The 64,718-nt window shown below is 47.7% G+C and overlaps 1 protein-coding gene across 1 annotated transcript; it reads left to right on the top strand.

Moving 5' to 3' along the window:
* Positions 1-20,209: 20,209 nt before the first annotated feature.
* LOC133243474 (uncharacterized) lies at positions 20,210-50,959 on the top strand. The gene is made up of 6 exons (XM_061410419.1): positions 20,210-20,452; positions 22,879-22,972; positions 26,295-26,442; positions 34,194-34,277; positions 35,298-35,918; positions 42,776-50,959. The coding sequence occupies exon 6, from the start codon at positions 46,966-46,968 to the stop codon at positions 48,325-48,327; it is 1,362 nt and encodes a 453-aa protein (XP_061266403.1). The 5' UTR covers positions 20,210-20,452; positions 22,879-22,972; positions 26,295-26,442; positions 34,194-34,277; positions 35,298-35,918; positions 42,776-46,965; the 3' UTR covers positions 48,328-50,959.
* The last annotated feature ends 13,759 nt before the right edge of the window (positions 50,960-64,718 follow it).

The following is a 64,718-nucleotide window of genomic DNA, read 5'->3' as shown; positions in this document are numbered from 1 at the left end:
TTCTTGTTCAATAAAAACAATGAACTTTTCCAATCACCAGTTTCCCTTCTACGCATGAGCATGCCTGGACCCAGACATTTGGAATTTCATACTGGGGAGACTCTGAGGTCGTCTGATGATGGAGAGGTTGAACTTTGATGATTCTTTTTCCTCTTTAGTATGATAAAATCAGCCTAGATATTTCTGCCTTCCCAAATATGCATGGGAATGTGGCTGTTGGTGGAGGAAGGGACTTTTCATCATTGTGTGGAAAATTGGAATTAAGTCAGGCTGTACTTATTGAGCCTTATTACCACCTCCTGGCTGCCTTTGCTCTAAGAAGGCTGCTGCTGCTGCTAAGTCACTTCAGTCGTGTTCGACTCTGTGCAGCCCCATAGACGGCAGCCCACCAGGCTCCCCCGTCCCTGGGATTCTCCAGGCAAGAACACTGGAGTGGGTTGCCATTTCCTTCTCCAATGCATGAAAGTGAAAAGTGAAAGTGAAGTCACTCAGTCGTGTCCGACTCTTAGCGACCCCACGGACTGCAGCCTACCAGGCTCCTCCGTCCATGGGATTTTCCAGACAAGAGTACTGGAGTGCGTTGCCATTGCCTTCTCCTCTAAGAAGGCTACTGCAACCCAAACTCTTTCTCAACCTACTAGATTTCTCACCATATCCAAACACCTCAAGTCCCTCTTCTTGGCTTATCAGGAGGCTTCTGAGCAGCTTCTGTGTAGGCTGGTTGCTCCTTATGCTTAGGGCTCAGCCGTCACCCTGAGGTTGCTTTCATCATCATAGAAATTCCTTCTGACTCCATCTCGGGTTGCATCTCCAGTTTCCTAGATTCTGCGTTTTCCCCTTTCTAGATGTTTTCCAACATTTTGGTGGACCATCTCCTCCAGCTGCTTTCTGAGCAAGAATGCACAGGCAGCAATTCTATGAGACCTTGTATGTCACAGAAGTTTTTTCCTGTGCTCACATAGAATTCTTTTCAAAAAATTTATTTATTTGGCTGCATCAGGTCTTAGTTGCAGCATGTGGGATCTTCACTGCATCATGCAGGATCTTTTGTTTCGTCTCTCAGACTCTCTAGTTGTGGTGCAAGGGCTTAGTTGCTTTGCAGCAAGTGGGATCTTAGCTCCTCAATCAGGGATGGAACCCGCATCCCCCACATTGTGAGATGGATTCTTAACTGCTGGATCACCAGGGAAGTCCCTGGATACAGAATTCTAAGTTGAATTATTTTCCCTTAGAATTTTGAAAGGCGTTTTTCTGTTTTCTTGCAAATTTCAGAGTTGCTATTAAGAAATCCAAAGCCAGAAGGATTCTCAATCCTTTGTATATAATATTTATTTTTTCTTTAGAAGTTTTAAGGGTCTTTGTCCCCAAGGTCCTGAAAATTCATGATGTTATGTATTTGTGTGAGTTGATTTTCACCCATTGTGTTAGATACTTCTGTGATCCCTTCCATCTATAAGCTTGTGTCCCTTAGGTATGGAAAATTTTCTTGAATTATTTATTTGATGTTTTCTTCCCCTCTCTCTCCCTATTCTTTCTAAATCTCCTTTTGTTTGGACTCTTGGAGTAATCATTTTAAAAACTGTTTTTAATATCTCTCATCTTTATTTTCTGGAAATGTTCGCAACTTTATATTCCAATCCTGCTGCTCTAGAGTAGCAGTCTTCCAAGCGTGGTTCCTGGACCTTCAGCAGCAGCATCACCTGGGAACTTCTAAGAAATGTACATTCTTAGGCCCCACTCCAGGTTTACTGGATTTGAAACCCTGGCAGTTTGTGTTTTAACAAACCCTCCGGGGGATTCTGATATAGGCTAATGTTTGAGAACCACCATTCTATGGTGATCTGGGTAAGCCTTTTAATTGGCAAATCTCTGATGTCAGTATTCAATCTCCTTCCTAGAGAGTCCAAGCCTGAATGTCAAGTTTCTGGGAGTTGAGAGCACAAGCAAGTTTGGCTGGGGATACAATGTTCATTAAAAAAAAATATATCAAATCTTCCTGTTTTCAAGTGGGCATCCTACTTTTAACTACGCTTTGTATCTCTCCCAAAGACATTTTTAGTTTTTTTATTAAAGTATAATTTATTTACAATGTTGTGTTAGTTTCACGTGTACAGCTAAGTAATTCAGTTTTATATATATTGTGATTCTTTCCCATAATATGTTATCTCAAGATATTGACTATAGTTCCCTGTGCTATACAATAAGTCCTTGTTGTGTGTCTAATTTATATATAGTAATGTATATCTGTTAATCTCAAACTCTTAATTTATCCCCTTGCCCCACTCTTTCATGTTTGGTAACCATAAGTTTGTTTTCTATGCAAAGACACTTTTTAAAACCCTCTCCAGATAATAAGTAAAAGTGCAGTCTTCTGTCTGAGATGGGGGAGTGAGGAAGCGAAGGGAGAGCCACTTCGGTTCACAGAGCAGGGGAAGGCATCTGAACATCTGAGTTCTTAAATGGACTTTCAGTGGATCGTCCTATTCTTAGTCCCACTTTCACCTCCTCTTCCAGAAGCACCTGGAATTGGCACTTGTGAGTCTTTGCGGGGGGGATGTTCTGCCATACCATTCAGGTCACAACTTTCCCCATGACCAGTTTGAAATTCCGCTTTCTCAGCCCTGCTCTGAGTTAATAACCAAACAACCTCCTGCTTTGCAGCTTTGAAAACTCTTTGGCTATTTTCTCCTTTCCCACTCTTTATACTCATAGGTGACTGCCTTTTGAAAACCCCATTAACCAGACATACCATTTTTGGCAGCTCAGACGGTAAAGAATCTACCTGCAATGTGGGAGCCCCAGGTTCGATCCCTGGGTGGGGAAGATCCCCTGGAGAAGGGAATGACAATCCACTCCAGTATTCTTGCCTGGAGAATTCCATAGACAGTGGAGCCTGGTGGGCTACAGTTCATTGGGTTGCAAAAGAGTCTGACATGACTGAGTGACTAACATTCACTCTTTCACTTTTCACTGTTTTCCTTTAAAAGTGTTCCCTTTGGGGACAAGGAACTAGAAACCATCAATGAGAGAACAGAGTTTCCAAAATTGCTCCCTGCTGCCGCTACCATAATCTATGTCAGGGCTGGGGGTCTGGTTGGCCTCTCTGGGCTCCCTGAGTGAAAGAGAAAGAGGATCCAAGGCCTGCTGTCATTCTGGCACAATCACCATCTGAAAACATGGCTTCTGTCCGTTGCTCAGGAGCCAACCATGCCTCTCCACTGTCTGCAGTGTTTATCCCTCAAGAGGTGTGATTTTTGAAATATTTATTTATTTGACTGTATCAGGTCTTAGTTGCATCATGCGGGATCTTCAATCTTCATTGTGGCACGTGAGATCTTAAGTTGTGGCATGTGGGATCGAGTTCCCTGACCAGGCATTGAACCTGGGCATCCTGCATTGGGAGCGTTGAGTCTTAACCACTGGACCACCGGGGAAGTCCCCTCAAGGGGAGTATTTTAACTATGCCTCCTTCAACTCACTGGCACACCTCTCTGCTCTCCCTCCCTTCCCCTTACCACAGACGCTGGCGTTTGTGCCCCCTGACCATCTCCTCACACCCTAGAAGGACCTCTCTCCCCCCTTGGCCTGTGCATGCCCCACCGTCCCTCCGAGTCCAGCTGAGGTACCCCCACTCCCTTCAGGCAGCCTCTCTGTGTGCGTCAGCCTCTTTCTGACCTCATGCACTTGTCACCAGCATCATACAAGTTAGTCCAGTGGTGCGACCTCCAAAAGGACATGCCTCATCTTCTAGGCCTTCTGCAGGGACACTGCACATTAAACATATATATATGTGATTGATTGGCAAGGACATACTGTGCTCATTTCTCATCTTCTTTATTATTATTACGTGAATATCTTCTTTATTATTAACATATTCATACATGACACATAAAAGCAACAAGCACTGTCTTAGCCCATTCTTCAACTTCTCTTTCCTACGGTTTTTCTCTGTGCAATCTTGCCCTACAAGTCTTAAGAACAAGTAAGAAACTTTAGTTGATTGACAGTCTGTTTTCTTCTGTTTGTCTCTTTTGGCCACACCACACAGTTTGTGAGACCTTAGCTCCCCATCCAAGGACTGAACCTAGGCCCTCAGCCTTGAAAGGATGGAGTCCTAACCACCGGACCACCAGGGAATTCCCCTGTTTTGGTTTTATTGAAGTATAGTTGATTTACAATATCACATTAGTCTCAGGTGTACAGTAAAGTGATTCCTGTATGTATGTGTATATATATATATTCTTTTTCAGATTTTTCCAATTCTTTTCCCTTATAGGTTATTACAAAATATTAAGTATAGTTCTCTGTATACAGTAGGTCTTTGTTGGTTATATATTTTATATATAGTAGTGTGTATATGTTGTTGTTGTTGTTTAGGCACCAAGTCGTGTCTGACTCTTTCTTGACCTCATGAACTGTAGCCCACCAGGCTCCTCTGTCTGTGGGATTCTCCGGGCAAGATTACTGGAGGGGGTTGCCATGCGTTCCTCCAGGGGATCTTCCCCACACAGGGATTGAACCCACGTCTCCTGCATTAGCTGAGGGATTCTTTACCACTGAACCAGGTGTATATATTAATCCTGTATAAATTCTGATTCATTTTTGTTTTTTGGCCACGCCATGTGGCATGTGAGATCTTAGTTCCTTGACCAGGGATAGAACCCACATCCCCTACTTTGCATGGTGAATTCTTAACCACTGGACCAACGGGGAAGTCCCATTTTGTTTATCCATTTATCCATTGATGGACACGGGTTGTAGCCACCTTTTGCCTATTGTGAATAATGCTTTCATGAACCTGGGTTAATCACATCTGTTCCTTGTCCCTGCTCCTAATCCACTTTTAGCACAGTCGTGACAGTACCTCAGGCAGAGTTTAGAGTTCTACTATTTTGTGTAATGGTATATCACGCCTGCCTTTTTCCATGTTGCTACATACTCTTTATAATCATCCTTCTCAATAGCTGCTTTAGAGTCTAAAGCAATGCAGCGCCAGCTTAGACAAGTTCTCACAAGCCTTCGCATCCCGCATCCTTTGAAGGTCTGGAGCAAGACACATTTGGAATATTCTCTTGGGAGAAGCAGTTTGAGCTTGTAGCACAGACACCCCTGGCCTTGCCTCCTCTGACCTTTCATACCCAGGCCCCATCAAAGCTTCAGGAAACGAAAAGAGACAACCATGTCCTGCACACAGATAACAACAAGCTGAAAGACAAAGAGAGGAATTTCTCTGAAGTTCTATCCTGGACATGGGAGGGGGACAAAGAGAGTGAGAAGAAGCTTGAAGCAAAGCAGAAGTGTGTTCTGGGGAGTCCGCATTCAGCCTCAGAGCACAGCTGTGAGTGAGCCCGCGTGGGCCAGGTGCTGGTCCCCCACCTGCATCCTTGGCGCGCATCCTTTGGTAACCCCCACAATGCACTGCAACACTGCTGTCCCGCACCTCCCCTTGGCTCGTGCCCAGTGTTATAAGCCACGTTCACACTCCTGCAGCACAGAGAGCAACACAGGCAGGACAAGCTTTCGAGGACCCAGGGACCCACTGCTGACAGCCCTGGGTGCCTGGTAGGGAAAGAAAATGTTTTGTTTGCCTTTGTGTTTTGTTCACAGAGCCTCCTTTCCCAGCCCCGTTCACCTTAACAGCATCCCTTGAAGCCACAAAGCAGCTTAAGCATGCTGCCTTTTAAAACTTTGAACGAGGCTGGTTGGATTCCTTGTGTTAAAATCCTTTTCCTCCTTTAAGAGCTGAAAGGCGCTTCCCTGCTCAGCCTGGTTTTAAAACCCTCACAACTAAGCATGGAAAATTCTATAAATACCAAATGCAAACCTGGAGTTTAACCTTTAATTATTCTAGCCTCCAGCTCAACCTCCCGATTCCACCACTTTCTTTCTGTACGTAGGCCTTCTTTAAACTCTGTCTGGAGCTTGATCAACGTGAATAAAAATCTCTCCTTGGGAAGATGTTCAGAGTGCCTGAAAATGAATAGGCATCGTCAAGTGGGTGTGATCTCCGGAGAACCTCGCATCTGGCAGCCCGTTTTGCCGCATTGATGCCAGAGGTTTGCATTGTTTTGATTGTCTGAAATCACTGCAGTAATCCCCCAAACAGGTCAAGCCTATATATTGACTTGGCTCCATTTCCTTCCAGGCAGTCTCCTGGATGCATTTGTTCTGTGCAGCCCTGTTCCATCTACTACTGCATAATGAACCACCCCAAGATCAGTGGCTTGAAACAATGACACATCATTTATTTTGCTCACATATCCACAGTCTGGTCAAAGCCAGGGGGGACAGCTTGTCTCTGCTCAACACAGTGTCCTCTGGGGTGGCTCAAAGGACAGGGGTGACTCGACGGCTAGGGGACTGGAATCACCCAAAACCTCACTCGATCTCACAGCTAGTGTTGATGCTGACTGCGTTCGGGGACCTCAGCTTGGATTGTTGGTCTCTCCCTGTGGCTTCTTGGCTTCCTCATAGCGTGGTGGCAGGGTTCTAAGGGTGAGTATCCTGAGGGAACAGGGAAGGAGGGCATGCATTTTTAGGACCTAGTCTCAGAAGTCACACGTCTTCACGTTTTCTTCATTCTGGTGGTTGGGGCAGTCATGAATTTTGGATCAGGTTCAAGGGAAGAGAGTATCAACCCCACTACCGGAAGTGTGGTCACTGGAGTGTCATTGTCACCTTGGAGAAGAGGCCGTGGGGTGGGCGATACTGTGGTGGCTCTATGCATCTGCTCGGGCTGCCTGGCGCACATCTTTGAGATGGGACACAGCCACGCAGAAGTGTAGCTGACAGCGCTTGAAGACACAGTGGGGTCAGCCTCATAGGGGAGACAGAAACAATGCGACACAGGGCTTCCAGGGAGGAAGGTGTTTTCTGGAGTGGAAGGAGTGATCAGCTTTATTAGATAACTCTCAAGTTTAATCAGAGTTGGGCATGAAGTCTGGCTGGACTGTGCCCAGAGCAAGATTCTGGTTGGGGGTGAGGTGTGTTTCCTTGTCTCCACCTCCAGATTGGTACTGTTGGTGTCAGGATGGGGCAGCAGAGCTGGGCCCTTTCAGGACTTTGTGAAGCTGGGAGAAGCCTTTGGGCCCAAAGCAGGGCTCCCCTGGGCACCATCTCTGCCGAAAAATCTCTGCCTAGCGTGTCAGCTCCTCGCTCTGGAGGTATGTTCTCACTTTTCCTGTGACCTCAGTTTCTACCCCAGGCTTTAGAAACAGGGTGAACACACCCAATACTGGAGAGCCCGGGGGTTCTTCACACTGTACTTCAAGTGTGAGTGTGCTGAGTCGCTTTAGTTGCATCCAACTCTTTGTGACCCCATGGACTGTAGCCCACCAAACTCCTCTGTCCATGGAGTGGAGTTCTCCAGGCAAGAATACTGGAGTGGGTTGCCATGCCCTCCTCCAGGGGATCTTCCTGACCCAGGGATCGAACTCCTGTCTCTTATGTCTCCTGCATTGGCAGGTGGGTTCTTTACCACTAGCGCCAACTGGGAAGTCCCACACTTTGAGGGGATGGGTCTTTACTGTGTTCACAGACAACACCCTAATAATTCCTCAACACTAAAAACAGTGAACTAGCCCAACAAGTTAATAAATCAGTTTGATAGGCCAAACTCACATTCAAGTGACTTTCTTTGTTTAAGAAACATTTATTTATTTATTTAATTTACTTAGTTCTTTCTTTTTGGTTGTGCTGGGTCTTCATTGCTATCAAGGGGTTTCTCTAGTTGTGGTGAGCAGGAGCTCCTCTCTCGTTGTGGTGCACGGGTTTCTCATTGCAGGGGCTTCTCTTGTTGTGGAGCACAGGTTCTAGGGCTCTCAGGCTTCAGTAGTTGTGGCTCCTGGGCTCTAGAGCGCAGGCTCAGTAGTTGTGGCACACGGGCTTAGTTGCCCTGTGGCATGTGGGATGTTTCCGGATCAGGGACTGAACCTGTGTCTCCTGCATTGGCAGGCAGATTCGTAATCACTATACCAGCAGGGAAGCCCTCAAGTGACTTTCAAGTGGCCTCAAGCTGAGTAGTGAAACATTTTTTGCACATTTGGATTATATTTATTTACAAATGACATTCATGTGCTAATGTTTTCTGCTAAGAGCATAAAGCCGTATATATGTATATGAGACCCACTCTTAACAATAGAGGTTGAAAATCTGCATCTCAAATGCTCTTCTGAAGCTTGAATTAAAAAAAAAAAAATTTGACCACATCAGTTGGCATGTGGGATCTTAGTTCCCCGATCAGGAATAGAACCTCCACCCCCTGCAGTGGAAGCACAGAGTCTTAATCACTGGACCGCCAGGGAAGTCCCTGAAGGTTGAAATTTTTAAAATGTACTCCAGTGGTGCTAGTGCTAAATAACCCGCCTGCCAATGCAGGTGACCTAAGAGATGCGGGTTTGATCCCTAGGTCAGGAAGGTCCCCTGGAGAAGGGCTTAGCAACCCACTCCAGTATTCTTGCCTGAAGAATCCCATGGACAGAGGAGCCTGGCGGGCTACAGTCCATAGGGTTGCACAGACTCGGACACGACTGAAGTGACTTAATACATACGCCTGTCAACTCTGATGGAGATCCTGATGTTTCCTCCAAATGGGGCTGGCAGGGCTCTGGAACCAGTAGCTGGCTAGTTCCTTCCTAGCTGATTCCTGCTTTCACAGTTTTATCGGCAAGCCACAGTTTCTTTAGAGGAGCCATTTCAAGCCCCTTGCCCATTTTGTGATGATTAGTTTAGTTAGAGCGAGATCATAGAATCTGTAAATCCATTCGACATGGCATTCGTAAGAGGCCACTTACTGAGGTGAAAAAGCATGCCGGCCAAGTTTGGGGACTGTCATTCTTCCCTTGGCATTCCTTGCCTGTCACACTGGAGGCTGAGCAGTGACATTTAGCTCTAGTAAGGCCCCGTGATCAATCTGCATGTTGCATAATGTTCAGTATAACAGTCAAGTCTTGCTACAATTCTGCTGCAGAACAAACAGTCTAAAACTCAGTGGCTGATAACAGTAGGCATTTCTGTTTTTTTCTTGCTCCTGGTCTAGTGGGGCTGTGGGGGCTTGATGGATCTTGGCTGGGCTGGGTGTTTTCAGGCTGCAGGTTGGCCCGGCTTGGTTTGGGCCTTCAGATTTTGTGCTGATCTGGAGCCCAGGCTGATGTGACCGCAGCCACCTAGGACCTGTTCTCTTAGTGACAGCAGAAGCTCAAGAGGGCGAACCACACACCACAGGACACATTTAGAGTCCTGCTCACAAGCCACGTCCACTAATGTGCCTTTGGTCAAGTTCAGTGTCACTGGCGTGGGGTGCAAGAGATATATTCTCTTCCGTGGGGCAGAATATATTCTCTCCCACAGTGGGAGGCACTGCAGCGTGACAATGGCAAATATTATTAATGCTATTCCACACAAGTAATGAGTTAGGATCAAAGCACCACAGTGATATAAACAGAAATTCTCAAGTTCTGGTATCTTCTTCCTATCTGTGTTTGTTTGCTTGGGCTGCCGTAAGAAGGTACCATAGACACGGGGGCTTAAACAACAGAGATGTATTACCTCATAGTTCTGGAGGCTAGAAGTCCAAGATCAAGGTGTGGGCAGGGCTGGTTCCTTCTGAAGGCTGCAAGGGAAGGATCTGTGCCAGGCCACTCCCCTTGGTTTGTCTTTCTCCTGTGTCTCTTCACATCATCTTCCTTCTCTGTGTATCTGTGTCCAAATTTCCCCTCTTTTGAAGGACACTAGTCGTATTTTTTTAGGACCCACCCTAGAGACCTTAGTTTAACTTGATTACCTCTTTAAAGAGCCTGTCTCCTGATAAGGTGACATTCAGAGGTTCTGGAAATTAGGAGTTCAACATGTGAATTTTCGGGGTGTGGGGTGGGGGACACAATTCAACCCATTAACACCACCCCTCAAAGAATGGTGTTGTGTACCACTAGGGTGTGTGAGCTCCCACTTTGGAGACTTTCTGGCATAGAGATGAGTGGAGAAAGTTCTCTTGCACCTGGCCATGACTGATACCTCTTGGCCCAGTGTTGAGCAGAAGACAAAGGCCCCAGACTTTTAGGCCCCACTGCAGTCCCACAGCCATCAGGAGAAGCCCTGATCTCTTTGGCTACACCATACCCAAGCCTTAGGTTAAGTTCATCAACACATCTCTGCCAAGGGGGAAGGGGTTGAGGGAGGGATGGATTGAGATTTTGCGATCGGCAGATGTAAACTATTATATATAGGATGCATAAACAACAAGGTCCTACTACATAGCACAGGGAACTATATTCAATATCCGGGGATAAACCATCACGGAAAAGACTATGAAAAAGAACATGTATGTATATGAATAACTGAATCGCTTTGCTGTACAGCAGAAATTAGCACAACGTTTTAAATCAAGGATACCTCCATGACATTTTTTTAAGTTCATCAACACATCTCACACCCACTTTGCTGGGGTTGGGGGAGGAATCTATCTCATTGGCTATAAGGTGTCATGGAGGCAAAACCTGTGCGTCAGTCTTATCATCTGTGAAATGAGTACTTTGCCTCCCTTTGGTGGGGTGTCATGATGTTTCATGTTTGCTAGAAGAGTCCTAGAGGAAAGGGCAGAGTGATCTCACTGATGATTCTATAGAACAACCCAACTTTTCTTACTCATGCTCAAGAAGGGGTCTGGGACAAAGGACTGAACTTACCTAAGTCTGCGTTCCAGTGAATAGGGCAGAATGGCCCGGCATGTACTCAGGCAGTAAACGTCTTTAACATCTTACAGGAGCTCGCAAGGAGGCAATTCTCTTAGCAGACTGCCCCGGAACGCTGGTCTGATTCATTCCTGAGTGATGTGGCCCACATGTGCTCGCTGTTACAGCAGAAACAAGTGTCCTTTCTGCCCCATCAGCATTTTCCATCCTGGCATAAATTAGGTACACGCTCGCCATTTCATTAAGAAATTATGTCTCTGATGTGATGTGCGCGTCGGGTTTCCAGAGGAGGACACAAAAGCCTGCCTGTGGCTGCGGACAGCCACTTCCCCTGAATACAGTGACCGCTCCTGTGACACCTTGGCCTTTAGGGAGAAGAAGAGGCGACACAAACTGCCCCACTAGACCCGACACTGCAGACAACAAGACTAGCAGAATGATCAACAGCTTCCTTTCTTCCTCCCCACCCCCATGCCTGGTGTTGGAATATTCCAGACATCTGGAATTATGACTGGTTAAATGCAGTCAAACACAGATTTCTTTTTGTGGATATATTGTGATCTAAGACCCAGGAGGGCAGGGATATTGGGTAATTGCCATCCGTGCAATAAACATATTATGGAAGTTTATAAACTTGGCCTATCTCTTGGCTGCTCTAGGCTTCTGATGTGTCTGGGATGGCTTTGATTTGGAAATCGCTTAGACGATAGGCAGACTTTTCTTTGCTGAGCATTTGCAGTACAATCTGATAAACACATCTGTGGCAAGTCCTGTTTGGGGTAGTTTGGGGCAGACCAAAGGAGAGAGTACTTTTTACGAAAGAAACACATACATTAAAAAAAAAAAAAAGCGTTTGTGACTCAGCCAGGGTTGGGAAGAATGGAAAATATCACAAGATATTCTGTGCACACAATATCTAATCTCCCTTTTAGACAGAAGAAATTCAAATGAGCCTCTGCCATTAAAACTTTGATTATCAGAAACTTCGTCTTAATCAGAGCTTGCCATAAACTCTGGGTGCTCAGCTGACTTGTGTATTTAACATGCCCGATAGTGTCTGCTGTTCCAATTATCCAAATTTTTTTCTCAAACTCGATTTCCCAGGGCCGCATGGTGTTCAGCTAATCAAGCTTTCACTTTTTAAAAAAGTGTTTATCTCCGGCTTTCAACATACATACTGTGTATACAGACACACAGGCACCAGATCTAGGACGATGTCAGGGTACTTTATAGGTGGCCGAGCGCAGAGTGGTATTTGCTGATGCACGGGCAGCTCTGGGCCCTGGGTGCACCTCCTCTCTGCCTCTTCCCCAGGCCGCCTACCCACCCCGGGACCCTCGTCTGACCAGAAGTGCTAGGAAGGCAGAGGGCGTGCTCCATGGACAGATATTTCGCCGGCTCCCAGCTTCCCTCTGCCGCCGCCTCCTCAGCGGCTCAGAAAGCTTAGCCTTCAGGAATGTGGTTAGCACACGCTGCACTCGTAACTCTACCGCGCAGATCACAGCACACAATCACAGGAAATGCCGCCTGTCAGGACGACGTGCACGCTCACGCGTCAGTTCCCACACATGCCACACATGGCAACGTGTACACACACACACACACACACACACACACAGTGCCCTCAGACCCACGTCCGGCACACGCTCCACTCTGCTCCTCTCATTCCCAGCACGTGCCCTGCAGACCCCTGGGCCCCAGCAGTTAGGGGAGAAGATCTGATTTTTTTTTTTTTTTCAATCACTGTGGCCACTTTGCTTCCCATTCTGTGTTTGGTTCACAATGGTCAAGAATTGTTGAGAAAGTCTATCTTGGCCCCATTCCAGGCACCGGAAGGGATGGGGCCAGAGATTGTGTTATTTCAGTTGTGGGAGGGGAGGCCCACGATGGCCTGCCTGGGATCCGGCACGATTGCATCCCGCAGCCTGGCCGCCTGGGGCCAAATGTCCACGCGGCATCTTCTGCGCATGCCCACCAAATCGCACTGCCCTTTGAATCAAGCTCTTTTCTGCCACTGGAATATTCTTCCCCTCTTTCTCTGCCTATTGAAATCTTCCCCTTTCCTCGATGCCTTGCACAAGCCCCATCTCCCCTGAAGAGGCCAGCTGGAAATGATCTCTCTCATTTCAGCTCTTCAAGGCTTTATTTTCTATGGCACTCATTGCTCCCAAACTACACACTGCCATTGAAGGTTTGGGGTTTTTTTCTGCATGTGAGTATAGGGACTTTGTTTTGTAATTCTCTGCCTCCTGATGCAGCTGAAATATGATGACTTGCACATAACAGACACTCAACAAATGTTTATGCAGGATGATAAGACTAACAGCTACCATTAACTGAGCACGTACTGTGGGCCAGGCACTTATCTAGATGAGTCTATTTAGCCTTTTGGGTTTTGATTAAATACATTTTATATATACAATACTTTAACTTGTTCTCTTTATAAAAAATTAAAATTTAATACATGGAGTAAGAAGAGAAAGCCTTTCCCATTCCACTCTCCACCCCCTTTAATCACACCCCTTTATCTCCTGAGAGTTAATCACCCTCAATACTTTATTATATCTGACCTTTGTCTAATATTCTTATATATTGGTAAGATATACATGGGGCTTCCCTGGTAGCTCAGCTGGTAAAAAATTGGCCCGCAATGCAGAAGACCCTGGTTCGATTCCTGGGTTGGGAAGATCCCCTGGAGGAGGGAATGGCAACCCACTCCAGTACTCTTGCCTGGAGAATCCCCATGGACAGAGGAGCCTGGCGGGCTATAGTCCATGGGGTTGCAAAGAATCAGACAAAATACATATGTAATTTTAAATATATATACACAGAACTATAATAGACAGTAACTCACAGTTTAAATGTCACAAAACTGTAAGAGGAGAAGTATTAGTTTTATTTTAGAAAAATTGAAGCTCAGAGAGGTTAATGAACTTTTCCAGTGTCACACAGGTAGAAATTGGAAGAGTCAGGATTTGAACTTGGCCTCTGCTCCTTCACTCTGAATCATCGTGGGGTTTAAGAGTTGCCTCTGAACTACCTGTGTCAAAACACCTGGAGGGCTTGTTAAATGTATAGATTTCTACCAGGCCCTCAGCCCTGGGTCCTGAGTAAGTTCAGGATGAGACTTTAGATGGTGGAGGACAACCATAACCCACTGATACATAAACACTCTCCCCCAAAGGTGCCCATGGTGGTGGTCTCCCACCATCTAGCATCATCTATTCCAGCTAGACAGTCAACCAAGGGTCCTATGGTGGTGGTGTAGCACTCCCAAGTCAAGCTACCTAGGTTCGAATCCTGGCTGTGCTACTTCCAACTGTTAACTTGGGCAAATTAATGAACCTCTCTGGGCCTCAGTCTCATCTGTAAAATGGAAATGGTCAATATTAACGCCTCATTCCTAGGGTTGTTGTGAAGCTTAAATGAAAGTAACAGACATAAAGTCCTTAGAACAGTACCTGGCAGAGTAACATCTGTACAGATTGCCACTGTTGTCAGAACTAAACTATTCTGGAAGCTTTCGGGGAGCCCCTTAGGTCTCAGGCTACTGTTCGATTGTGGGATTACACGTGTGATTCTCAGTGATGTTCTTAAGTTGGGTCTTTTCTGAGGGCCCCTGCACAAACATCCCGCTTGGGTGTGCCTAGAAAGATCCTTTTGAGATGAGGCCATTCCCTGTGCATCCATTATAATGACAGGCAGCTGGAAGGACTTTCAGAGAATCCTGCCACCTCTAGAGGCTTTTTCTTGTTTCTACATCAAGTGTTAGTTGCTCAGTCGGGTCTGACTCTTTGGCGACCCCATGAACTATAGCCCGCCAGGCTCCTCTGTCCATGGGATTGTCCAGGTAAGAATACTGGAGTAGGTTGCCATTCCCTCCTCCAGGGGATCTTCCTGGCTCAGGGATCGAACCAGGTCTCCTGCATTGTAGACAGATTATTTACCATCTGAGCCACCAGGGAAGCCCTTTTCTACCTTACATCTTTCCTGCTGCTGTTTTAGAGGGCAGCCTTTTGTGGCTGCTGGTGGTGTCCAGTCAGATGCTCTGCATTGACCCCAGCTGAGAAGCTCACAGCTTCAGCCTTCTCTGGGGGACCTACAGCAGCAGCCTCACCCAGAGCCAATGACTTGGGGCTTATGTGCCTTCCTGCCCCCATGGAGGTGGCTAACAGTCAGTGACTGAGTGATACGGGAGATAGAAAGGCCCACCCCCTGTGTCAGGGATGGGAATGAATTACTCTGTGATTCTGCCTCCCCTCTTTTTCCCTGGCCCCCCTCCCACCAGGGGATCAAGCTGAGGCTAGGCTTTGGCCAAATCTCTGTCTTTGCTTGGCTTCTTTGCCCCTCCTAGTCTACTTCCCTCGTACTGTTCCCTTGGCCTCCTGAGATCCCTTCCCTCAGTAATTCACTTGCACAAGAATCCATCTGGAGCTCTGCTTCTGGAAAACCTGACCTAAGACACTGCTGGTTACCGTGGCCTGCAGTAATAGCCCTCGAGATGCACAGAGACTGTGACCAAGCCATTCCTGGGTCTCTCTGTCCCTCACTAAAGTAATTAGTTCCCTCCTAGGGCCTGTTTTCTAGCCTCTAATCAGAAGTTGGTATGGGGGATGGGTGCTGAGGTTGGAGGAGTATAATAAAGGAAAGAGGGAAGCGTGAAGCGTGAAGCTGAGAAACTCAGTCACCTGGAAGCCAGGAAGAGTGGGAACGTTCCACTCAAAACCCGATGTCAGGACCACCCGCTGGAGACACTCATTTAGCTCTCCTTTCTGTGTGTGTGCAGTGTGAGGTCACGAGCCCTGAACGCCAACAAAACAACATTAGTTAGTGCTGCTTGCTGCAGGTACATTAAGCTTGGTCTAGTGAAGGCTGGGTACTTGGGAAATACAGAAGAGTTTTAAACCTGTTTATATTGTTGCGCTGTAGGTTTGGAGGGACAGGAAGGCTCTGGAAGTTCACATAGGCCACTGACATGGACCTGCCCTGGGCTGTTACAGAAATAAAATGGCCACTGGGAATGGCTGTCCTGCCCACTGCCTTTTGGTCAAGCACTTTCTTGACAAGTAGTTGTTGACATCAGCGCCTTTGTGCTTCTCTCTGCAGTGGAGTTCCCTGAATACTGTCTTTCCAGAGACTGGTAGGCAGGTGACACTGCTGTCATGCTGGACGTTTGGTTTTTAACTCCCTTCCTTAGTTCTCTGAAGGGAGCCATGAGATATGTGGCCTATTCCGCCCTTCAGAGGTCTGGAAGGAGGCCTGGAAAGGGGAAGTCAGGTACCATTAGGACGCTTTGATTCTCTATAAAAATTATCTCTGATTTCAATATAAAATATCATTATGATACACTAATTAGGACAAAATGTAAAGAAACTCCTCCTTACCTCCTGGCAACCACCATCCTACTTTCTGTGTCTATGAGTCCGACCGCTCTAGGGACCTCATATAAGTGGAATCATACAATATTTGTCATTTTTGTGTCTGGCTACTGTTTTCCACAGTGGCTGCACCATTTTACATTCCCGCCAGCAGCACACAAGGGATCCAGTTTCTCCACATCCTCATTAATGCTTGCTAGTCTCTGTTTTTTCTGGGTTTTGAAAATAGCCATCCTGATGGGTGTGAAGTGGTCTCTCCTTGTGCTTTTGATTTCTTTACCTAAACTTTTATTTGTTGGGGAAAGAGCTGAGAGTAATGAGGCCTGTACAGGATGCTGACTGTGAGTGGACTCAACCTTGCCTGTCAGAAGCCAATCTTCCCACCTCTGCCAGGTCACCTGTATCCTCCGGGGCCTGTTGTATAAAATATGCATGAAGTGTCAAACTCCCTTCCTCAAGGATTATTGATGCCATCAGTTTACATATAAAAAAGTGCTTCTAGATATTTTGATGCACGCACTTTATCACCTGTTAATTCATTTTCTAAATAGCAAGCAAGTTCAAATCCAGGTGACCCAGCAGCTGGAGTGGGGCGGCCTGGGTCACCCCAGCATAAGAGCACTGGGTGCTGGCTGTGGGGGAGGGAGGAGCACAGAATTGGGAGCCCTCCTTCTTGTTTTTCTTTCTCCCATCTCTGTTCGCAAGATTTTTGTTTTCGCTTGTGCAACACATTCCAGTGTCTGTTGTCAAGCACACATAAGACTTTCCAGGAAAGCCAAAGGCCAAGCCCTGGCTGACTTAGCTGATAAAGATGCAGTGAGCCACTCTCAGATTTGGACAGTTTATTACTTATACAAACAGTAAAAGGGAGATTAATCAGAGGGGCCAGCCCCCTGGGTGTTTGTCTTACCCCCAAAAGGATGACATCAAAACAAAATGGGCTGATGGACCCATTCTAGGCTGGTGGTATAAACATGTAAAACTAGGCAGTTTCGCACAAGCTCTATCGTGAGGGGGGTGGCATGAAAATTTCCCAGCTCATCAGACCCCTGGAGGTGATGAGAAACCATCTCCTGAAAGCCTCCCAGGGGAGATGGGGAGTGTTATTGGCTGAATTATATCCCCCACACCCCAAATTCATATGCTGAAATCCTAACCCTTAGTATCTTTGGAATGTGACTGCATTTGGAGACAGGGCCAGTCAAGATGTAATTACATTAAAATGAGATCATATGGGTGGCCCTCATCCAATCTGATTGGTGTCTTTGTGAGAAGAGGAGATTAGGACACAGAGAGAGAAGGTGATGTAAAGACTCAGGAAGAAGACAGCCATCTATAAACCAAGGGGACAGGCCTGGAACAGATCCTTCCTTCTTGGCCCTCAGAAGGAACCAGCCCTGCCAGCATCTTCATCTTGGACTTCCAGCCTCCAGAACTGCGAGGAATTAAATTTCTGTCATGTAAGCCACCTAGTCTAAGGTGCTGAGTATGACGGTCTCAGCTGACTGATACAGGAGATGAATGGAAGGTGGCCTCCATCTTCTCTTGTTCTGCCAAGATGCAGATTAGCTGCAGTTCAAACCTTGCCTGTGTTGTGGCCCATGTGGATACATGGAAGGTCACTAGGGTGCCATGGTGCAGCTGTTCCTGGGGAACGCCAGCCTGTCACTTGCTTTGTGGATAATGAGATTTTATGCTGGCCGTGGCTTCCAAATCTTTTAATGCACATACATATATATTCGGGCTTCCCAGGTGACACTAGTGGTAAAGAACCTGCCTCCCAGTTCAAGAGAGGTAAGAGATGTGGGTTCAATCCCTGGGTCAGGAAGATCTCCTGGAGAAGGAACTGGCTACCCACTCCAGTATTCTTGCCTGGGAAATCCCATGGACAGAGGAGCCTGGCGGGCTACAGTCCATGGGTCCCAAAGAGTCAGACACGACTGAAGTGACTTAGCACACATGCATATATATATTCACTCGTATTGTTTTAACTTTAATTTTTTTATTAAAAAGGGGGACTGTACCCTACCTATTTTTTCACAAGGTTCTTTTTTCACTTGATGGGCAGTATCACGGGCAGCCTTACTGACCCCATTACAGTAGTGTACTCTTGAGGCCAGCATTTCCACTGCTATCCCCTGGGTCCCCACCTTCTTGCGGGTGGCAGAGGTAACAAATGGTGAACCTGTAAGGAGACCATCGTGTTTTCAACACCAGAGGTCATGGTGGCTTAGTATAGGACAGTGGCGATGAGGGTGGAGAAAAGTAGATGGATTTGAAATATACAAAACATATACAAAATCTCACCTCTTCCTCACCTCCCCTCACTGCATTTCCCTTCCCTGGTTCACATGTGAAAAGTCCTTCCAGATATAATGAGCACACATCTCCACTTATAAAGTTCCATTTTATCTTCTGTTAGCTTAAGTGGAATCACACTATACCCGATTTTTTTTGCAGGATTTTTTTTTCACTTGACAATGAGTGAGCAGCTTTCCACATCAGCATTCACCCAGGAAGCTTGTTCTCTTTTTTATGAGCTACATACTATTCCAAATCACAGGGAAGCTTGACATCATATTTTTTGACCATATCATTATTAGTGAGTGCAAAGGTTGACCACACTATTTTCAATGTTAAACACCTTGGACGTGAAGTCTTGTTCTCTCAGGGGGTTCTGTAAAACAGATTCCTAAAGTGAGTGGTGTCAGGAGGTATTCAGTTGACCCTTGAACAACAGGGGTTTGAAGGTCCACTTACAGGTGGTTTTTTCCATAGTAAATATGACAGTGCTACAGAGATTGGTTGAATCTGTGCGTTTGGAACCGTGAATATGGAGGAAACACATGGATATCTGGAGGGTTGACTATACGTTATACACAGATTCTGCATGGAGGGTCCATGTCCCTAACCCCCATGTTATTCACAGTTGAACCTGTGCCCCCTGCAGTGGAAGCACGGAGTCTTAACCACTGGACAGCCAGACAAGTCCCAGAACTGTGTTTCTATGGGCACCAGAAATCACATACAAGAATGTTCATTAGCAGCACCATTTGCAATAGCTCCAAGTTGGAAACAACCCAAATGGCCTTCATCAATACAACAGAATAATAAAGTTCAGTTTAGCCATGCAATGGAATTCTATGCAACCATGAATGTTCCGCTTCACGGAAATTAGATGGAATTAAAAAATATTTGTGGGGGAGGGATGGACTAGGAGTTTGAGGTTATTACATGCAAACTATTACATATAGAAGGGATGGACAACAAGGTCCTTCTGTGTAGCAAAGGGAACTATACCCAATGTCCTGGGATAAACCATAATGGAAAAGAATATATGTGTGTATAACTGAGTCATTTTGCTGTACAGCAGAAATTAACACAACATTGTAAATCAACTGTGTTCTAGTTGGTTTAAACTAGAATATCTAAAAAATATAAAATTTATTTATATTCAACTAAGCTAAAAAATTAAATAAATATATAATATCTGGTGAAAGAAGCCAGATACTAAAGAATATATACTACATAATTCCATTCATGGAATGTTCAGAAACAGGCAAATCCTTTTCGAAGCTGGGATAGTGGTTATCTTCAGGGAGTTTTACTGACCAAGAGAGGGCTCGGGGGCGGGGGCTTCTGGGTACTGATAACATTCTCTTTTCCCATCTGCACTGGTCACCTGGGTGTGTGCAGTGTCTCAGCCACACACTCAGGATTTGCACCCTTTTCTGGAGGCATGCGCTACTTCAATAAAAATTTACCTACATTTCTTTAAAGGTACATGTATTTAAAATACCGATTGGAACTGCCAAATCTCCCTCCAAAAAGGTTGCACCAATTCCGTGCTCACCAAACACCGTGCACCAGCTCTCCTTTCCCCACTTCCTTGTCAACAGTGATGCTAGACAGCTTTTTGATTGTTTGCTAATTTGATGGCTTTTGAAAAAGGTATCTTCTCATTTTCATTTGCATTTTCCTAATCACCCAGAGGTTGAGTATCTTTCATGTTTATTGGCCATTTGACTTTCTTTCTCTATGAATTACCTGTTTATACTTTCCTCCATTTTCCCATCTAACTGTTGGTGGAGGTTTTATTGATATATAATGGATATTAACTTTTGCTTGGATGTGTTGCAAGCATGCTCTTCTAAAGCACCTTTTCTTTGTTGATTTGTTTACGGCACATCACAGGCATCTGCTGAATTGAAGCGAACAATGTGAATAAGTGAAGCAGGTTCCGAGGCCAGGGCAGGCCAGGGAGCATGTGTGCCTCTGCTGGGAACCAGTGTGCTGGGTCTTCTGATTCTTCAGGAGATGCCGGAAATATGGATTTTTATGGGAAAACTTCCAATTTTAAAATGCTGGCAACTCATTCAAAAAACTGTAAGTAACTAGAGGAGACAGCAGTGTCTGGTGTGGGTTGGATCAGTGGGAGACCAGCTTTCAATCTCTGGTTGACGCTGTACTTCCCTGCAAAGGAGGCTGGTGTTGTCACATCCACCCATCTTTTCCTTTAGGACTTCTGAGTTCTGTGTCACTTTTTTTTTTTTTTTCTATCAGTTTAACACTTTTTTTTTTTTAAACTCTGTAGATGCTTCTCTTTTAAGGATAGAGAAAAGCTTTTCATGCTTTTATTCCAGTTTCCTTAATGAGAAATAAAGGTGAATATCTACATTACTGGACTCAGAGTAGAGGAGGGTCTAACCTTGGGGATGTGGGTGACTGGGCCAAGGAATGGCTAAAACATCAGAATTAGCACTCCTTCCCATTTTCTCATTTAGGGCCAAGGATTGCCCCCTACCCCTCTGCCCCAGGATTTCAAGGGAAGAGAATAAAGAGTTTTATTTCACGATGAAACTGGAGGCCCCTGGGAATACCAAAATTAATACTAATGTATAAATGACTTACTGTAGACCCCTTCCTGGAAGCAAGGGTGTTAAGTCAGAGCGGGGAGAGAGCAGATGGAGGCACTACAAGCCTGAAAGTACAGGAGGACGGAGGAGCTCGTCTTGAGTCCACTCCTTTGTGTCAGGAACTTCACCATTCCCAGTTGTGTCTGGCTTTCCTGGACCCACCCTGCCCCTCGGGGCTCCCACTCTGGCTGGAGATACTGTCATGGTTCTGAACAGAGTTGATGGGAAGCAAAACAAACATCCCCAACCAGTTGGGGGTACTTTAAAGGTCTTTGATGGTATCATCTGGGCATTTCTTACCCATGCTAATTAACAGCTTGCTTTGGCCAAGATAGCACATCAAGAAACTGCTCTGGGGGTAGAAAAGTTTTTTTCTGGTTGCATATTCAGCAGGACCCAGCAAGAGACAGAACAGGGGATTGCCGGCTGAGCACCAACAGGATAGCACATCCCTTTTCTAGCATCAGATGACTGAGGTGCTGGGCTTACCCAGGATAGCGGCGCTGATGGGCGTGTGTTTATTCGCCTAGTGTGTACTAGGAATCATGCTGAGCTCTGTCCATGCACCACCTCACCTCCTGCAGTCCCCGCTCTGCCTGCAAGGGAAGGCTGTTACTGTAAGTGGTGGAGTCCAGTGGGAACCAGGCAACATGCGTGAGCCAGGCATCAGAATTCTGCTTCCAGGCCAGGGCTTCCTGCCCTCCCAGGCCAGGCCAGGGGTGGTTCGCCATTCCAGCAGCTTCTCCAGCCCAGTGTTGCAACGCCTGGGTACCAGGTCTTCAGGCCACAGGAGGACAGGAAGCAATCCTAGGTAGTGACGGACACAGGCTTCAGTCTCACTGACCCCGCCCCTTTCTGCTTAGCCTCAACGGCCCCACCCCCTCTTGCTTGGGGCGTTGGAGGCCTCTTGCTTCCCATCTCTGCCCTGGGTGAAGACTCAGGTGTCCAGAGATACTACTACTACTCTAGGTGTGAACCAATAATTAAGGTGCTGGATGGGAAGAGTTTTGAGGTGTGACTTTTCCAGACCGCGCACATTCATTAAAAAGCAGCACAAATGATATAGTTTCTTTTCTGATTCTCAAAGTGATCGTGTCTTTTGTAGAGAAGCTGAAGCTACAGAAAGATCCAAAGAAGAAAAAAACACTGTATCTTAGCACCAAATCATTGTCAACACTTTCAGATGGTTCCTGCCACTCATTTTTGTATATTTATGAACATATACATATAGATTTTCAAATGTATATAGTTTTGAAACAAAGTTGAGATCATTCTGGCAATATACTTTCAGAACATCTCTTTTCACACCTTGTGTCATGTGTGAACACTTCTGAAAAGGACCCTGTGAAGGCAGAGTGGGTAAGATGGGTGGAATCAAGGAAAGAGAAGAAGGTGCAGGTTTTTTCAGCTGCGGGGTTCCCTACCCACCTCCCCCCACCATCCCACCCCGGCCCAGGACAAGGTTGTTCCTGGACCTCTGGGAGGGAGAGTGAAACCATTAGCTTGGGGTGAGGGCAGGGAAGAATCCCTCTTCGGTGTCACTCATTACCTTATTGGGAGGATGGGAGCCTCCTAGCAGCAGCGGGGGGCGGCACTCTGGTTTGCCCCACCCCCACCCCATTGTGATCTAGGACCCCACAGCTGCCCCCTTCCTGTGGCTTTGTGTGTGTTATGTGTGCGTCAAGGGGGCTGTCTCTCAGAGGGACTAAGGGGTGGCTTCTAGCTTCTTGAGGCTCTCCAGTGCTGGGGGCAGGGCACTCATGGCTGAGGTGCTTCCTGCCTCTTGAGAAACAAACTGCCTTTTGGCTGTGACCATGGTGCCGATGACCCCCATTAGCTGTTTTCCTAGAAGTGAAAATGCATTTGCTCTGAGTTCTGTCATCCCTTGTGACCCAGGACTCTCTGAAGCAACGCCAAGAGCACAGGGCTGGCCACCAAACGGAGCCCTGCTAACCTGCCCTCGAGGGCCCTTGGACTTGATGCCAACCTTGTGAGTACACCCCCCGCCTCCCTCCTCCAACCACCCGCCAAAGTTCTTGAAACGTAGATTTGATGCTTCCCTGGAAGGTGGTTTGTTCACTCATTGGTGCCAGTGAAGGAGGCCCTGCTGGGTCATGGTGATTAGAATGAGAGGGACCCAGGTTAGAGCCCCAGTTCAGACCTTAACTTGCCACCTTGGGCAAGTTACTTAACCCCTGTATGTTCCGGCTCCTTGAATGGAAAATGGGCCTACTTCACAGAGATAGATGCTCCGCAGATCAGTTCAATTCAGTTCAGTCGCTCAGTAGCGTCCAACTCCTTGCAACCCCATGGACCGCAGCACACCAGCCTTCCCTGTCCATCACCAACTTCCGGAGCTTGCTCAAACTCACGTCCGTCAAGTTGGTGATGCCATCCAACCATCTCATTCTCCTTTGTCCCCCTCTCCCCCTGCCTTCAATCTTTCCCATCATCAGGGCCTTTTCTAATGAGTCAGTTCTTTGCTTCATACTGGAGGTTAAGCTTCAGCATCAGTCCTTCCAATGAATATTCAGGATGTTTTAAATTACCTACATTTGGCTTGGTATCTATAAGTGTCTGAATACAGCAGGTACTCAGTAAATGCTCATCATTGTTGTGTCTTAAATTTACTCCTCATAACTTTTGGCAAAGAATGTTATCACCCCATCTTACAGAGGGGGCAGCTGAGGCTCAGAAGGTTAGACAGTATTTCAGTTATTTACTACAATGTAACAACCTCCCAGGGAGAAGGCAATGGCACCCCACTCCAGTACTCTTGCTTGGAAAATCCCATGGACGGAGGAGCCTGGTGGGCTTCAGTCCATGGGGTTGCTGGGAGTCGGACACGACTGAGCGACTTCACTTTCACTTTTCACTTTCATGCATTGGAGAAGGAAATGGCAACCCACTCCAGTGTTCTTGCCTGGAGAATCCCAGGGACGGGGAGCCTGGTGGGCTGCCGTCCATGGGGTCGCACAGAGTCGGACACGACTAAAGTGACTTAGCAGCAGCAGCAGAAACAACCTCTCAAAGCTTAGAGGCTTAAAACAACATGGAATGATAATGAACGAATGATAAATTCTCATGATTCTGTGGATTAATTGGGTGGTTCTCGGGCCCCAGGTGGTGTCATCCGGGGTCTTTCATGTGAATGCAGTCAGTTGGCAGCTAGATTCGGTTGGAAGGCCAAAGAGGGCCTCTCATGTGTGTGAAGTCTTGGTGCTAGCTACTGGCTGGGCTGCCTCAGTTCTCTTCCTCACATTTTCACTAGGCTAGCTTTGGCTTCCCCAAGCATGGCAGTTGACTTCCAGGATGGAGTGTTCGGAAAGGACAAGCCTCAGCATGCAAGCACTTTGCAAACCTCTGCTTTACCTCGTTCTTGTTTATATCCTTATCAGCCAAGGAAAGCCACATGCCCAAACTCAGAGTCAGCGTGGGAGGGGGCAACATGAGGGCACGCACACTGGGAAGCATGGCTAACGGGGATGCCCAAGTAACAAGCTACCAAAAAAGGGGGGGGGCTTGTCTAGGATCCCACGGCTGTTGAATGGTGTGGCTGGGATTTGAACCCAGGTCTGTCTGACTCCAAAATCCATGCTTCTCTCTCAAAGCATGGCTGAGGCTGACTCTATGGCAGGGTGGTGTTTGTGACCATCCCCACCAGAGTCGAGTGGCGATGTGATTTTCCATCTTATCTTCAGCCCACCCCTACCCTAGCACTCCATGATGTCCTTGAACCTCTCCTGCTCACCTGACAAAAGGGAGAAAAGCATCTTTTTTCTGCTGGGCCCCTCTGCTCTTCTCCCTTCTGTGTTAACTACAGAAAACGACACCTACTTCCTTCAGAGTCCCAGCCAGGACAGTGGTGGCCCCGTCACTTGTGGACTCTCCAACCACAGCGGCATCCTGTTTCTGCTGGCCTCGGGGTACACACTCTCCCTGGACCTCTGTTCTATTTTCAGGGTACCCTTACTCGGAAAGCAAGGGTCATGGGAACAAAGACAGAGATAAGCCCAAGTTTATAGCACATTGTTGTCATCCCAGTGGACTTCTAGTCTACCCACCAGCTGGGCCATCTCCTGAGATAGGCCTCCTACTCTCCACCCCTGTCTACACTCAGCTGACGTGAGTTGGCTTCATGGTGATGACTGCAGGAAGCCAGTCTCTCTGGCTCCTGCCTGCCTCTGACTGAGTGAAGCCCTGGTCAGTTTCACCCACTGACGGGACCTGAAGGCCCAGCCCCTAGGTGAGAAGCACCCTTCCATTACGTTGTTACATAATACTGAGCACAGTTTCCTGTGCTATACAGTAGGTCCTTGTTGGTTATCCGTTTTAAATATAGCAGTGTGTACTTGTCTATCCCAAATTCCATAACTATCCCTTCCTTCCGTCCTTCTCCCTGGTAAGCATAAGTTCCTTCTCTAGGCCTGTGAGTCTGTTTCTCTTTTGTAAATAAGTTCGTTTGTATCATTTCTTTTTTAGATTCTGCATATAAAAATATCATAAGATATGTTTCTTTCTCTGTCTGACTTACTTCACTTAGTATAACAATCTTGTCCAGGCAAGAATACTGAAGTGGGTTGCCATTTCTTTCTCCAGGGGATCTTCCGAACCCAGGGATTGAACCTGGGTCTCTATTGTTGTGGGCAGACTCTTTACCGTCTGAGGCACCAGGGAAGCCCATAACATATGTCTCTTTCTGTCTGACTTACTTCACTTAGTATGACAATCTCTTGTCATCATCTCTTGACCAACCTAGACAATGTATTAAAAAGCTGAGGCATCACTTTTGTGACAAGGATGTGTTTGGTCAAAGCTATGGTTTTTCCAGTAGTCATGTACAAATGTGAGAGTTGGACCATAAAAACGGCTGAGCCTGAAGAATCAATGCTTTCGAATTGTGGTTCTGGAGAAGACTCTTAATAGTCCCTTGGACAGTAAGGAGATCAAAGTAGTCATTCCTAAAGGAAATCAGTCCTGAATATTCATTGCAGGGACTGATGCTGAAGCTGAAGCTCCAATACTTTGGCCACCTGATGTGAAGAGCCAACTCGTTGGAAAAGACCCTGATGCTGGGAAAGATTGATGGCAGGAGGAGAAGGGGACGACAGAGGATGAGACAGTTGGATGGCATCATTGACTCAATGGACATGAATTTGAGCAAACACCAGGAGACAGTGAAGGACAGGGAAGCCAGGCATGCTGCAGTCCACGGAGATGCAAAGAGTTGGACATGACTGACTTAGTGACTGAACAGAAACAATCCATGTTGCTGCAAATTGTTTTTAATGTCCAGCTATCATCTCTCGTAGGAGCCTCAGTGCCCTCAGCCTGCATTTGTGGAGTCTGAACTGGGTCCACAGCTGTTCTGCCTCAGTGTGGGGCCAAGGCTAACAAAAAGCAAAGCCTCTGGAAGAAGAGGAAGTGTTCTCTGGATGCTGAATGGGAGACCTTGAGGAGGTATGTGTCTGTGTGGGAGGTCTGTGACTTGCACCCAAGGAAAGGTCATGGTCAATGGGAAAGCCTTTGATGGGAGACAGTCTGAGTTGGAGCCCAAGACTGTCATCACCCAACTACCTGGGATGGATGTGGGACCCTCCCTCTGTCAGACCCAGACAGCTCTCCTGGTGTAAGGCCAACAGACTGATGTCCTGGGACGCAAGCTCCCAGGAAGTGGGCTGCGATGCATGAGAGCTCTAGACTCCCTGGTGTCCTGTGTGGTCTGGCTGGGGAAAGCCAGGGAAAATCTGGCAACTGAGCTATAATGGCCAGAACTCTTGGCTCTGAGCAACAGGAAGCAATTCTGGTTTATTTAAGCAGAAAAGGACTTTATCAGAAGGGTCTTGGTGAGTTCACAAAATAACCAGGCCTGGAGAGCTGGGTTTGGAAAGCAGGCCAAAGGCATCTGCACAGCGGTCAGGGCCACGGCCAAAGTCAGGCCCACCCAGTGACCATCCCATTGCCAAATCCAGGACACCCCGGCTTACACTGCCACCTCTGGACATGGATATGGTACCTGTCATCCCAGGAATGGAATGTCATTGCCATGGTGACTGCCGCTCTCCATCAGAATGGGCTTCTGTCCTCCATGCAGCTGAGCATCACCAGCTCCTGACTCCAAGTCTTTGATGGGGCATCTGATTGGCTGAGCATAAGTCAGGAACCCACACTAACTGCAGTGGTAGCTGGGAAAGTGACTGGATGGCGTTTTTCACTTCTCTGGTGGGAGGCAACTAGCAAGATGGGGAATTTCTCAAACACGGTTGTGGGGGTTGGATGTGGGTCAGCCTTGTACTTCTCACCCGGAAAACTGTAGAACAGATGTCTCCAGGGAATGCTAGAGGATCGTATGTCTCCAGGGACAACTCGGGCTTGTCTTCCCTTCCCCCAGATATTGATGCGGGTTTGTATGTCTGTTTGTGTGTTTAAGGACAGGAACACAATACACAACGTGGCGCCAGGAACCCTGGGTTCGATTCTAAGTCCTTGAGCCTCAGTTTCATGTCACAGCCTGCTGTCCAGCCTTTGAGCATGCAGGAGGTATGTGGTAGCTTCTACTATAGTGTGGGTCATTGGGCTAAAAGATGCTCCTAAGATTGCCAAAGCCCCAGATGGAATGGGGCCATTGGTTCTGTGTATCAGATGAAAGCACAGGTTTTGGAGTCAGAGAGATCGAGGTTTACTAGCAATGTGATCTTGTACATGTTCCTTAACTTCTCTGACCCTTAGTTTCCTTACCTGCAAAATGGAGATGAGGTGGCAGGCACTCAACCTCCATTCCAACCTGGTCCTTTGGCACATTCATGTTTTGCAGCGGTTGAAGGCTAAAAACTACAGTTCCCAGACACCTTTGCAGCTGGGGCTGCCAAGGAGAATCCGATTCCAGCAGTTAGGTGCACTTGTGCGAGGTTAGGAAGGCAGCAGTGAGGAAGAGACCACTTGCCTGCTACTCTGGCTGTTGCTGCTGGAGACAGTGTGTGTATGTGTGTATGTGTGTGAGAGAGAGAGACAACATTCTAGTGTTTGATTAGTCACCAGCTTTGTGGGTATTGAGAAGTGTTGTGGTGGCAGTGGCTTCCTGACCTTGGAAGACAACTACAGCAGTGTCCTCTTGGAAGCAACATCTCTGTGGCTGGCCCCCTCCCTCTCCACCTTCCCGGTGATGGCGGAGATGGCGGCAGTCTTGGCAGCCCAGCTCAGTGGTGTTATGGGCGTCTAGAACCTGCTCCAATGATTTTGTAATCACCTAATTTCCTGTATTAAATCTCTCCTGGCTTAAAATAGCCGGAGAGGTTTTCTGTTTCCTGCAACTGAACCCTAACTGCTATAGGAGTCACACCCCATTGCTCACAGTTTTTAGGATGAGATGAGGTGAGATGGGGGGGGTTGCTACACAGCTTTGTAAACTGTAAAGCCTTTTACATCTGTGAGGTGTTTTTCAAGGAAGGGTACCCCTTTTGTTGGGCTTCCCAGGTGGCTCAGTGGTAAAACAATCTGCCCGTCAATGCAGGAGACGCAGGAGACCTGGGTTCGATCCCTGGGTTGGGAAGATCCCCTGGAGGAGGGAATGGCAACCCACTCCAGTGTTCTTGCCTGGAGAATCCCATGAACAGAGGAGCCTGGTGGGTTATAGTCCATGGGGTTGCCAAGAGTCAGCCATGACTGAGCACGCAAGCACATCCCTTTTGTCAGGGGAGACTAAACATGATAGAAACCCTTGTGACCAGCCACTTGTTTACACGTTCTTTTACCTTGAACTGCTGGGGCAGGACACAGCCTGAAAGAATTTAGGTAATTTGAGTGGGTCACCTGCTTTCAGAGGCTGAAAGGGTTCTGCTGTGGATTCAGGCGAATTCTGCCTCTCTGTCCAAGGTTAGCGCAATGACTTGTGTGCCACGGCAGCTGGGACAGGTGGGAGGTGTCCTGGTGTGAGCCTGAAAATTCAGCTACCACAGGACTCCCCCCTACCCACGCCTGGGATCCCCCACTAACCCACTAGTTTGTGTTAAAGCCCACTTTAATTCCTTACCTCTCCAAGTTGAATCTCTGTATTTACAAAACGTTCCCCTCCCCTCCTATCAGGTCTGAAGGATCTCCCTTTCTGTGGTGAATAACATTCTCATGGTCATGGCATTTGCCCCTATTTCCTGCCACAAAATGAGAACTCTCTGTGGGGTGAGGGGCCAGCCAGGTGACCCTGGGGGCCTTGAAGCTGGGAGGAAGCTGGGCTGGGGCTTCGCTGCCAGAACAATCCAGGCTCCACTCCAGCCCATCAGGGGGCTTGAGGCTGAGTGGGCAAGATAAACCGTTTCAGTGGTTTTTAGGAGCCCTAATCAATCGCAAGGCAGGGCAAAGCCCTCAGGGACAGATAAAGCCAGCCCCGCGCTCCAAGCCCAGTTGGAGCCAACGTTTGTGTGGTTTGAACTTTCGTGTGGTTTGGAAAGTCCGCCCGTCTTTGCTGGAGTGGATTACTCCGTTCCCAAACTGCAATGCAGTGACGCGAATGGCCCTGGACCCCACAAACCAGCCCTGAAATGATGTAGGTAGCTGGTCCTCTGTCCCCGCAGGGTCCTACAGGCTTGGGGAAGAGAGGCTGGGCGTGCTATACCCCTGGTTCTTGCGGTGGCTCGGGGTTTTAGAAACACTCCGTTGCTGGAGGCAGGCGAGACCTTTGCGTCGGGGAGTTGAGCTGCTACAGGTTTGCTTCTCTGCTCCTGCTTCCAAACTAAAAAGCCCACTACTCTGCCCATTTCAGATTCCATCTTCACCGCGGCTGCCTCCAGGACACATAGTCGCCCCGCGTGGGGGAAGCCCAGGACACTAGGGACACCGCCTGGAGCCTGGGCGCATAGCACCCAGTCGGGTTTTTTGTTTTTTTTTTCTTCCTCCTTCCAGCTTGAGGTTTCTTATTTAACCTCTAAGGTGCCAGAAGATCTGGAAGGCTCACAGGCAGGGCTGTAGCCGGCTGGGGAGAGATGAGCACCACAGATACCAGCACCGCCAGTGGGCACTCCATGTGTCAGTGTCTGCAGTGCTTGTGTGCAGCAGAGCAAGGCTGCCGGTGAGGTGGCTGGACGCTGGGCTGGCAGGCACCCATCTGACAATGCCGCGTCCCCTGGGAAGCCAGTGCCGGCCTGTGGGGGCCACAGCAAAATAGAATCAGGAACAGGTGCTGCCTGGGAGGGAAACTCGGGCGCCTGGCAGAGCTCAGCAATGCTCGCACCCTCCAGGGACCTTCCTGCCTCCACAGAAGGTAGGGACAGAGAGAGGCGAGCATGGAGAGAGAGAAAGGGAAGTGGGAAGAAATTGGTCACGGAGGAGGCTATTTTTATTCTTTGCTACAGCTGCACGCATTGCTCTGACCAACTAGGCAGAGAAAAATCAGACTGGTTCCTGCTGAAACGAACGTTAAACTTGGGGTAGGGGGCAGGGAGTGGGAGGTGCACAGGAAAAGGGTGAAGAGGGGAGAAATCCCTGAGGATACAGCACAGTCTCCAGAAAACTTCACTGCACAAAACACCACCCCTACCCCGCCCTCCACCACCCCAGATGCCTCGGCCTTAACCATGGCTGCCAGAAGTGGGCCATCCTGTGCCTTCTGGGTGACACCTTGGGCAAGACCCAGTCAAGATTAGGCATTTGTGCATCACTGTCTTCTGCTGTTGGGCCTCGTAGAGCCTTATCCCTTCCAGCAAGGGGCAAGACTCCTGGGTGGTGTCAGTTACCATGGTCACCCGAGCACCCGGTTGTTGTTCAGTCACTCAGTCGTGTCTGACTCTGCGACCCCATGGAGTGCAGCACGCCAGGCTTCCCTGTCCATTACCATCTCCCAGAGTTTGCTCAAACTCATGTCCACTGAGTCAGTGATGCCATCCAACATCTCATTCTCTGTCATCCCCTTCTCCTGCCCTCAGGCTTTCCCAGCATCAGAGTCTTTTCCAATTGAGTCAGCTCTTCTCATCAGGTGGCCAAAGTATTGGAGCTTCAGCATCCAATCCAGCAAACAATCCTTCCAGTGAATATTCAGCGTTGATTTTCTTTAGGATTGACTGGTTTGATCTTGCTGTCCAAGGGACTCTCAAATTTCCCTTGTGCCCATTTGCAGCCAAACCCACTCTTTAACTCTCAGTATTGGCTGCCACTGATCTGCTTAACTGGCAAATGTCCCAAACAGGAAACTGTTAGGGATCAAGGCCCTAGAGTGAGACTCTTGAGGCCATGATTGTCTAAGTCAGCAGTTCCCAAAGTGTGTTCCAAGGATCTCTGTGGTACCCCAGACGTTTTCAGACTGTCTTTTCTAATTGCAAGCTCCATTTTCTTCATAGACTTCAACCAAAACCACGTATCACAACAGATTGTATACTAAAGCAGCTAGGAGAAAGCAGCTGTCCTCTATGAAGCCAGCTACTAAAGAGGTTTGCAAAAATGTATAACAATGTCACTTTTCTCCCTAATTCTTTCTTTCTTTTTTTTTTTCCAGAAAATACAGTTTTTTTCATTAAATTGTGCTAGTGATGTTAACGTGTATATTAGTTATCTATTGCTGTGTAACAAATAATCCTAAAAACTTAGCAGCTAAAAACAGCACACATTATCTGTCAGTGTCTGTAGGTCAGGAATCTGAGAGCAGCCAGCTTAGCTGGGTGGTTCTGGCTCAGAATCTCTCATGAGGCTATAGTCAAGGCATGGGCCTGGGCTGCAGTCATCTCAAAGCTCAACCAGATGAAGAAACAATCCACCTCTAAGCGCAGTCATGTGGCTGTGGGCAGACCTCAGTTCCTTGCCATGTGGGTCTGTCCTTGTGACATGGCAGCTGGCTTCCCCAAGAACGAGTGAAAGAGAGCACTCAGGACAGAAGCCACAGTCTTTCTATAATCTGATTTTTGAAATAACGTTCCATCACTACTGTCCTGTCCATTAGAAGTGAGTCAGTAAGTCCACCCTACATTCAAGGGGCAAGAAATCCTTAAGGGTGTGGGTGACAAAGCAGAGATTACTGGGTACCATCTCAAAGACTGCATCCCACTCATTTAATAAGTTCATTAATGTTATTTTTATATCAGTTAACCAATATTTAAAACTTTTCTCCATTTTTAATTATTAATATAGGAAATAGTGGTAGATGGGTCAATAGAAACAAACGCTTTCTGGAGTGTTCAATAATAAAAAAGCAAAAGGGTCCTAAGATCTAAACATTTGGAAACTGCTGGTCTAGGTGTTATAGGAGTACATTGGTGACACATGGAGGCTAGTCTACCCACCTGCGCATTCGCCCATCCATCTATGCATTCATCCATCTGACCTTCTGTCCATCCATCCAGCCATCCAGCCATCCTTCTATCTACCCATTTACGCATTCATCCACCCTCATTCTTTCATCTGCCCTTTCATGTATCCATTCTTCTATCCATCCATTCATCCACCCTTGCATCCATGTACCTATTCACCTATCAACCCATACAGTCAAAGATGCTAGGCTGGGCTGGCACTTTAACAAGATTGCTAGTAACTGCCCTATGGAGTTTGTAACATTTTAACTGATGAAGCAATTAACAATAAGATAAATTTAAAAATAATAATTTCAGGTTGTGATCATTTGAACCCCCAAAGCCTGGAGCCCAGGGAAGCAGGTACTCTCAAGTTGGCACCATTTTGGGGGTGACATCATTTGTGGCCAAGACTGAGGTTGGGTAGGTGCAGATTGGAGGGTCCAGGGAGCAAGGAATGTGTGGCAGCTGTGGTCAGATGGCCTGAGGCCCTGGTGAAGCAGAATGCTGTCAGGTTCTTCGTGCCTAGTTAATTGGTGACTGCGGGACTCAGGGTAGAAGACCCTTAAGTGCACAGTTCCAGTTTCTTGGATCAGTTCCCTTCTCCTCAGTGGAGAGTCTCCTTCTCAAGCTGCCTTAACATGCTCTGTCTTTAACTTTGATCCTGGACACTGCCCCGTGGTTTGCAGTGTCCCCTTTGAATCCCCAAGCCAGAGAGTCTCCCATTTGAGAGTCCCCAGGGAAAATGCTGTGATTCATGAGAAGGGCCTCAACCTGTCACCCCCAAATATGTGAAGACTGGCCTCTTTTATCGTCTTGTCACTGACACCTGGGAAGTTTGAGCTGGCAACCATCCGATAGGAGGTAGGGGAAGTCTGGGGCAGAGAGAGGCCAAAAACCCAGGCTGGAAGCATGAGAATACTGGGTTCTGGAACAGGAAAACAGGAGTGGGTGCATAAATTATGGTCATCTCTACTTCAAAGACTGGCTTCACCAGCCCTGCTCTAAGGGGCAGCTAAGGTAGGAGCCTCCTTGCCCCTCTCCCTGAGCCCCTGAAAGCCACTGAGCATTTTAAAGAGGAAATGTGCACCCCCCCCCCCCCACACACAACATGCTTGTACCCTCAAGGAGCAGGGCAGCGTGAATCAGGTACACCTGCTTTCGGTGCTGTTGCTCCAGCCCGGTGGGCTCCAGAGAGACCAGGCCAGGCCTCTCTGGGATGACATATGTCAAGGATGCTTTTTGTGGAGAGGAGGGGTGTCGCTTAAAATGTGGCCTCTCTTTTTCATGATGGCTCCTTGGTGGCTTCAGGCCTCAGGTTTGAACGTGGGGTGTGTCTTAGCAAATTGCTAAAACGATGTAAATTTGTTTGCAAAACTTGTGTGCCAGTCCAGCTCCCTCTTTGGGTCTTGAGCCCTTTTCAAGAGACAATGGGTGTTACCTTTGGTTTCCAGCCTCGTCATGGATAAAATTGGTGAACCAATAATAACCAGCTCAGGTGCCCCTGATATCAGGGATACTGCCCCAGACCAGGAGTATCAGGGCCTCCTGGGAACTTGTTAGGACTGCAAATTTGTGGGGGCTCGCCCCAGACTGACTGAGTCAGGATTTGGGAGAGTGAGGGTGGGGCCTGGGAATCTGTATTTAAACCAGTCCTCCAGGTGGGCTTCCTTGGTGGCTCAGACGGTAAAGAATCTGTGTGCAATGAGGGAGACCTGGGTTCGATCCCTGGGTCGGAAAGATCCCCTGGAGAAGGGAATGACAACCCATTCCAGTAGTCTTGCCTGGAAAATCCCGTGGACAGAGGAGCCTGACGGGCTACATACAGTTCATGGGGTTGCAGAGTCAGGCACGACTGAGTGACTTTCACTTTCCAGGTGATTCTGATGCCCTTTCAGGTTTGAGAGCCACTGTTTTCTGAAGAAAATTATTCTCATTTAACAGACGAAGAAGATGAAGATCAGAGGGGCTAAGTCACTTGCCCAGAACCGTGCAGCCAGCAAGTTGGGTTGCCAGGACTTCAAACAGGTCTTTCATGAGAAGAACTCCAGTTTTTTTCTTTTGTCTCTTCCATTCCCTCCCTCCCTGTGCTCAGTCCTCCATGCTCTGTCCTGGGAGGTTCTCAACTTGGGTTCCCAACTTGGTCGTGTATTGACATCATCTGGGGAGCTTTAAAAAATAATACTGGTGTTAGGCCTCCACCCTAGGAAACGGACTCTGCAGGGTGTGACTTCAGCATCTGTACTTTTTATTCCCTCTTCACAGGCAGCCTTACCGAGATTCCTCTGCCATTCCAAATGTTTCTGATGAATGCATTTGCACTAAGGTGTTAGTTACTGGGTGTGTTACCTTTCTCAGGATATCTGCATTTGAAAAAAGAACCAAGGACGTGAAATAATGAATTGCATAAGCATCCTAGAGAGTGGGAGAGACCAGCTTTTGATCTTCTTTCTCCCACTTGCAGCAGATTTATTGCTCTCACATGTCCTGCTAGGAATCTACCCAGCAGTCTTGGCTGAGATTTCTGAATATGCCTTGTCATTTTGAGAAGACTTTTGGGCTAGAAGAACGCAATGGATCATTTTTGAATGCCCTTAAGCCATCAAGCTTGCCTACAGAGGGCTGAGTTTCCCAAACGAGTAACAGCCAGTCAGTTTCATTCTAACTAGGAAGCAAAACCAAACTTATTCCCCCCAAAATGTTTTGTTTGTTTGTTTTACCATTTAATGATGAATCCTCCCCCACTGGGCCTTTCCAAGTGCCCATTCAAAGAAACCCAGCCACAGAAATGGAGGTGGTATGTCTGTAAGTTAGAGTCCTTGCCCAAACTCCAACTCAGTCAAATTGCAGGAGACCCTTAGTGTGGTTAATTCTAGGACATAACAAGATTTTGATGTTGATGCCCCCTTTTAATTTTTTTAATTACATAAACTTTGTTTTAATTAAAGTATAACTGATGTACGATATTATATTGTTGTAAACCTTTGATTTTTACAAATGAAGAAAAATAGAAGCCACCTTCAAATGATTTTTTTTTTTTTTAAACAGCAGCTACATCTCCAGCCTGCTTCCTGCACCTGGTGGGGGACACAGTGCTTCTCCGCCTTCAGGAAACAGCCCACTTGTCAGCAGCTGGGCTCCCAGGAACAAAGGCCTAGGTTCATTACCACAGTATCGACCCTGACACGTTGCACTCGGGCCACCTCCCCCAGAGTTCCTCAATTCACACCCCAAATGAAGCGTAATTGGACCTGGACATCTTTGAAGTCCCCTGAGCAGCTTGCCAGCATTTTGAAATGTCCTTGATTTGCATGGTGAAAACCTGGCTGGAGGTGACTTTTTTTCTTTTCCCTCATCCCGCAGTTTTCAAGACAGAATGATTTTAAATGACATTCCCCAGCCAGGGGAGAGTTACCATGGAAGAAATAAAAATTCTCAAAGCCCCAAAAAGAAAAGGCAAAAGAAGTCCAAGGTTTTGCTGCATCTCTCACGTGCCCCTTTGCTCGATTTCTGTCCTGTGAGGGCCGCGCCAGGGTTTCCTCTCAACCTTCTTCCCAGACCCCAGACCTGAAGGGCTGACAAGGATCCAGGAAGCTTGGCTGGGAGTTTCTGCAGACCGGCAGGTTGCTGTCAGACCTGAAGCAAGAATGCGAGCCCCACCACAGGCCGGTGAGTTGATGCGGGAGGCTGTGTGTGGATCAGGGATCTGAGTTGATGCGGGAGGCTGTGTGTGGATCAGAGATCGTCTGTCTTCCATTTCAGCCAAGCCAGGGCCACTCTGCGGGGATCACATGCTCTCAGAAATCAGCGCACCCATGCCTATGTGCCCTGTGGGTCTAAAGCTTGGTGATTTCCTGCAGCGCATGGAGGGGTGTGCCTGGTGGAGTCATGCCTGCTGCCTATGCGGGCGTTGGTCGGGCCCTTGAGGAGTTTGGCGGTCTGCTCTGCTCTGGGCTGTGGCCTGCCCCTGGTTTGCAGCCATCCTTCAACGCCTCTGCTTCTGTGAGCTTCCTCAGGGGTAGCCATCCTCTGAAGCAAATGATCCACTTTCCCCTAGAACTTTCTGTGAGAAAGAAGATATTCTCTGTGCCGAGATATGGCTAGTGCAACTGAGGAAGTGAATTTTCAACCTTATGTACTTTAGGGGGAATTTTTTAATGGAAGTACAGTTGATTGACAATATTTCAGGTGTCCAGCAAAGTGATTCATGTCATTTTATTGAAATAGCCACATATGGCTAATGGCAGCTGTATTGGACAGCACAGGGACAGATGACCAAATAGAACCCAGAGTGGATGCCCCAGTTTGGGGGAGGTGTATGGTATTGACTACCCCAGAAAGACCATCAGAAAAATTTTGATTGAGCAAAGCATAATTTATTAGACCTAATTCAGTATGGAAAAGGACCCCTATGACTGAATGCTAGTAATGTCTCCCAGCAGGGACATTGGGGAAGGGTATTGATAGCATTTTAGAGGCCAGACTGGGTGATTTTGAAGTTGGGTCTCTCAAGGCAAGAAACTGACTGGAGTTGGGAGAGTTTATGACAAAGTAGTTTGAGATCAGGGAGCAGAGCAAGGCAGAGGTCTTGTAGTAAGTCTTGATGAACTAGCTGTTGGTCTTGATAACAAGCTATTTTAGTTGCTTCAGTCTTATCTTCCAGAAGCAAGTATTTCTTAGAGCAGAGAGCTGTTATTTATGCTTGTTCTCAGTACGATTTAAACATGGGGATCAGAAAGCATGCCTGGTCCCAGAATTGTTTAACATACAGACAGAGAATAACAAATTACCCCTAAATGTAGTCACTTAAAACAATAAACATTTGTTATCTCACAGTCGCTGAAGATCAGGAATTTGGGAGCAGCTGAACTGGGCGATCCCGGCTTGGGGACTCCCCATGCGGTGGTAGCCAGGATGTCGGCCAGGGTCACCAATAACCATCTGAAAGATTTGCCAGGGCTGGAGGACGCACTTTCAAGGCTACTTTTTTGGTTGGCTGGTGAAATGGGGTTGGCTGTTGGTAGGAGGGCTGTTTCTTGGTGTGTAGACCCTTCTTGTGGGGCTGCTAGAGAATCCTCATGGCGTGGAAGCTCTCTTCCCTAGAACCCACAGTGTCTTTTATGACCTAACCTCAGAAATCTCAATCATTTCTAAGATACCCTATTGGTTAGACCGGGCAGCCTTGTTCAACATAGGAGGTGAACATGCAAGGGAGTTAATATTTGGGGTGAGACTCACAGGGAGAGGGAATGATGTGGTTTCAGTTCTCAGTGGTAAGTGGGGGGAGGGGGCCCTGGTACAAGAGGGTGCTGAGTTTCCTGGGTTTCAGAGCAGAGACACAGCTGCAGCAGGTCTGGCTGGAGCTGTTGGGGAAGGTCAACCCACTGGCTGACCCAGCCTTCCACCCACTTCTGGTATGTTGTTCCAGTTACCATCGCTATGTAACAGATAAGTCCAAAATTTAGTGACTTCAAATAAGCATTTTATTATGCTCATGGACTCTAAGGCTCAGGAATTCAGAGAGGGCACAGTGGGGGATGGCTTGTCTGTTCTCCACAAGGTCAGGCCTCAGCAGGAAGGACTCAAAGCCCAGCCATGAGAGTTGGAGGCTGGAGTCATCTGCAAGTTCCATCATGGACATATTTGGGGCCTGGGCTTGTTGGGGGGAGACTCAAAGGCTTGAATGGTGGATGGAGTGCCCGCAGGTGGCCTCTGTATGTAACTTGGGCTTCCTCACAGCATGGTGGCTTCAGCATGATGGGACTTCTTAGGTGGTGGCTCAGGGCTCCAAGTGTGATTGTTAACTAGCAAATAAGGTAGAAGCTGCGTGAGCTCTTAGGACTCAGCCTTGGAAGTCACCTGGCATCATGTCCATGTCCAGTGGAAGTAGTGATTGAAGCCATCACCAGCCTGCCCAGACTCAAGGGAAGGGGGCATAGACCCAGTTTCTCAATGAGAAAAGTCAGTGTCACATTGTAGAAGAGCACGTGGGATGGGTGGCCTGGTTACAGCCACTCTTGGAAAATGCAGTCTGCTGTGCACATCAGTTTCCCAAGGTGTTTGACTTTGATGAATGGGGGCTGGGGAAGTGTGGGGCCTGGGTACCCCCCCAACCACAGGCATCTTTGTTAGATCGTGCTTGTTCCTTCCTGATCATGGGTCACTGATCCAAGTCTGAGCTGAGTGGGACACATGAGGAAGAAGACATGAGCCCAGGAGAGGGGGTTCTCCACACAGGTCCTTAGAACAGTGCCCCAGACTGTGGGGCCAGAGACAGCCCCACCACATATTGTGTGGCCTTGGATAAGTGGCTTATTTCTGAATTGGCAATAATAAGCCCTGCACTGGGATCACTGTGGGGAGCAGGTTAGAGAAGGTGTGCAGTGCATAGTAGGATGCCTGGCACATAGTGGGTATTCACATAGATGTGAGCTGTTATAATGATAGCTTTCCTGGTGGCTCAGACAGTAAAGAATCCGCCTGCAATTCAGGAGACCCCAGTTCGACCCCTGGGCCAGGAAGATCCCCTGCAGAGGGAATGGCTACCCACCCCAGTATTCTTGCCTGGAGAATTCCATGGACAGAGGAGCCTGGTGGGTTATAATGATATATATTATTATCCCACCTGAGTTCAATCATCTGTGCCACAGTATTAGTTATAGATAGTGAGGTAACAAATCACCCTAAAACTTAGTAGCTTAAAACAACAGAAGTCATTTTTTCCACTCTCTTGGTTTCTCTGGTGCACAAATCAAATCTGAGGCTTGGCTGGATGGTTGTGGCCCAGCATCTCTCTGAAGGTTGCCCTCAGAGGCGGCCAAGGCTGCAGTTGTCTGAAGGCTCCACTGGGGCCACAGCATCCACTTCCAAGGTGGTTCACTCCCTTGCCTGGCGAGCTGGTTCTGGCCGCAGGCTGGGGGCCTCAGTTCTCTTCCACATGTGCCCTCCACAAAGCGTCCTCATGCCATGCTGTCTGACATCCCCTAGGGCGGGTTTCTCCAGGAGGGCAGAATCTGGGTCTGCCTTGGCCTTTGCTATATCTCCAGAGCTTGGCCTGGCTCAGAGCATGCTGGGAGAGTTTGAAAGACTGAGAACTGCCTTAGCTATTCTTCCTTAGACCCTTGACATTTTTCTGCGAGGTCTTTGCATTCCTCTGCCTAGCTCAACAGCAGGCTGAAGGTCTCAGAGAGAATCCCAAGGTTGTGGAAAGAAAAAATGAAGGAGAGACAGCCACCAAGGCTCAGGGCCCAGCTATGCCTCCTTACCAGAAACTGTCCTCCCAGAGCTTGACCTTGGGCTTCTGAGTGCATTCTAAGGGAGTTTACATTCATGGAAACCCAGATAACTGTTCTACTTGGCTGAGAGCTGTGCAAGCCCTGAGAGAAGAAAGTGCATGGGAAGGAGCTCACGTCCCACTGAGAGTAACCAAGGGGTTGGGGGTTCCAGCTGCGCCAAAATGTCAGAGTTGCTGTCTGGCTTAAGTAGCAGATGCAAAGACCCTGAAGTACAGAAGCCGGTTCTGGGGCATCTGAGCAGGAGGGCTGGGCTGTGAGGGCAGGGCCAGAGGAGGCTGGAAGTCAGGGTGAAAGCAGAGCAGTGGGGTAACGGAGGCAGCCACGAGGAAGAACAGGGGTCTGGGGTGGGAACAATGAGGCAGGTAGCCTGCAGGGTTCTGGACAAAAGTCAAGAGGAGGACTTCCCTGGTAGCATAGTGGATAAGAATCCACCTGCCAATGCTGGGAACTCGAGTTCGATCCCTGGTCCAGGAAGATCCCACATGCTGCAGAGCAGCTAAGCCCACGCACCTTAACTGCGGAAGCCTGCATGCTCTAGAGCCCGAGCTCTGCAACAAAAGAAGCCACTGCAGTGAGAATCCCACGTACCACAGCTAGAGTAGCCCCCGCTCACCGCAACTAGAGAAGCCCACGTGCAGCAAGGAAGACTCAGCACAGCCAAAAATAAATAAATAAACAGGTAAATAGGTAAATAAATATTTTAAAAAGTAAATTATTAAAAAAGTCAAGAGGATCTGAACCAAGGCAGCAGCTCTGGGAACAGAATGTAAGGAAAGGGGAGAGGCAGGTTCCAGAGATATTTAGAGGTAAACTTGACCAGATTAGACGGCCAGGTTGGGTTAAAAAGGAGGAGGTGGGGGACAATGCTTGAGTGGTTTTCCCTCTGAATGTTCTTTCCCTTTGATGTTCAGAAGCAGCAGTGCCGTAAGGAGGCTTAAGGTGTTTGCTCAGTGTCCTGGGACCAGAAAGAGAACCCAGCAAGTCTGGGCCATGGTAGGGTGTGACGTCATTCACAAGGGTATGGCTGCAGAGCCCCACTGCGGCTAATCTCCCCTGCGACCTGCCGGCTCCATGTGCGAGCTCCCAAGCGCTCACACATATATCACTATCTCATTTAATTGTCCAGGCAAAAGTGGTTATTCCCATTCTACAGGTGGAGCAACTGAGGCTTCTAGGCTCAGAGAGGTATGATATCTTTTCTAAGGTCAAAGAGATGGCAGAGCCAGGTCTGGACCCCAGCCAAGTCTTCTCTCCAACACACTTCCCTGCTTTCTTTTCTCAGCTCCCTTAACAGCCATTTGTATTGAGTCAAGTTCATGAGGATTTACAGAGTTCCTCCAGGGCCTCTGTGAGGTGGAGAGATCCTGACAGGCTTGCTAGAAGTGGGTGTATGGTATGGTGGGACAGAGAGATCAGAGCCCTCAACCATAAAGGGGTCCCTGAAGGTAGGGTGCTGTGGCTGGGGCCACCTTCAAGACATCCATGAAGATGACCATGACCTTGGGCAAAGACCCATCAAGGCAGCTGTCAAGATCACAGAAATCTTGATAACAGGGCTCTTTGTTTTTTGTTTTTAATTTATTTTGGAGAAGGCAATGGCACCCCACTCCAGTACTCTTTTGAAGGCTAACCACCCTTATGGCAGAAAGTGAAGAAGAACTAAAGAGCCTCTTGATGAAAGTGAAAGCGGAGAGTGAAAAAGTTGGCTTAAAGCTCAACATTCAGAAAACTAAGATGATGGGATCTGGTCCCATCACTTCATGGCAAATAGATGGGGAAACAGTGGAAACAGTGTCAGACTTTATTTTTCTGGGCTCCAAAGTCACTGCAGATGGTGATTGCAGCCATGAAACTGAAAGATGCTTACTCCTTGGAAGGAAAGCTATGAGCAACCTAGACAGCATATTCAAAAGCAGAGACATTACTTTGCCAACAAAGGTCCGTCTAGTCAAGGCTATGGTTTCTCCAGTAGTCATGTATGGATGTGAGAGTTGGACTGTGAAGAAAGCTGAGTGCCAAAGAATTGATGCTTTTGAACTGTGGTGTTGGAGAAGACTCTTGAGAGTCCCTTGGACTGCAAGGAGATCCAACCAGTCCATTCTAAAGGAAATCAGTCCTGGGTGTTCATTGGAAGGACTGATGCTGAGGCTGAAACTCCAGTACTTTGGCCACTTGATGCAAAGAGCTGACTCATTGGAAAAGACCCTGATGCTGGGAAAGATTGAAGGTGGGAGGAGAAGGGGACAACAGAGGATGAGATGGCTGGATGGCATCACCGACTTGATGGACATGGGTTTGGGTGGACTCCGGGAGTTGGTGATGGACAGGAAGGCCTGGCGTGCTGCAATTCATGGGGTCGCAAAGAGTCGGACACGACTGAGTGACTGAACTGAACTGAACTGAATTACTTTACAATATTGTGGTGGTTTTTGCTATACATTCACATGAATCAGCCATGGGTGTACATGTGTTCCCCATCCTGACCCTCCCTCCCCATCCCATCCCTCAGTGTCATCCCAGTGCACCAGCCCAAAAGGGCTCTTTGCTATCTCCCTCTACTGATGCCAGATGTTTAGGAACTTGATCCCCTTTGCTGGCTTTGTCTTATTTACTGTCCCCTCCCAACACCCTGCTGTGTCCGTCCTTGCTGGTTCCCTTTCCCTGGAGTGGGTGGCCGGGGTAGTACCACCACCCAGAAGGGAGCTACGAATTCCATCCCCTTAATTCCCTCCCCAGCTTCCTTGCAGCCGGAACACCTAAATGCTTTCTGCGACAAGCTCTCTAAATGATTGGAACTTTCTCCCAAATCAGCACTTTTTCATGCTACATTAGCATTTATTGGTTTGATATTTACATTTGGCAAAGGAGCACCCAGTCCCTGGGTCCCCAGGAGCACACACCGTCAACTGAAACAGAAATCTAATTGCTGCTCACATTGCCCCCTCCCCCCGCCCGCATCTGCCACCTGCCTTGTCCTCCCCGCAGCCACCCCGCCCCTCACACCCAGTCCATAAAAAACTCAGCAGGATTATCTTTGCAGACCAAAAGGTCTGCTGATAAACAGGGGCCCTATCCGGAGGACAGAGGGGCTCCCCTGACAAAAGGGCTGGCAGGGACTATCTGAATGCGTATTGCAGTGTATCTACGTAGTAGCTTCTCCATTGGATTCTAACCTCCTTGAAGGCAGAGATCTGGTTTTCATTGTTTGAATTTCTCCCTGTTCCTCTCCAGGGTGAAGAAGCAAGCTCTGCCCACTGTAGATTCTCCAGGAGCATTTGTCTACTGTGGAGTGAATCAGAAGTCGCGCCCTCCCTCTGACAGCTGCAGGAGGAGAGGGTGGAGGAATCATCTAGGGAATGTGAGGGGAGTGGGGGCCACGTGGTGAGGAGGGAAGTTCTCCCTTGTCCCTTTCGAAGGCCCCTGGGGATGTGGCCGAGGAGCCCAGGCCTGCGAAGTTGTGGTGGAGGAAGGAAGCTGTGTGGTAATGTGGTTAGAGCTCAGCAAGCCGGGCTCCAAAAGCCAGTGCTGTTAGGTGACTGGTGTGCACCCGTTTCCTCTTGACCAAAACTGGAATGACTTCTGGGCTGGTTATGGGGATTAAGGGAGATCAGGTGAGTGATGGCCCAGGCACAGCATGGGTTTAGGAGATGGCTGTTCCCGGGGTTGATTCAGACCTGCGCTTTTGAGGGAGTGGAGCCCTAAGTATATAAATCATTAACTCCTCACAGGAATATTTGCTTTGCCCTGGGGTTTTCCAGGGGCAGGCTCTCCCAGCAACCCCAGAGCCTTGCTACTCAGAGGGCTCATGGACCAGGAAGCAGCCTCCCCTGAGGGCCTATTAGGACCCCCTCAGATGCTCCCCAGACCTGCTGAATCAGAATTTGTATATTAAGATTACCCCAGGTGAGTCATATGCACACTGAAGTTTGAGAAGCACTTTAGAAACTCCTTGTGAAGTCTGCAATGTAGAGATGACTATTCTCATTCTGAGAATGAGAACACTTCCTCAGAGTCTGAGAATTGAAGGCTTCCTTTGCCCAAGCCCACAAGGTCTTCTAGGAAGAGGGTCTGGTGACTCCTATGGGTCCTAAATAACTTTCCTACCCTTGACTGTTCCCTGAAGGAGCAGCATGCTTTAGGCCAGGGTGGAGATGAACAAGGCCAGGGCCAGGGACTCATCTGCTGATAGCCACGATAGCCACAAAGCGGGCCAGGAAAGCTCCCTGCTGTAGAAGGGCTGTGTGGACTCCACCCTGAGGAGTATGAGGTCTTGGCCCTGGGGCTTGAGTTCTGATGACAAAGAGGCCAGGAAAAAAATGTCACGTCAATACATACCCGCATTCCTGTGTTAAAGTGGAATTTTCCAAAGGTGAAAACACTTGACTCGCATGTAAATATAAAATGACCACATGTCAAAGATTTAATTTAACTCATTCCTTAATGAGGAAATGTCTAAGATGTTAAATCTGGTTACAGTGAGAATGTGAGGAGCTCGGTATTTATAGGCAATTTAATAGAAGAATCTTAGGGTGAGACAGCTAGGTTAGAAATTATTTGCATCTCTACCAGACAAAAATCTGAAAGTTAACCAACCTCTGCCGCTATGGGATTGTAAAATAGCCCAGTCAATAGGAAATCAATCAAAGGTGCCAGCCCTGCACGATGCAGCTAGAACACCCAATAATCTCTTTCGCCTATTTCCAATTTTGGATAATTTTTTCTGACACTACCCTCGGTGAGTCCTTGAGAATCTGGAAATTGCTCTTGCCTGAGAATTATCCTCAGAATGGAATGTGGGTCTTGGAACGAAAGGAGGAATAAAAGATGAGCAAGCCCATCTTCTGAAAGATGGTGAGTGTGCTTTCCCAGCCACCTTTCCTCTGTCCTGCAAGGTACTGTGCAACTGCCCTCAGAGGGTGTGAGCTGGCATTGTGATAGAGAAAGCGACTGTTCACGGAAAGGACACCACACAGCCTGCTCCTGACTCCCATTCCCTTTAACCTTGGCCGCCGTACAGAGGGGGATGATGTATCCACACACATATGCAGCCTTGTCCAAAATATTTTCCCCTCCTGTATAGTTCTTGCCAATATTGTTAATCTGTGGGTTGACTTCAGACCAAAATAAATCTCCCAGCCCTGGCCACCAGCTAGCTAATTTTACTTTGTAACCAGGGAATAGAAAGTACGGGCCCTTGGCCGACCATTCTGTGTTTATTTGGCTTTCTCTCTGCTGCAGTTTAAAAATCACATTTGGAAAAGTGGACCCTCTGTGCATAAGAACAGCCACAGAGAGAAACAACAACAAAGACGAACGGGTTGAAAAAGGCAAGTCCTTCCATTCCCCTCCACATTTGTCTCTCATCTCAGGATTCCGATCATCCCCACTGGCCTTTTCCACGATGTCTAGAGTTGTAAAATGGGCCCCAATGCAGAAGAATACATGGCCTTTCGGTGAGGATTTTCAACTGAATATCGCCTGGGTTCTGGAGCAGTTAGAGGAAGGAAGTGGGTAGAAGTTTACCATGTCTGCCCTTGAAGGGACCTTGGAGGGCATCTATTTGGTCCAGCCCAGCCCACTGAAGGGCAGGATTTCCTCGCAGTTGAGAGCACAGAGTTAGAGCCAGACAGCCCTGGGTTGAACTAGTTCTCCACCACGTCCTCACTGTGTGGCCTTGGATGAGTTTACTAACCTCTGCCTTAGTTTCCTCATCTGTCAAATGGGGAAGATGATCATCATACTACCTCAGAAGATTGTAGCAAGGACGAAATGAATTAACATGTAAAGAAAGCATCAGGAAGAGCACGAAGCATCCAATGAGCATTTGATAAGAGAAGGAAATCAGGCTCAGAGGAGAAGCAACCTCCCCAGGGTCACTTGGGGAGTTGCCAAACTGAGCTGGACTCGGTGAAAAAGAGGAGAGGTTACTGCCTCTTGGAAATTCTGACTAATAACTGTTTCTCTGCCTGTGTTACATCATCCTCACTCAACACTTGGCGAGACCTCATGTGGAAGTCAGGGTGCCACGTTCCAGTCCAGGCACGCTGCTCACCCACGGTGGCCCTCCTAGCTAATGACCCTGGGGCTGGAGGGTCTCTGGGGTTCCTGTTGGCACTAACATCTTATAATTTGCGATTAAGGTCTGTACCCTCCATTCGAGTCAAGTCTGTCTTTTTCTGCAACATTCTTTTTACTGTTTTTTTTTTTTTTTCTCCATTTTCCTCTGACATTTTGTCCAACTGTATCCTATGCACATCAACATCCAGGTTTCCTTTTGGCCATCCCACTCTACACCTTCCACGTTGGCCCCTCTCCCCTTCCCCTCTGCTAGGGCAATCATGGGCTCCCACTGGCCTACACCTAGCCCTCAGTTGCCAGGTTCAAGTTGATTAGACAGTCTTGGAGCTACCTTGAAAGTTACTGTGTAGGCGCCTTGAAAGTAGGAACTAGATTTCATGACCCACTTTAAGAGTCTAATAGAGTGCCCTTGGCAGAGTGGCTTATCAATTATGGTTTGTTGACTGGTTCCAAAATGAGTGGGGGATATTGGATGAAATCTTGTATTATCAAGGCTCCCTCTGGTACATTTAGTACAGCTGTCATAGATAGAATGGGTATCTTAGAACAATTAAAATTTCAAACTTGAAAATTTCAGGCTGCAAAATAGTAATGTTACATATTTCCTTTGCTGCCTTTCTTCCCAACCCTATTCCATATCCCCTTTCCCTAAACTACAAGCCTGAGTCAAATGTTAGGTTGCCACCTGTTGGTGCAGTGAGGCATTGCAGCATAGCTCTACAAGATATTGTAAATGCCTGGAAGGAAGTGAACAGAGATTGAATTTCTGGGAGGTGAGTCTCTAGAGTGAATGCGGACATTCTAGGAATCAGTGAACTAAAATGGACTGGAATGGGTGAATTTAACTCAGATGACCATTATATCTACTACTGTGGGCAGGAATCCCTTAGAAGAAATGGAGTAGCCATCATGGTCAACAAAAGAGTCCGAAATGCAGTACTTGGATGCAATCTCAAAAATGACAGAATGATCTCTGTTTCCAAGGCAAACCATTCAATATCACGGTAATCCAAGTCTATGCCCCAATCAGTAACACTGAAGAAGCTGAAGTTGAACGGTTCTATGAAGTTCTACAAGACCTGCTAGAACTAACACCCAAAAAAGATGTCCTTTTCATTATAGGGGACTAGAATGGAAAAGTAGGAAGTCAAGAGATACCTGGAGAAACAGGCAAATGTGGCCTTGGAGTACAGAATGAAGCAGGGCAAAGGCTAACAGAGTAGCAAGAGAATACACCGGTCACCAAACACCTTTTTCCAACAATGCAAGAGAAGACTCTACACATGAATATCACCAGATGGTCAACACTGAAATCAGATTGATTATATTCTTTGCAGCCAAAGATGGAGAAGCTCTATACAGTCAGCAAAAAAAAAAAAAAAACAAGACCGGGAGCTGACTGTGGCTCAGATCATGAACTCCTTATTGCCAAATTCAGACTTAAATTGAAGAAAGTGGGGAAAACCACTAGACCATTCAGGTATGACCTAAATCAAATCCCTTATGACTATACAGTGGAAGTGAGAAATAGATTTAAGGGACTAGATCTGATAGACAGAGTGCCTGATGAACTATGGACAGAGGTTCGTGACATTGTACAGGAGACAGGGAGCAAGACCATCCCCAAGAAAAAGAAATGCAAAAAAGCAAAATGGCTGTCTGGGGAGGCCTTACAAATAGCTGTGAAAAGAAAAGAAGCCAAAAGCAAAGGAGAAAAGGAAAGATATACCCATTTGAATGCAGAGTTCCAAAGAATAGCAAGGAGAGATAAGAAAGCCTTCCTCAGTGATCAATGCAAAGAAATAGAGGAAAACAACAGAATGGGAAAGAGTAGAGATCTCTTCAAGAAAATTAGAGATACCAAGGGAACATTTCATGCAAAGATGGGCTTGATAAAGGACAGAAATGGTAGGGACCTAACAGAAGCAAAAGATATTAAGAAGAGGTGGCAAGAATACACAGAAGAATTGTATAAAAAAGATCTTCACGACCCAGGTAATCATGATGGTGTGATCACTGACCTAGAGCCAGACATCCTGGAATGTGAAGTCAAGTGGGCCTTAGAAAGCATCACTATGAACAAAGCTAGTGGAGGTGATGGAATTCCAGTTGAGCTATTCCAAATCCTGAAAGATGATGCTGTGAAAGTGCTGCACTCAATATGCCAGCAAATTTGGAAAACTCAGCAGTGGCCACAGGACTGGAAAAGGTCAGTTTTCATTTCAATCCCAAAGAAAGGAAATGCCAAAGAATGCTCAAACTACCACACAATTGCACTCATCTCACACGCTAGTAAAGTGATGCTCAAAATTCTCCAAGCCAGGCTTCAGCAATATGTGAACTGTGAACTTCCTGATGTTCAAGCTGGTTTTATAAAAGGCAGAGGAACCAGAGATCAAATTGCCAACATCTGCTGGATCATCGAAAAAGGAAGAGAGTTCCAGAAAAGCATATATTTCTGCTTTATTGACTATGCCAAAGCCTTTGACTGTGTGGATCACAATAAACTGTGGAAAATTCTGAAAGAGATGGGAATACCAGACCACCTGACCTGCCTCTCAGAGAAGGCAATGGCATCCCACTCCAGTACTCTTGCCTGGGAAATCCCATGGACGGAAGAGCCTGGTAGGCTACAGTCCATGGGGTCGCAGAGTCGGACACAACTGGAGCAACTTAGCAGCAGCAGCAGCAGACCTGCCTCTTGAGAAACCTATATGCAGGTCAGGAAGCAACAGTTAGAACTGGACATGGAACAACAGACTGGTTCCAAATAGGAAAAGGAGTATGTCAAGGCTGTATATTGTCACCGTGCTTATTTAACTTATATGCAGAGTACATCATGAGAAACGCTGGGCTGGAAGAAGCACAAGCTGGAATCAAGATTGCTGGGAGAAATGTCAATAACCTCAGATATGCAGATGACACCACCCTTATGGCAGAAAGTGAAGAGGAACTAAAAAGCCTCTTGATGAAAGTGAAAGAGGAGAGTGAAAAAGTTGGCTTAAAGCTCAACATTCAGAAAACGAAGATCATGGCATCTGGTCCCATCACTTCATTGGAAATAGTGGAAACAGTGTCAGACTTTATTTTTGGGGGCTCCAAAATCACTGCAGAATGTGATCGCAGCCATGAAATTAAAAGACGCTTAAACTCCTTGGAAGGAAAGTTATGACCAACCTAGAAAGCATATTAAAAAGCAGAAACATTACTTTGCCAGCAAAGGTCTGTCTAGTCAAGGCTATGGTTTTTCCAGTAGTCATGTATGGATGTGAGAGTTGGACTGTGAAGAAGGCTGAACGCCGAAGAATTGATGCTTTTGAACTGTGGTGTTGAAGACTCTTGAGAGTCCCTTGGACTGCAAGGAGATCCAACCAGTCCATTCTAAAGGAGACCAGTCCTGGGTGTTCATTGGAAGGACTGATGCTAAAAAAAAAAAAAAAAGGACTGATGCTGAAGCTGAAACTCCAGTACTTTGGCCACCTCATGCGAAGAGTTGACTCATTTGAAAAGACCCTGATGCTGGGAAAGATTGAAGGTGGGAGAAGAAGGGGACAACAGAGGATGAGATGGCTGGATGGCATCACTGACTGATAGACATGAGTTTGGGTAAACTCCAGGAATTGGTGATGGACAGGGAGGCCTGGCGTGCTGCGATTCATGGGGTCTGAAAGAGTCGGACACGACTGAGCGACTGAGCTGAACTGACTCTGTAGAGTCAGATGTGGCCCAGAGAAATACCTTTCAGATTAGGTTGACCCAAAGGGAGGGGAGAGGGCTAATAGCAGAGGGGAATCCTGGAGTAAGAGAGACACTACTGAACACTCCAGGGGCTGTAGAGGGAAAAGTAATCAGTTATTTGGAGACACTAACTTCTGAAACACCTAATACTGCTAGCGTATGTTTAGTAAAGCTCTGTATGCCACTGGGCTGACTGCCAATAATCCTGCCTTTCTCAAACCTTTGCCCTTTGTCAATATTGTTGGAGCCCAATTTAAAACTCCACTAAAGAGCAAAGAAAAATGAGATTTCACTGTATATATTGTTGGGGTGGGTTGCACTTTTAAAAGATGCCTGCCATAATATCCCATGTGTTTTTCTGCAGTGTGACCCACCACGCCTCCATCAGGTAGACAGGTCTGTTTCTCTACTGCTTTGAACCCAGGTGGGTCCTGTGCCTGCTTTGACTGATAGAATGAGGTGGATTCAGCTTTTGGGCAATGAGTCCCTGACATCCTGCTGCTGCTGCTGCTAAGTCGCTTCAGTCGTGTCCGACTGTGCGACCCCATAGACGGCAAGCCACCAGGCTCCTCCGTCCATGGGATTTTCCAGGCAAGAGTACTGGAGTGGGGTGCCACTGCCCTCTCCACCCTGACATCCTAGAGCAGTACTATTTCAGTTCACATCTGCTGCTTCTGATCAAAACACTGTCTTGTACTTCCTGAGAGAGCGAGCACTTCCTGCCAGGTGTCCCCTTGTGCCCGCTGTGTGGCTGTGGGGTTCAGTGTCTCTCACGCATGCTAGCATGGCACTTGGTGCCTTATTTGCAGGCCATGAGATAGAACCCACACTTTTGCCTCCAGAAGCTCTTGTGGGTGGGATTGTGCATTAGATAGCAAGAGTCCACCCACACATTTTCTTTTCAAAAACTTTAGTGATGATTTACACATAATAAAATACGCCTATTTTAAGTATACAGATTGATGAGCTTTGGCAAACATAGCCCATGTGACCACCACCCATGTAACCACTACCATAATCAAAGTGAAGTCGCTCAGTCGTGTCCAACTCTTGGCGACCCCATGGACTGTAGCCCACCAGGCTCCTCCGTCCATGGGATTTTCCAGGCAAGAATACTGGAGTGGGTTGCCATTTCCTTCTCCAGGGGATCTTCCCGACCCAGGGATCGAACCCAGGTCTCCTGCATTGTAGGCAGACGCTTTACCATCTGAGCCACCAGAGAAGTCCCATAATCAAAGTCTAGAACATTTTCATCACCCCAGAGTTTCCTCATGCCCCTTTGCAGTCAATCCCCTCCTCCCACCCCGCAGCCAAGCATTGATTTGCTTTGCCCGTAGAGATCAATTTTCGTCTTTTCTGATGTTTCAAATAAATGTAATCATATAGGATGCCCTCTTATGTGACTTGTATTTATGTGACTACATAATATTTTGTTCAGCGTGTTTTAGAGGTTCATCTATGTTGTGTGTACCTGTAGTTAATTCCTTTTTATTGCTGAGTAGTCTATCTTTGTGTGGATATATCACAATCTGTCTATTCTTCTATTGATGGACATTTGGGTCAGTTATAAATAAAAGTGCTATGAATGTTCATCTACAAGGATTTGTTATCATGTTTTCCTTTCTTCTAGGTGAATACCTAAGAGTGCTAATACAGGTTTATATGACAAGTGTATATTTCACTTTATAAGAAATTGACAAATTATTTTACATGCCCACCAGCAAAGTATGAGGGTTCTGGTTGCTCCATATTCTTATCAGCACTCAACATTGTCAGTCTTTTTACTTGTAGCATCCCTGGTGAGTGTAAACGTACCTCATTTGCCCATACGTTTTTTGTTTCTTACTTTTTAAAAAATTTATTTATTCTTAATTGCCCACAGGTTTTTAATTGTGTCCTCCATTAGAAAGTGAGCAGGAACTTGATTTTTCACTGCTCCATCCCCTAGCACCTGGAATGGTGCCAACACCTGTAACAGCCCCCAGTACATGGAATCAGATCAGATCAGATCAGTCGCTCAGTTGTGTCCGACTCTTTGCGACTCCATGAATCACAGCACGCCAGGCCTCGCTGTCCATCATCAACTCCTGGAGTTCACTCAGACTCACGTCCATCGAGTCAGTGATGCCATCCAGCCATCTCATCCTCTGTCGTCCCCTTCTCCTCTTGCCCCCAATCCCTCCCAGCATCAGAGTCTTTTCCAATGAGTCAACTCTTTGCATGAGGTGGCCAAAGTACTGGAGTTTCAGCTTTAGCATCATTCCTTCCAAAGAAATCCCAGGCTGATCTCCTTCAGAATGGACTGGTTGGATCTCCTTGCAGTCCAAGGGACTCTCAAGAGTCTTCTCCAACACCACAGTTCAAAAGCATCAATTCTTCAGCGCTCAGCCTTCTTCACAGTCCAACTCTCACATCCATACATGACCACAGGAAAAACCATAGCCTTGACTAGACGAACCTTTGTTGGCAAAGTAATGTCTCTGCTTTTGAATATGCTATCTAGGTTGGTCATGGAGAAGGCAGTGGCACCCCACTCCAGTACTCTTGCCTGGAAAATCCCATGGATGGAGGAGCCTGGTGGGCTGCAGTCCATGGGGTCGATAAGAGTCGGACACGACTGAGCGACTTCACTTTCACTTTGCACTTGCATGCATTGGAGAAGGAAATGCCAACCCACTCCAATGTTCTTGCCTGGAGAATCCCAGGGACGGGGAGCCTGGTGGGCTGCCGTCTCTGGGGTCGCGCAGAGTCAGACACGACTGAAGCGACTTAGCAGCAGCAGCAGCAGGTTGGTCATAACTTTCCTTCCAAGGAGTAAGCGTCTTTTAATTTCATGGCTGCGATCACATTCTGCAGTGATTTTGGAGCCCAGAAAAATAAAGTCTGGCACTGTTTCCACTGTTTCCCCATCTATTTCCCATGAAGTGATGGGACCGGATGCCATGATCTTCGTTTTCTGAATGTTGAGCTTTAAGCCAACTTTTTCATTCTCCACTTTCACTTTCATCAAGAGGCTTTTGAGTTCCTCTTCACTTTCTGCCATAAGGGTGGTGTCATCTGCATATCTGAGGTTATTGATATTTCTCCCGGCAATCTTGATTCCAGCTTGTGTTTCTTCCAGTCCAGTGTTTCTCGTGATGTACTCTGCATAGAAGTTAAATAAACAGGGTGACAATATATAGCAGGCAATAAATATTTTTGGAATGAGTGAATTCATGTCTCTTTCAGTTTTTGTGTTTCCTTAAGACTGATTTCTGTAGGGGATATTGAGCAAAGAGAATTTATACACTTACAGTTGTGAAAGATACTGCCAAATTGCTTTACAAAAAATACTGAACTAATTTACCCTCCCACCAACTTGAGCTACAGTCAATTGTTTCCTTTTTTTTTTTGCCAGGGGAACAGTTAAAAAATGGTATTTCATTTTGGTTTTAATTTTTTATATTACTCATCACTGGGTGAAATTGAACATCTTTTCATATGTTTTCGTGTCTTATGTACTTCTTCATCTGTTATTTGTGTTCCTATACTTTGCTTTTTGTAATTGGACTGTTTTTTTTCTAATTTGTAGAAACTCTTTGCTTATCTGGGATAGTACCATTTTGCCGGTTATGTATGTTGCAAACATTTTGTGGAGTCACAAGCAGAATGGTTCAATGATGACTCCTGGAATCCTTCTGTTGTTGCTTGCTCAGGCTGAGAATCTCTGCCCTTCCCTCAGTGGGAGTGGCTGTGACTCAACCCAAGTTTGCTTTGGGCTGAGGGCTCCCCTTCCTCCCATGCATACCTCCAAGTCTTGAGTGTCCCTGTATGTAAAGCCTCTTCAGCCTACACGATTAAAAGGCAGCACCCAGAGTGGACTGAGGAGAACACAGGGTGTGTGTACCTCATCTTGCTGTGTACTTGAAAAATTTCCCAATAAAACCTGCTCTTCCTACCCTTTCCATGTGGCATTGTGGTGTTTGCCTTCACCTTCTTCTCCACATTTTTTCTCCCAGTGTGTTATTTATCTTAGACATTGTTCATGATGTCTTCGTTTCATATGCAAGGTTTTACTTCTACATCGTCAAATCTGCCCATCTTCTCCATGACTTGTGGATTTCACGGCTTGCCTAGGAAATGTTTTCTTATCCCAATCATGTAAAATATTAGTTTCTGTTTTCTTCTGGTTCTTTCATAGGTTTTTAATGTATCGTTCCTTATCCACCTGGAAGACATTTTTGGATGTGGAGATGCCCACCTCCTAGGGGTCAACAGCAGGGTTTCTATCCTCAGAGCCGCTCTTGGAGTGGGTTACTGTGCTAGATTAGTTATCTATTGCTGTATAACAAATCACACCAGAACTTAGTGGCTTTAAACAACAGCCGATCTGAATTACCTCACCGTTTCTGTGGGTCAAGAATTTAGGAGCAGCTTGGCTCCATGGTCTGGCTCAAGATTCTCATGAGGTTGTAGTCAAGATGTTGGCTGGGGCCACAGTCAACAGAAGGCTTGACTGGGGCTGAGGGATCCACTTCCAAGATGGCCCACTTTTATGGATATTGGCAGGAGGCCTCAGTTCCTCACTGTATGGCCATCTCCATAGGACTCTCTGTAAAGTATCCTCATAGCATGGTAGCTGGCTTGCCCCAGATAGGTTGACCAACAGAGAGCAGGGTGCAAGCCACAGTATTTTTTTTTTAATATTTATTTTTGGCAGTGCTGGGTCTTCACTGCGGCATGGGCTTTTCTCTAGTTGTGGTGAGTGAGGGCTACTCTCCAGTTGCGATGCTTGGCTTCTTGTTGCAGTGGCTTCTCTTGTTGTGGAGCCCTGGCTCTAGGGCATGAGGGCTTCAGGAGCTGCGGCTCCCTGGCCCTAGAGCACAGGCCCAGTAGTTGTGGCACACAGGCTTAGTTGCTCCGAGGCATGTGGGATCTTCCCGGAGCAGGGATCGAACTCGAGACTCCTGCATTGGCAGGCGGACTCTACCACTGAGCCACCAGGGGAGCCCAAGCCACCGTATTTTTGATCTAGCCTCAGAAATCACACTCTGTCTTTGCCTACAAGATCCTATTGATCAAGGCAGGAATATGCAGGGACGTGAGCAATGGGAGGTGAGTAATGGGAGGTGGGGCTCTGTGGAGGTGAGCTGCCACATGCACTATAGTCAACATTTTTGGCTCTCTGGTCCCTGGCCCTGGGAATGAGGGTCCTGTGGGTCCAAAGTACGCTCGAGAAAGCGAAGAGCTGGGAAAGTGAAGAGTGGTCCAGTGGTTAGGACTTTGCGCTTACACTGCCAGCACTAGGGTTCGATCCCTGGTCGTGGAACTAAGATTGCACAAGCTGGGCTGCATGGCTGGAAAAAAAAAACAACCCAGTGAAGACCTATTAATATCAAAGTGAGACAAATACTCTAAATGTCTGAAAAGCAAAATGAAAATTCTGTCTATGAACACAGGGGTCCCAAAGACTCTTAATTTTGCTGTTTTAGAATTCAGGAGAAAGACAGACCATTCAGAATCAAAGGGAGTGACAGGGTGAGAGCATGACCTCGTCTGCATTCCTGCAAGCTCTCGCTGGCCCTTGCTAGTTATGTTGGTCAAAGTCCAATCAAGGATACAGGAACTATTCTAGGTGTTTGGAGCAGTTGGAACTTAATGCATAAAATTGTTTACACATGTGATGGAAAATGGAGAAGGGGGGGCAACGTTGAGATAAGTGCGTGCAGGAAGCGTATGTTGGCCCTGAAGCTGGAGGGATGCAGGAAGACTTGGACCACTGGGGCCTGGAAGTGGGCTCAGGGGGCAGACACTGGAGCTGCGGTGGTTCTACCCTCTGGGATCTGCAGCCACTGAGGAACTCCTGCTCCTGAAGCAGACAGCAAGGAGAAGCAATACCCTGAATTGTCCCTTCCTCCTGTCCTGCAGTGTCCTTCCAGCGCCTTCCATGGACTCCAGGAATCACGCAGGCAAAGCCGAGCCGAGGAAGGGGAGGAGTGGGGAGGAAAGTGAGGGCACGAGACTGGGGACTGGCACATTGGTGTCAGGTGTGTGGCAGATTTTATTTCCCCCCAAAAATGCCCACAACAATATTTCTGGTCCTACCTCTTTTTCTAGAACCATGGCACCCTCCCATCAACAGGTAGAGTCTGAGTCCCCCTCCTCCATCCTGGGTGGAACTTGGTAATTAACTCCATAAATGGAAGGAGTCACAGGTGATGCTCACTGGCTGCTGGGGCTGGGTCATGAAAGGTGATACAGCTTCCCACCTGGGATGCTTCTCTTCCAACCCAGCGGCCAAGCTGTGAAGCAAGTCCAAACCAGCCCAAGCGAGAGGCTGCATGGGGAGGCTCATGGGGAGAGAAATTGACACCCCAGCTGATAACCCACATCATCCCTCAGCGCCCCGCCTCTCCAGTCTCCGAGCCTTCCAGTTGAGGTCCAGACATCCCGGAGAAGAGACAAGTTGTCCCCGCTGTCTGAATTCCTGACCTGAAGTATCTGTGAGCATAATTATTATTTTTTTTATGTTACTGAGTCTCGGGAAAATTCATTCTGCAGTGTATTGTAACTGGGACAGCTGGGGTGAGGGGCAGGAGGCATTCGGGTATATCTTTGGAGCTCCAGGGCAGTATCAGCTTCCTCTCAGATATTCTTGTTTTGGGGCGAATCCCAACCAATAATTGGAATTGGTTTGCGGGTACGTGGCAGCTGGTCTCATTCTCCTGCAAGTTCTTATAACTTTGTTTTTGTACCCGTTCCCTTGGAGAATTCATGAGTTCATTTTATGCGTATTTATTGAGGGCCTAAGCTGTGCTGGGCAATGGCTAGACTCTGGAAAACAAAACAGGCACAGTTCCTAACTTCAGCTGGAAAACAAATCGCCTTATAAGTAAATGCATAATTACAAATTGAGATAAATGCTCTGGAGGAAAAATGTCCAACGCAGAGAGAATGTAACAGGGGATTTAGATTTTGTGTGGGGTGTTGACAAAACCTCTCGCAGGAAGTGAGCTCTCCCCATCTCTCTCTCCCAGCCCCCACCTTCTCCCCTTTGCTCTCCGATGCTTATTTCTTCCAAGCCATGAAAGCTTTTATGATACACTTTAAAGCTCAGGGAACCCTACTAAATGCTCTGTGGTGACCTAAATGGCAAGGGAATCCAAAACAGAGAGGATACATGGATACATATAGCTGATTCCCTTTGCTGCACAGCAGAAACGGACACAACATTGTAAAACAGCTACTACATACTCCAATGAAATTTAATTTAAAAAAAGTTAGCCAAAACAGGATTTCCTAGTGAAAAGGCTAGCCGGACACACCTATACTGAAAAGCATTTACTCTAAAGAAACCCAAATCACCGGGGTTGTTTTTTTCTGGGTGACACATGAAAACTAGGACTCTCTCCCTCAAAGGGTGCCCAGACAGTGCCTAGGCATCAATTTATCATCGAGTTTTAGGAGAGTGGCTGACCGGTATGTGCGGCCACTCTCAGCTGTAGTGTTTTCTTGAAGGGCGACAGAGGATGAGATGGTTGGATGGTATCACCAACTCAATGGATATGTGTTTGAGCAAGCTCCGGGAGTTGGTGATGGACAGGGAAGGCTGGCGTGCTGCAGTCCATGGGGTTGCAAAGAGTTGGATACGACTGAGTGACTGAACTGAATTGAATGAAGCTCAAGCGTAGTGAGACCTCTCCGGGGAAAGAGAAGAAGGGGGGGCTTCGGGGAGGCAGGGGAGCTGCACGTGGAAAGCCCCGGGCACAGGGACTGGCTTGCCGGCTGGGGGCGAGAATGAGGAGCAGCTCAGGTCCCCTCACAGCCACTGTGGTGTGCTCCATGTCTGTCTCTGCATAGAGAGGTGGGCCTGAACTGCTATTTCCAGCAGGCTCCATGGGGAAAGGGGCAGCTCTGAGACCATGCCCAAGGCTCTTATTTCCCTATGACTGGAAAAGGGGGGTTCCTTCAGAGATGGGGCTGGGTCTTTCCATCTGCTGCCTTTTCACAGGGCTGTCCTGCTTGTGGTGGCATCCGTGTGGTCCATCAGAACTAAGCTCACACGCAGCCTCTTGTATGTGGTTCCCTGTGGACTTGAGAGCAGACATGGGTGGGTGACTCCATCCCCTCCGCCACTAGCAGTGCCCACATCCTCACAGCCTGGTTCACCAGCCTCAGAAGATATGCTCATTCAAGATCCTTGCAGGGACCAGGGTGGTCCTTAACACGCAGCCAGACTTCAGAGCCCCAGCCTTGCTTCACGATACTGTCAGGGCTCCCACAGCAGACAGGAAGATCTACCCCCTGGGCCTCGATCCCGGCTCACTCCATCTGGATCTGCTCTCAGCTCTGATTATTCCTGCTCAAGATAACAGAGGCCAGATATACAAATGGGTGATCACTGTGGACATGCCCACCCCTATCTTTTGTCAGTGGCCAGGACAGGAATACACACAAAAGCCCACATTCTGTGTCTAAATAACTAAAAATCAAAATCAAGCTTTCCAAAGTTTGTTGACAAATGTAACTTCACAGTGATGGGAAAGGTCAGGTGTGAATTTCAGTCTTGGATTCTGCAGCGTCTGGCACTGGAGCACCGATGACTCCTAACCACCACCAGCCCCACCGCCCTGCCCATTCCCATCCCACCCTGGAAAGGGCCTGCTGTATGTATATGCTCACCCTCTAGCCCACCAGTCCAGTGCTGTCTATTTTCTGCCCTCCCCAAATTGCCCCTGCACACATTCACCTCTGGGCCACCTAAGGGTGTGGAGAAAGAGTGACGTGTATCCTTGGGAGGACAGATGAGGGGATGAGGTCCGGGCAGTCCCTGGTAGTGAACTTAGGGCTGTCTGCGGGGGGGAATTCTGGGGTCCCAGGATCCCAGAGCATGACTAGAGGGGAGACGAGGCTCCAAGTGGGTGTCCCTTTGGTCTGATGGATGCCTTGCTCCATGGGCAGAGATATGGCCAGAGCAGGACCCTCTAGAGCATGGGACTGAGGCCAGGGGCCGTGATTGGCCAGTTCTAATGGTACTTCTAATCCTAGAGAACAGACCAAGTCATGTTGGGTAGAATTGCTCTGTGTCCTTTGAGCTATCACTCATTTCTTTTCTGTCTTCCTGTGCAGCTACTAGGAACCTTCATTTGGGCTATTCACCGGCTTGGCACCCATCCTTCCAAGGCTGATGTTTGAAATATTTCACCACCATTTAGGACAGGCAATTGAGCAATCAGATCAGATGCCTGCCCAGTGCTGAAGCGGAGTTCTGGAGGCCTTCTCCTGGGCTAGACATTGACTCTTCTGTTGCTAGGTGACAGGGAGATAGAGGAGGGGTCAGGGCCATAAGAAGGGACACTGGGGACAAGGCTTGGGAAAGGGGCCATTTATCATCAGTATGGAGATATTTTACTATTTTAACCACAGTGCTGCTGTGCTCGTGAATATCAGCTCTGCCTTCTCCCCATCTTCCTTTGACGTTATTAGGGGCAGCATTCTCTGCAGCTAAAAGATTATATTCCCAGCTTTGCTTGAAGCTTAGAGATGGCTCATAATATATATAAGGGCAAGTTTTCAAAGGGCTCTTTTGACTGAGAAGAGTCCTCTTTGCCCCTTGCCCTTCTCCTTCTTTCTATACCTCTCCTGCCTGCGATGATGATGGCTGGAGCTGCAGCAGCCATCTTGTGACCTTGAGAATAGATGCCCCATGCTGAAGAAAGTAAAGCAGAAACAGAAGAAACTTGGGACCCTGATGACTGTAAAACTGCCACACCAGCTCTAGACTGCCCACTGCTGGACTCTTTTTTTATGAGAGGATGAACCTCAAATTTTAAGACTCTAGTTAGGTCTCTGTTATTAGCATTTAAATTTGATTGCTAATTCATTTGAGTTCCAGTCCTCAAGGCCCATCTCTCCATGGTCAGGGATGTGGCCAGAAGAGGAATCCATTTGGCATGTGTCTTCCATGGGCTAGATGTATTTTGTCAGCTAATCCTTAAAACCTTTCTGGCAACTGGTGTTACTTTCCTCACTTTGACGGTTGAGAAAACTGGTCTGAGAGGTTAATGTGGCTTGATTGGTGGCAGAACTAGTGCCAAGGCCTGGGTCTTGCACCATCTCCACCATACTTGTCATCTATACAGGCAGGACTGGGGTCTCTGGGGACAGTGCCTAGGAGGTCCTCTGAGGCTGGGCAGTGTGGGAATGGCCTTTGCAGATCCAGCGATGCACCTGGCACTCAGACAGGCATCTGTCTGCCCAGAAAAGTGGTGTGTGTAGTGTGTGTGAAAGGAGACTTTAAAAATCTCCTGTCTTTCCCTGTTGTTATTCTTGAAAGAAAAGCTCAGAAAATCTCAGTGGAGCTATGAAATAGAGGGTAGGGAGTTGCTGTGAGGCAGGTAGCAGGCAGCCTTCTGCCTTCCAAGTTCAGTGAAGGAAAAAATCCCTGGGCAGAGGGAGAGCATGGAGGGAGCCGTCTCTGAGGTGGGGGCCTCGGAGGGGCCTGCCAAGGTGTTCAGGCTCCTTAGGCTTGGAGGTTGCTCAGCCCGGTACACTTGTTCCCTCCAAGCCTGAAAACCCAGCTTCTCCCCGGTCTCTAAGGGCAGCCGCAGTAGGAGGACCATTCTCTGAGGCGGCTTTATTGTCCCAAAGGTCACTAGTGGATGCTGATGGAGGCCCAGAACCTGGAGGCTGGTCTTCATCCCTTCTTGGACGTCTATGCCTGACACTTCCATTCCTAGTACATTTTGAACGAATAGAGAACTGTCCATAAGCCTGAAGCCCTCACCTTCCTGCAGTTCGGCCGATGTTCTACATGACCTGTTTGTCTCTTCAGGGCCCCAGGCCTCTCCCTCATCCTCCCCTCCCTCTGCCCAGGTTCTTGCAGAGGCGAAGCAACCTGACAGCCCCCACAGAGAGCATGCCCTCGGCAAACCAGCTTCCCCAGCACTGGAGAAGGAGCAAGCAGACGCAGGGCCTCCCTGTCCCTGACTCCCCTCGGAAAACATGACCCACCAGGCCCTCCCGACAAGCCCCCCAAGCCTCCTCCCCCTTCGCAGGCTCCCAGGCAGAGGAGATGGAAAACAGAGCCTCCTGAATGTTTAACTTCAGCAGAGATGATAATAACTTTCCCATGGACGCAACTGTATCCTTTCCCTGTGTTCCTGCGGGGATCCCGAAACTCCATACGGTTCTCATTTGCAGCTCGTTCCTGAGGAGGCCTCATTTCCTCGCCACACACCCCTGATGTGGTCAGGGTCTCCCTCCCACAGCCCAGCCCGAGCGGGGGTGGGGTGCAGACGTCCCTGAGCTGCTCCCTCTTGGCTGTCCCCGCTCCTTTGCCTGCCTGGCCTCCCCCAGACCCCTCTCTTGGCCTCTGCCCTTCCTCTAACCACCTCCCCTCCCAAGGCCTCAGACCTTTAAGTCTCTACTCCCCATACCCAGGGGTTGTGGTCAGGACTGGGCTGTTCCCCAGGCCATTGTGCCCTTTGGAGAAGCTTCTCCCACTCAGCCTGGTAGGCATGTTGAATGATTCCACGGTCACCATTAGCGCTATATCCTATGTGAATGGCGCCTCCTGGAGTTAGAGACAAATGACTCTGCTGGTAGGTCCTAAAAGAACAATAGGTTCAAAGTTAGGAAAAGACTCCAACCCGCTCTTGCCAGGCAGCTCTGCCCGCCCCCCCCCTCCCCACCCACCAAACTCTTTTCAGCACACACCTCTCATAACTTTGATCTCGCAGGAAGCCCAGAGGAGTTGAGAGGAGGAAAGAAAAGAACAATAGACGTTTGGTGGTTTTTTAAAAAACATGTTCACATTCCTGGCATCTCCCAAGCTTCAACTGCCACCCACCCCCCTGCTTCCATGCGGGTATGGAGTGGGCGTCTGTTATCAGCATTTGAGAAAACGGATGAGGCGAAGGACTCAGGGAGGTGAAATGATGAACCTGGATGTTAGAGGCAGATCAGGGCCCCTGAGGGGCTAGTTCTGCCTGCTAGACTCGAGTTCAGAGTCAGAAGGCAGGAGGGGAAGAAAGAGTGAGGAGGCCGTGGGCTTAGTAGTGAGACATGTGGTTGGTGGGGCCAGAGGCTCTAGGGGAAAGCCTCCTGCTCCACCATTTGCAAATCGGGTAACCTTTTGTGAGTCACTTAGCTTTGCTGTGCCTCAGCTCCCTCATTTGTAAAACAGGGATTAAAATAGGATGGAAAGTCTGAAGAAAACTGCCAGATGTGAAGTAAGTGCTGTGATTACTATTGTTGTTAGATGTGGGGAGGTCGGATGAAAGGCTACTTCGAAATTGGCTTCTCTCACCCTCTGGCCCACCTCCCCACAATGCACACTTGGAGGTCTTTGAGGACAAGTAAGCCCCATGGGGGCTTCTCTGGTGCCTCAGACGGTAAAGGATCCATCTGCAATGCAGGAGACCCGGGTTTGATCCCTAGGTTAGGAAGATCCTCTGGAGGAGAGCATGGCAACCCACTCCAGTATTCTTGCCTGCAGAATCCCATGGACGGAGAAGCCTGGCGGGCTACAGTCCATGGCATCCCAAAGAGTCAGACATGACTGAGTGACTAACACTTTCAAGCCTCATGGACATTGCTGCTCTTGCCTCTGCATCTGGCTGCCACTGAGGTCACAGCCCAGTGGCTTCTCCACCCCTGCGCCCTCGCCACATTGGCAGCTCTCTCGGCTCCAGTAGTGCCCAAGAAACACCCACAGAATCCTGAGTATCTCCAAAGAAGCAAGAGCTCTGAGCAGTCCTCAGGAGCCCGGCTTGCCATCACAGGCTGGTCCTTCTGGGCAGTTCTTTTGTCTCAGGCTGGACCCAAGGTAAATAGATGTGATTAGGAGATCAAAAGGCTTTCCACAGGTTTGGCCCGAGGGGGCCCTTTGATTTGCTACCATGCCTTCAACACGCACCCCATCATCTCCACCACCCCTGGAGCCCTCTCTGCTAGGAAACCTCTCCCTGCTCTCATCCCTAGTCTTATCAAAATGCTGCCTCAGCACTCAGTGCCAGGTTGGTGAGCCTTGCCTGTTGATGACCTGAGTGCCCCGCCTCCCAAGTGTTTGCTAAATCACCAACATGAAGCTGAAGCCAGCGTGCTCAAGCAGGTCTGCCAAAGCCAAACAGTCTCATTTTGAGCCTCAGTTGCCAAACCTGAAATTTCAACATGTTTGTGAGTGGTGGATGGGTGAATCTCGTCTGCTTCTTGGGCTATCTAAGTAGATGCAGGGCCTGCCTGGTCTCCCAGAACTTGGCCCATTGAAGGAAAAAATCATTATGACTATTATTTTTCTTTTGAAAAGGGTATACGTTCCAGTTAGTGCTTACTGTGGAGAACCTGTGGAATTTTCCTTAAGACTTGAGAGATGGCTTGGAAGGATTATGTTTTAACTGCTCAAAATGGACCCTCTGTCACCCATGGCGGAGAAGGCAATGGCACCCCACTCCAGTACTCTTGCCTGGAAAATCCCATTGGTTGGAGGAGCCTGGTAGGGTGCAGTCCATGGGGTCGCTGAGAGTCGGACACGACTGAGCGACTTCACTTTCACTTTTCACTTCCATACACTGGAGAAGGAAATGGCAACCCACTCCAGTGTTCTTGCCTGGAGAATCCCAGGGACGGGGGAGCCTGGTGGGCTGCTGTCTATGGGGTCGCAGAGAGTCGGACATGACTGAAGCGACTTAGCAGCAGTCACCCATGGCCTCCTCCTCAGCAGGCCCCAAAACTCTAAGGGAGGTGTGTGCTGAGGTGGCGAGGCCTCTCCTAGCCTTTGGGGTACGTATCAGGATAGGCCACCATGGCCAGGTTTCCCTGCTACCAACACAGGCCACGGGGGCTTCCACTGGCCTGCTCCTGGGACCCTCATCCTGTCACCAGGTCTCAGCCCTGCTTGGGGAGTTGAGGGTATGCAGTGCAGCTGGGTTTCTGTGAGGGAAGAACTTCCTCATTAAAGGAAAGCTGTCGTAGGAGACATGGAGAAGCATTGCTGGGAGAATCTCCAGGAAGGAGGGAGATCCCTGCCCAGAGCTTCCCTGGGGGGCAAACAAATTGGGGGCTCTGGCTGCTTTTATGCTTTTACCTCCAGGAGGGCCAGACTCCTTTTTTGAATCCAAGAGAGATCTATAACCTAGGCTCCTTTATTCAACAAATATTTTGTGAGCGGTTGCCAGGTGCTAGGAGCTGGCCTAGGTGCTGGGGATGTATCGGTGAACAAAATGGACAGAAGGCTCCATCCCCTCATGGATTTTGCATTCTAGGAATGGGGCAAGACAATGAACATACTACAGGAGAAATGATTGCATTTCTTTAAAAGAGAAATGCCAAGGAAAATGTAAAAGGAGAGAAGAAAAGGAGAGTTGGGAGGATGAGATGTGGGTGGTGGCTGCATTGAATAGGGTGGTCAGGGAGGCCTCATCAAGAAGGTGCCATTGGAGCAAAGGCTCAAAGGAGGTGAAGGAGTAGGCCAGACAGTTATCTGGATGAAGAGTGTTTCAGCCAGAGAAAACAGTCAGTGCAAAGGTCCTAAGGCAGGATGGCCTGGGACATTCCAGGAGCACCAAGGAGGCCAGGGTGGCTAGGGCAGAGGGAGGGGGAGAAAACGAGATATGAGCAGAGGTGCAAGAGGTGGGGCAGATTCTTGTACCCTGTGGTATCCAGGAGATCACTGTCAGTGCCTTGGCTTTTACTTCGAGTAAAATGGGGAGTCACTGTAAGGCTTTGAGCAGAGTGACATCATCTGACTTAGATTTTTTATTTAATTCAATTTAATTTTTATTTTATATTGGCGTATACTTGATTTACAATGTTGTGTTGGTGTCATGTGTACACCTAAGTGATTCAGTTATACATATCCATGTATCCATTCTTTTTCAGATTCTTTTCCCTTATAGGTTATTGCAGAGTATTTAGTAGAGTTCACTGTGCTATATAATAGGTCCCTGTTGATTATTTTTTATATAGTAGTGTATATATGTTAATCCTAAATTCCTAATTTATACTTCCTCCTCAACTTTCCCCTTTGGTAACCATAAGTTTGTTTTTGAAGTCTGTGAATCTATTTCTGTTTTGTAAATAAGTTCATTTGTATCATTTATTTTTTAGATTCAGCATATAAGTGATATCATATTTGTCTTTGTCTGACTTCACTTAGTAATAATCTAGGTTCATCCACATTGCTGCAAATGGCAATATCTTGCTCTTTTTTGTTGCTGAATAATATTCCACTATATATATGTATCACATCTTCTTTATCCTTTCATCTATCGATGGACATTTGGGTTGCTTCTGTGTCCTGGATATTGCAAATAGTGCTGCAAGGAACATTGGGGTGCATGTAATTTTTTGAATTATGGTTTTCTCTGGATATATGCCC

The sequence above is a fragment of the Bos javanicus genome, chromosome X (assembly GCF_032452875.1).
Source record: "Bos javanicus breed banteng chromosome X, ARS-OSU_banteng_1.0, whole genome shotgun sequence".
NCBI classification, from domain to species: domain Eukaryota; kingdom Metazoa; phylum Chordata; class Mammalia; order Artiodactyla; family Bovidae; genus Bos; species Bos javanicus.
The sequence above is the reverse complement of the archived record's forward strand: the minus strand, read 5'-3'. Positions and strand labels throughout refer to the sequence as shown.

Coding starts and splice junctions, on each gene's coding strand:
- LOC133243474 (XM_061410419.1), top strand. CDS start 46,966: ATGGAGAAGCTCTATACAGTCAGCAAAAAAAAAAAAAAAACAAGACCG.